Source organism: Andrographis paniculata, unplaced genomic scaffold (assembly GCF_009805555.1).
Source record: "Andrographis paniculata isolate CXL003 unplaced genomic scaffold, ASM980555v1 Contig51END, whole genome shotgun sequence".
NCBI classification, from domain to species: Eukaryota; Viridiplantae; Streptophyta; class Magnoliopsida; order Lamiales; family Acanthaceae; genus Andrographis; species Andrographis paniculata.
The window spans coordinates 1520411-1592499 of NW_026137586.1; the positions used below are offsets into that span (position 1 = coordinate 1520411).

At 26.6% G+C, this 72089-nt stretch overlaps 5 protein-coding genes across 10 annotated transcripts; 2 read left to right on the forward strand and 3 right to left on the reverse strand.

Moving 5' to 3' along the window:
* Positions 1-1901: 1901 nt before the first annotated feature.
* Positions 1902-20423, reverse strand: LOC127253797 (nudix hydrolase 9). Of its 6 annotated transcripts, none has more exons than XR_007839340.1 (10): positions 20282-20423; positions 20110-20184; positions 19869-19925; positions 19572-19654; positions 18387-18445; positions 17127-17275; positions 16762-16902; positions 4546-4704; positions 4220-4371; positions 1902-2052 (listed from the first exon to the last, which is right to left on the reverse strand). XR_007839340.1 is itself a non-coding variant. In XM_051278563.1 (9 exons), the coding sequence occupies exons 1-9, from the start codon at positions 20366-20368 to the stop codon at positions 4276-4278; spliced, it is 906 nt and encodes a 301-aa protein (XP_051134520.1). In that variant the 5' UTR covers positions 20369-20423; the 3' UTR covers positions 4086-4275. The 6 variants fall into 6 exon arrangements, 4 of the variants coding, with proteins under 4 accessions (XP_051134520.1, XP_051134521.1, XP_051134522.1 ...); XR_007839339.1 differs by lacking the exon at positions 1902-2052 and adding an exon at positions 3213-3602; XM_051278563.1 differs by lacking the exon at positions 1902-2052 and having other exon boundaries at positions 4086-4371.
* Positions 20424-21697: 1274 nt separating this feature from the next.
* Positions 21698-24143, forward strand: LOC127253512 (proliferating cell nuclear antigen). Its single transcript, XM_051278143.1, has 4 exons — positions 21698-22096; positions 22750-22902; positions 23547-23644; positions 23731-24143. Exons 1-4 carry the CDS (start codon positions 21778-21780, stop codon positions 23953-23955), a joined length of 795 nt encoding a protein of 264 aa, XP_051134100.1. The 5' UTR covers positions 21698-21777; the 3' UTR covers positions 23956-24143.
* Positions 24144-28295: 4152 nt separating this feature from the next.
* On the reverse strand, positions 28296-30030 carry LOC127253891 (60S ribosomal protein L35-like). The gene is made up of 3 exons (XM_051278696.1): positions 29951-30030; positions 29561-29853; positions 28296-28491 (listed from the first exon to the last, which is right to left on the reverse strand). Exons 1-3 carry the CDS (start codon positions 29952-29954, stop codon positions 28417-28419), a joined length of 372 nt encoding a protein of 123 aa, XP_051134653.1. The 5' UTR covers positions 29955-30030; the 3' UTR covers positions 28296-28416.
* Positions 30031-33726: 3696 nt separating this feature from the next.
* LOC127253839 (cytochrome P450 93B2-like) lies at positions 33727-40239 on the reverse strand. The gene is made up of 2 exons (XM_051278620.1): positions 39229-40239; positions 33727-34447 (listed from the first exon to the last, which is right to left on the reverse strand). Exons 1-2 carry the CDS (start codon positions 40132-40134, stop codon positions 33797-33799), a joined length of 1557 nt encoding a protein of 518 aa, XP_051134577.1. The 5' UTR covers positions 40135-40239; the 3' UTR covers positions 33727-33796.
* Positions 40240-63530: 23291 nt separating this feature from the next.
* LOC127253820 (cytochrome P450 93B2-like) lies at positions 63531-66556 on the forward strand. Its single transcript, XM_051278594.1, has 2 exons — positions 63531-64458; positions 65816-66556. The coding sequence occupies exons 1-2, from the start codon at positions 63550-63552 to the stop codon at positions 66452-66454; spliced, it is 1548 nt and encodes a 515-aa protein (XP_051134551.1). The 5' UTR covers positions 63531-63549; the 3' UTR covers positions 66455-66556.
* The last annotated feature ends 5533 nt before the right edge of the window (positions 66557-72089 follow it).

Consider the following 72089-nt stretch of genomic DNA (forward strand, 5'->3'; position numbering starts at 1 on the left):
TGTTATTACATTTTTTTTTATTTTTTTTAATTTTATATTATTATTTTTTTAAAAAAATAATTACATATTTTAATTATATTTTATATTTTATAATTTATATATTTTTTTTAAATTTAAATTAAATATAGTTTCAGTTAGTTTTGATTTTCAACAAGTCCCCGCAAAATAAAAATATGGGTTTTTATTGCAACTGGCGGGAGTTAATTAGGTATCTTATCTTTACCATCAAATTCTTTTCAAATTCCTAAAAAGAAATATACATATTGATTAAAGAGTGAAAAAAAATAAAATAAAAAATAATTATTTTTCACAATATATATATATTTTTTTGTACAAATGTTATTTTTGTCATTTTTTTTTAATTTATACTACGTTTTTATATAATAATTAGTATTTAAATATCAAATGCAAAAAGTAAATGAACCCTTGAGACGGACGGGGGTTAGTATATAAATATTTAATTTGAATAAATTGGGTCGAATCAGACACAGTTTGACCTTCATGGGTCCAGGCACAACGCGGTTCATTGGCGTGTCTCGTCAGACACAACCTGAAAAGTTTCGGAAGTTCAAATACGGTATTTTAGTTTCAAGTTCAAAGCAGATTTTCGTATCATGCCTATTTTTGTCAATTCTGAATATGATAGTTTGTATCAATATGAATAGAACTGTTTCACAAACCATTGCTGGATGAATGTTAACTATGTTTGTATTATACATTAATATCAAAATACCCTTAAATTTTACTAAAATTACAAAAATAATTAATAAAATACTATTATTTTTTAATCTATTAAAAAAAATAAAAATTCAAATTATCCTTTCATTAGGAATGGATGAAGTATATAATTAAAATAAATTTAAAATATATGTTTAAATATTTTAAATATGATATCTTCCTAAAAATATATGTAGTCTATGTACTCAATAATTAATTTTTTAAAGAATTGATACAAGCAGAAAAGAATAGTGATAAATGAATTATTATTTTCTAAATCATATCTAATAAAATTATTATTATTATTATTATTATATATATTGTTCATAAAATTAACAAATAATAATAATAATAATAATAAACCATAATATCATTTCCACGGCTCCTGCATCTAATGTACGGATCCTCAGCCGTGGAGCCTTCTACCTTAAACTTTTTTTGGAAGAGTTTCTTATCCAGAGCTTTAAGGTTGTGCTTTGGGTTTTATCACAAATTATTATTATTATTATTATTATTTTCAAAAATATTGCATTAAATAATTACTTTTTTTTATATTATACTGTAAATTTATTTTACACGTCAATATTTATATTTATATCAGGTCAAACAACTATTCTAATTCAACCTTTTACTATTTAAAAATTCAAACCCAACATCTCAACTTCTAGATTGTTCTTAAGCTCAATGATCAGTATGTCCTAACCTTGTCCAATTCCGACGTCACGTGTGTTTGTTTGGAGGTTTGGATTTTGGATTGAAATTTGAATAGTAAAAATTTTGAATATGAATAATTATATGATATGATATAAATAGGTGTTAGTGTGATGTTTTGAATGTAAAATTAATTTTTAATATAATATAAAAAATAAAAAATATGTATTTAATTTGATATTTTTTAAAAAAAATTATATAAATAGTGAAGTTTGGAGAAAATCTCCCAAACAAACACACTCTTAAATAAACTCCAACTCCCATAACAGGGAGATGCATTGCTGAAAAAAGAATTTGAAATAGTAAAAACCAAAATAAGAATTGTAAACACACTATTTTTTATGTGAATGAATTTTGTATTATGCCGTTGTCATTCTTGGTTCTTTTAAATATAAAAATAACAAAAAAAAAAAATATCATTGTTATATGCAATAAAGAGAATTGTGAGTGGGTGTATATATACAGCTTATTACGCTGAAGACTACACTTGTAAATATACCATAAGACATATGTGCGTTAAAGATAATCTTCAAGATCAAAGTCATCAACGCGTCAATTCTTCATAGGTAGCTGGGATTGGAATTGTGAATGACAAGTCAAGGATAACTTCGTCATATAGCCTAACTGCCAAAATAAATGACATATACAAGCCAAATACAAGTTAAAATTAGACATGATGAACAAAAAAAGATTGCAATTCAAAATATATATGGAATTAAAAGACATAGCTTTGATAAATTGCAATGATATTATAAGGGTAAATTATATAACACCACCTTGTATTTCAATAAAATTATACAAAACACCTTATATTTTATTTACTACGTAAAACTCCCTTGTGTTAATGCAAAGTTTGCTCGAGATACCCTCTTGCTCCAAAACTGATATTTGGTTATAAATAAAGACCTAAGTTACGCAAATTTTATACAAATAAAAAAATAACTTTGATTTTTACAAAAACTATAAAAACAAACGATTAACCAATTATTTATTTATTTTATTCAAAAAAATTATTTAAGATATTTTACGTTTTTTATTTGTATAAAACTTGTTTAATTTAAGTCTTTATTTAGAAAAAAATATCAATTTTGGACAAAAGAGGGTTCATGCAAACTTTATATTAATACAAGTGAAACGCAATAAATAAAACACATGTTTCGTGCATTTTTATTAAAATACAAGAAGGTATTATATAACTCGATGCACTGCGGAAGCATTATAGACTATGAAGCAGGCTAAGACTAATAAATTCCACTTCTTCATTTGCATCTGAGTGTGCCTACTTGAATTTGTTTGTAGATGCAGAGATCTATTATTATTATTATTATTATTATTATTATTATTATTATTTTGATGGACTCCACTTTAAAGACAATATAAAGGTTGTGGTTTGAATGTTGTGACACTTGATCTTAATGAAAAATTATTCATAATTGTCTTTGTTGGTACTAAGCATAGTCATTTTTATATCTCATTAACATATGGATTTACCATCGTTGTATCTATGATGCCGTTGTCGATGCTAAAAATAATGATAATTGAGAATGATATTAATAGAAGTTGCGAGATGTTGAATCTAATAATCCAAGGGCGTAAAATGAATTTTCATTCTTCTCTAACTGACATCACATGCTACTTAAGGCTATTTTTGTCGTATTTCCTTATAGTCATCATGCTTCCTACCTTGGATACTTAGTGGATAACTTTAAAAAACAAATATGTTTACTTTTTAACATATTTTTATGCACCAAATCATGCGGAAATATCCATAACATAATAAAAAGACATAGGAATCTGTCGTTAAAAAGATTGCGTATGCTTCTACAAAGTTAGATTACGAGGATAATATATCGAACATTGTCGAGTCAATGCCCCTAGCAAGAGAAGTTATTATACAATTGCAACTATACTTATTGGTAAATCAAATGCTTTGTTCAAGGTCAATTGTTGGGGCTATAATAAACAAATACAATATGTTTCGCCTCATTAAAAAGATAATAAGAAATGAATAAATTTAAAGTATTACACGTGGCACTAATAGCATGGCCACATGTGCAACACATCATCTCCGGTAGGCCACGATGGCACCAAGCAAGCAGCTTTGGTATCGGAGGACTAATTCCACATGATCCACAATTTGTAATCATGAGGTCACAGGATCAAATTTTCGATGCCTTCAGGCAAAAAAAAAAAAAAAATCACATGAGGAACTAAAAACACAAGTTATCCATTATTATACTCTGTTATCTCTCCTAAGTAGTCATACTTCTTGATAACCCATATGGGACTAAACCTAAACATTTGGCACTTCAATTTCACCGTAATTATTTCTTAAATTTTCTACTATTCATTTTTCACACCTCCGGTAGGAACATACATTATTTTCTCTGAAAAAACATCATGTTCAAACCACTATTCAAACTAAAATTCAATTAAAAAAAAATTACCAACCAAACAAGCCCTTGGATTCGAAACATTTCTAAATGCCTGTATATCTCAAAGGTAGTCAACAACAAACCAAGCTTGTACATAAAATTTATTGTATAATTCACCCCTGTTCATCCACAAATTTGTGCACAAAATTGAGATTCTATGCACATTTTTTATTTATATTAGGATGAATTATGCAATAAGTTCTATACAAAATATTTAATGCATTTCAATTAAAACAGATGTACCTTAGATTATTTTACTCAACATCCAGACACAAGACTGTATGTGGTCATTCATTATATATAGAGCATAAACTTCTTCCTTGATATAAAAAGGTTTGTGTTCTAAAGAACATTACCTGGAAAAAAAACAGAAAGGAACGATCGATCTTGATTCAGCAGTGGATATAATCTTTCACTTTTCTCCGACAGCATCAAGCATCAACTTATACAATGCAAAGCCACCTTCATGACATCCAGGCATTTTACGCGCAGCTGCAGCCACCTCGATCTGAAAAGAATACGATAATTAATAAATAAGTGAATCGTGAGAGGGTTTTGAAAAGTTGAGTGAAATGTTAACCCCATTTCTGCGCAACATGCAGCAATTCTCATTCGAAATTCGAGAAACTTGAAATCAAAGACACAACTCGCAGTAGCCAAGTGAAAGTTGCGCGACACTGACCATTGGCATAGTATAGATCTGAGTGGATTCGAAGCCATCTTGAGCACCACGATAGTGTTGTTGAATCTTCTTTGATTGAAGACTGCATTTAATGTAAAAGAAAGCTGTCGGTCTAACGTTCAGCACCCGCTGGGATATCCCAATAAACACTGGTGTATCCTGTGTAATAAGGAAATTCAATGTCGTCAAGTCACTCCAATTGTTTGTGCAGTATACAATGATGATAGCATTAGATGTGGCAATACATATGATCGAAATCAAGCTTAGAATAGAAAGTCGAATCTGGGAAGATTCATAGGCAGTCACTGGTCACAATCGAATACTACACTATGTATGAGGTTTTTATTTAAATTTTGTTGAAATAAACAACTCATGTTGAGTAGAGAACAAACTTCAGGATAATTAGATACACAGAAATGCCGTGATCGTGACTGGTTCTCATACATAATTGGGTTTTTTGAAAAACATAATCTGTCGTCTTTAATGACTAGTTCTAGTCCAAGATTTTTTTCAAACATGTGATTATGCTAATCACAGGGTGCTTAACACAAGAACCAAGGCTGCTGCCTTGCTATAGATTGGAATGGGATGAAGAACAATCATTAATTGGTCAGGTATAATAGTGAGATCGAGTCAATACACTCAACTTTCCCTCCAACAACAAGAAGCAATCCCACGTTGAATCTTTTTGAGAAAACATCACCAATTCAGCAGTAGCCATTCCTTCTAGGGCCAAATTTATGTTACTACAGCAGCTTATATTATAAATAAATCTCATTCTAGGGCCTTAGGAGGCAAATCCCCCGAAACAATATGGTTAGGAAAACCTGTGGAATTTTCAAATTTCAAGGTTTTTGATTGTGTTGCTTTCACTTTTATTAATCTGATAAACTTGAACCAAGGGCTGAAAAATATGTTTTTTTTTTTTTATATCCCGAAGGTGTTAAAGGTTATAGATTATGGTGTAAAAACTACCCAGGTTTTAAAACTGTAATTAGCCGTGATGTGACTTTTAATGAACATAATATGCCATGTCTAAACAAAACCACTGCTGATTGTGATAATAGTCCAAATACGGTGGAGTCTAATAGAAATCCTGTTAATTCTTTTGAATTAAAGAGTGCTAAAACTGATTTTATGTCTGAAAATGATGAATTTAATTATGTTCCAGCTGCAATTTCAGTTTTAGAGAGGTCTGAAAGTGATATTTCTGTACCAAGTGGTTCAAACTTGTGTGAATCTAATGTTGGTCCGTGTGTGTTAATGAAAGACCAAGATGAAATATTAGGCCTCACACTAGATTAGATGATTATAATTTAACTTCATATGCTTTTAGTGTGTTTGATTCTTTTGATGGCAATGAACATAAGGCTTTTAGTGAAGCTGTAAGATCGAAACATAAAAATGAATGGTTTTAAGCAATGCAAGATGAAATGAATTATTTGAAAGTGAATTAAACTTGGGAATTAGTCCCAAAGCCGGAAAATTGTTTTGTCATTGATTGCAAGTGGTTGTTTAAGGTTAAAAATGAGGGTGAACAAAATATTAGGTTTAAAGCAAGATTAGTAGCAAAAGGTTTTACACAGAAAGAGTGCATCGATTATAATGAAATATTTTCTCCCGTTGTAAAATTTTCTATTGTTCGTGTTATGCTTGCTTTAATAACTCATTTTGATTGAGAACTTAAACAACTTGATATGAAAATAACATTTATATATGGTGATTTGGATGAACATATTTACATGAAATAGCCCGAGGGCTTTGTAGATAAAAACATGTCTAATTTTGTGTGTATGCTTAAAAAATCTTTTTATGGTTTGAAACAACCACCAAGACAATAGAATTTAAAGTTTGATGAGTGCATAAAATCTTTAAATTATAAAAGAAGTGAATATGATCATTGCTTGCATTTTAAGACTGTTGACAACATACCTGTATTTCTTTTGATCTATGTTGATGATATGTGTTAATTAATCCAAATCTGAAAATTATAGATCAAATCAACAAGTGTTTAAATGATCATTTTGATATGAAATTTCTTGGTGATGCAAAAGTCATCTTATGTATGCATATTAAAAGAGATGGCAAAACAAAAATCTGGTTTTGGGGCAGCCTACCTATATTGATAAAATTCTGAAAAAATTTAATATATTAAACTCCAAAGTTGTTAATGGGCTACTTGCTTCTCATTTTTGTTTGAGTAAAAATAAGTAACCTAGAAGTGATTCAGATCTTGCATATATGAAAATTGTGCCATATTCGAAAGTCATAGGTTCAATTATGTATCTCATGGTTAGTATTAGACCCGATAATGCATATGATGTTAGTTGCTTGAGTAGATATATGTCTAATATGGGGTTGGAACATTGGATTGCTTTGAAATAGTTGTTGCATTATTTATGTGGGTAAAATAACTTGGGATTAATGTATAAACAATGAGATGAGGGGGTTGTTTTAAAAGGCTATGTGGATTCTAATTATGCTAATAATAGAGATAATAGAAAGTCTACTACTTCTTATGTGTTTGCATTGTGTGGTTCTTGTGTGAGTTGGAAGTCACAGCTGCAACACATAGTTGCGCTGTCGACTACCGAGTTTGAATATATTGTTGTTACAGAAGCAATTAAAGAAGTTTTATGGCTTAAAGGCTTGTTGACTTAAATTGGTTTTGTATTAACTTTGAACAATGTGAGATATGTGTCTGATTTGTGTAATAATTTGCTATTTTGTGTTGGGCTAGAGGATATAGGACTTGTGGGAAAATGGGGTAATGGTGTAACGGAAGTTTTTAAAGGTTCTATGGTTGTGTTTAAGGATGAAAGGAGAAATAACATATATGTTACTAAGGTAGAGTCAGTAATGTGTGCTGAAAATATTTCTAATTCCGCGTGTGTTGAAAATGCTTTTAATTCCGCGTGTGATGACAAAACAGTCTTATAGCATAAAAGACTAGGTCATATTAATAACAAACGTTTAGAAATCTTAAGCAAAAGTGGTTGTTTCGGTAAAGATAAAGTGTCCTCTATGCCTTTTTGTGATGATTGTGTGTTTGGTAAACAACATAGAGTCCAATTTCAAAACACATCATCCCCTAATGTGCGATGTGTGGGGTCCTTCTAGTGAACCTACACATAGTGGAAATAGATATTTTTTTTCTCTATAATTGATAATGTTTCAAGAAAAGTATCGGTTTTTCTAATGAAAAACAAATCTGATGTTGTTGATGTTTTTAAAAATCGGAAAGTTTTAATAGAAAACCAAACAGAACATAAAATCAAATATCTAAAGATTGATAATGGACTAGAATTTTGTAACCAATGGATGGATTCTTTGTGCGTTGAATGTGGCATAAATAGGCATAAAACAGTCCCTTACTCACCCCAACAAAATCGGGTGGCTGAAAGGATGAATAGAACTCTCCTTGTGAGAGTAAGGAGCATTTTAACCTCGTCGGGTTTATCCAAAAAGTTTTGGAGAGAGCTGTTACTACAGCAACTTATATTATAAAGAGATCTCCTTCTAGGGCCTTAGAAAGCAAATCACCTGAAACAATATGGTTAGGAAAACCTGTGTATTTTTCAAATTTGAAAGTTTTTGGTTTTGCATAAACTTGAACCAAGGGCTGAAAAATGTGTTTTTTTTTAATATCCCGAAGGTGTTAAAGGTTATAGATTATGGTGTAGAAACTATCCAGGTTTTAAAGCTGTAATTAGCCGTGATGTAACTTTTAATGAACATGATATGCCATGTCTAAACAAAACCACTGCTGATTGTGATAATAGTCCAAATACGGTGGAGTCTAATAGAAATCCTGTTAATTCTTTTGAATTAAAGAGTGCTGAAATTGATTTTATGTCTGAAAATGATGAATTTAATTCTATTCCAACTGCTATTTCAGTTTTAGAGAGGTCTGAAAGTGATATTTTTGTACCAAGTGGTTCAAACTTGTGTGAATCTAATGCTGGTCCGTGTGTTAATGAAAGAACATGGAGAAATATTAGGCCTCCAACTAGATTAGATGATTATGATTTAACTTCATATGCTTTTAGTGTGTTTGATTCTCTTGATGGCAATGAACCTAAGGCTTTTAGTGAAGCTGTAAGATCGAAACATAAAAATAAATAATTTCAAGCAATCCAAGATGAAATGAATTTTTTGAAAGTGAATAAAACTTTGGGAATTAGTCCCAAAGCCTGAAAATTGTTTTGTCATTGATTATAATAAAATATTTTCTCCCATTGTAAAATTTTCTACTGTTCGTGTTATTCTTGCTTTAGTAACTCATTTTGATTGGGAACTTAAACAACTTGATATGAAGACAACATTTTTACATGGTGATTTGGATGAATATATTTACATGGAACAGCCCGAGGGCTTTGTAGATAAAACAGGTTTAATTTTGTGTGTTTGCTTAAAAAATCTCTTTATGGTTTGAAACAATCACCAAAACAATGGAATTTAAAATCTGATGAGAGCATTAAATCTTTAAATTTTAAAACAAGTAAATATCATAATTGCTTGTATTTTTTAAGAATGCTGGCAGCATACCTGTATTTCTTTTGATCTATATTGATGTTATGATGTTAATTAGTCCAAATCTGAAAATTATAGATCAAATCAACAAGTGTTTAAGTGATTATTTTGATATCAAATTTCTTGGTGATGCAAAAGTCATCTTAGGTATGCATATTAACAAGATAGCCAAAACAAAAATCTGTTTTTTGGGGCAGCCTACCTACATTGATAAAATTGTGAAAAAATTTAATATGTTCAACTCCAAAGCTGTTAATGTGCCACTTGCTTCTCATTTTTGTTTGAGTAAAAATCAATTTCCTAGAAGTGATTCAGATCTTGCATATATGAAAATTGTGCAATATTCGAAGGTCATAAGTTCAGTTATGTATCTCATGGTTAATACTAGACCCAATATTGCATATGATGTTAGTTGCTTGAGTAGATATGTGTCTAATATGTAGTTGGAACATTGGATTGCTTTGAAATGGTTGTTGCATTATTTGTGTGGGTCAAATAAGTTGGGATTGATGCATAAACAATGTGATGAGGGGGTTGTTTTAAAAGGCTATGTGGATTCTAATTATGCTAATAATAGAGATAGTAGAAAGTCTACTACTTCTTATGTGTTTACATTGTGTGGTTCTTGTGTTAGTTCGAAGTCACAGTTGCAACACATAGTTGCGCCGTCGACTACCGAGTCTGAATATATTGTTGTTACAGAAGCAATTAAAGAAGCTTTATGGCTTAAAGGCTTGTTGACTTAAATTGGTTTTGTATTAACTTTGAACAATGTGAGATACATACCAGATTTGTGTAATAATTTGCTATCTTGTGTTAGGCTAGATGATATAGGACTTGAGGGAAAATGGGGTAATGGTGTAACGTAAGTTTTTAAAGGTTCTATGGTTTTATTTAAGGATAAAAAGAGAAATAACCTATATGTTACTAAGGTGGAGTCAGTAATGAGTGTGAAAATGCTTCTAATTGTGATGACAAAACAGTATTGTGGCATAAAAGACTAGGTTATATTAATAACAAACGTTTATAAATCTTAAGCAAAATTGGTTGTTTTGGTAAAGATAAAATGTCCTCTATGCCTTTTTGTGATGATTGTGTGTTTGGTAAACAATATAGAGTCCAATTTCAAAACACTTCATCCCCTAATGTGCGATGTCACCCACACATAGTGGAAATAGATATTTTTTTTGTCAATAATTGATAATTCTTCAAGAAACGTATGGGTTTTTCTAATGAAAAATAAATCTAATGTTATTGATGTTTTTAAAAACCGGAAAGTTTTAATAGAAAACCAAGCAGGACATAAAATAAAATATCTAGAATTTTGTAACCAATGGATGGATTCTTTGTGTGTTGAATTTGGCATAACTAAGCATAAAACAGTCCCTTACTCTCACCCCAACAAAATCGGGTGTCTGAAAGGATGAATAGAACTCTCCTTGCGAGGGTAAGGAGCATGTCAGCCTCCTCGGGTTTATCCAAAATGTTTTGGGGAGAAGCTGTAGCTTATATTATAAATAGATTTCCTTCCAGGGCCTTAGAAGGCAAATCCCCTGAAACAGTATGGTTAGGAAAACCTGTGGATTTTTCAAATTTCAAGGTTTTCGGTTGTGCTGCTTTCAATTTTATAAAATCTGATAAACTTGAACCAAGCGCTGAAAAATATGTTTTCTTGGGATATTCCGAAAATGTTAAAGGTTATAGATTATGGTGTAGAAACTATCCAAGTTTTAAAGCTGTAATTAGCCGTGACGTGACTTGTAATGAACATGATATGCCATGTCTAAACAAAACCACTGTTGATTGTGATAATAGTCCAAATACGGTGGAGTCTAATAGATATCTTGTTAATTCTTTTGAATGAAAGAGTGCTGAAACTGATTCAATGTCTGTAGATGATGAATTTAATTATGTTTCAGCTGTTGTTTCAGTTTTAGAGAGGTCTAAAAGTGATATTTTTGTACCAAGTGGTTCAAACTTGTGTGAATTTAGTGCTGGTCCGTGTGTTAATGAACACCAAGGAGAAATTTAGGCCTCCAGCTAGATTAGATGATTATGATTTAACTTCATATGCTTTTAGTGTGTTCGATTCTCTTGATGGCAATGAACCTAAGACTTTTAGTAAAGCTGTAAGATGAGAACATAAAAATGAATAGTTTCAAGCAATGCAAGATGAAATGAATTCTTCGAAAGTGAATAAAATTTGGGAATTACTCCCAAAGCCTGAAAAATGTTTTTTTTCATTGATTGCAAGTGGTTGTTTAAGGTTAAAAATGAGGGTGAACAAAATATTAGGATTAAAGCAAGATTAGTAGCAAAAGGTTTTACACAAAAAGAGGACATTGATTATAATAAAATATTTTCTCCCATAGTAAAAAATTTTCTATTGTTCATGTATGCTTGCTTTAGTAACTCATTTTGATTGGTAACTTAAACAACTTGATCTGAAAACAACATTTTTACATGGTGATTTGGATGAACATATTTACATGAAACATCCCCAGGGCTTTGTAGATAAAAATAGGTCTAATTTTGTGTGTTTGCTTAAAAAATCTCTTTATAGTTTGAGACAATCAACAAGACAATGGAATTTAAAGTTTGATGAGTGCATAAAATCTTTAAATTTTAAAGGAGGTGAATATGATCATGGCTTGCATTTTAAGACTGTTGACAACACACCTGTATTTCTTTTGATCTATGTTGATGATATGTTGTTAATTAGTCCAAATCTGAAAATTATAAATTAAATTAACAAGTGTTTAAATGAAATTTCTTGGTGATGCAAAAGTCATCTTATGTATGCATATTAAAAGAGATGGGCAAAACAAAAATCTGTTTTTGGGGCAGCCTACCTATATTGATAAAATTCTGAAAACATTTAATATGTTCAACCCCAAAGTTGTTAATGTGCCACTTGCTTCTCATTTTTGTTTAAGTAAAAATCAGTGTCCTAGAAGTGATTCAGATCTTACATATATGAAAAATGTGTCATATTCGAATGTCATAGGTTCAGCTATGTATCTCATGGTTAGTATTAGACCCGATAATGCATATGATGTTAGTTGCTTGAGAGATATATGTCTAATTTGGGGTTGGAACATTGGGTTGCTTTGAAATGGTTGTTGCATTGTTTGTGTGGTCAAATAACTTAGGATTGATGCATAAACAATGTGAAGAGGGGGTTGTTTTAAAAGGCTATGTGGATTCTAATTATGCTAATAATAGAGATAGTAGAAAGTCTACTACTTCTTATGTGTTTACATTGTCTGGATCTTGTGTTAGTTCGAAGTCACAGTTGCAACACATAGTTGCGTTGTCGACTACCGAGTCTGAATATATTGTTGTTACAAAAGCAATTAAAGAAGCTTTATGGCTTAAAGGCTTGTTGACTTAAATTGGTTTTGTATTAACTTTGAACAATGTGAGACATGAGCCTGATTTGTGTAATAATTTGCTATCTTGTGTTGGGCTAGAGGATATAGGACTTTAGGGAAAATGGGGTAATGGTGTAACGGAAGTTTTTAAAGGTTCTATGGTTGTGTTTAAGGATAAAAGGAAAAATAACCTATATGTTACTAAGGTGGAGTCAGTAATGTGTGTTGAAAATGCTTCTAATTTCATGTGTGATGACAAAATAGTCTTGTTGCATAAAAGACTAGGTCATATTAATAACAAACGTTTAGAAATCTTCAGCAAAAGTGGTTGTTTTGGTAAAGGTAAAGTGTCCTCTATGCCTTTTTGTGATGATTCTGTGTTTGGTAAACAACATAGAGTCCGATTCCAAAACACCTCATCCCCTAATGTGTTGTGTGGGGTCCTTCTAGTGAACCCACACATAGTGGAAATAGATATATTTTTTTATCTATAATTGATAATTTTTCAAGAAAAGTAACGGTTTTTCTAATGAAAAACAACTCTGATGTTGTTGATGTTTTTAAAAAACCGGAAAGTTTTAATAGAAAACCAAAAAGGACATAAAATCGAATATTCAAGGACTGATAATGGACTAGAATTTTGTAACCAATGGATGGATTCTTTGTGTGTTGAATTTGGCATAACTAGGCATAAAACAGTCCCTTACTCACCCCAACAAAATCGGGTGGCTGAGAGGATGAATAGAACTCTCCTTGTGAGAATAATGAGCATGTTAGCCTCCTCGGGTTTATCCAAAAAGTTTTGGGAGAAGCTGTTAGCTAGATCTCTTTCCAGGGCCTTAGAAGGCAAATCCCCTGAAACAGTATGGTTAGGAAAACCTGTGGATTTTTCAAATTTCAAGGTTTTTGGTTGTGCTGCTTTTACTTTTATAAAATCTGATAAACTTGAACCAAGCGCTGAAAAATGTGTTTTCTTGGGATATTCCGAAAATGTTAAAGGTTATAGATTATGGTGTAAAAACTATCCAAGTTTTAAAGCTGTAATTAGCCGTGACGTGACTTGTAATGAACATGATATGCCATGTCTAAACAAAACCACTGCTGATTGTGATAATAGTCCAAATACGGTGGCGTCTAATAGATATCCTGTTAATTCTTTTGAATGAAAGAGTGCTGAAACTGATTTTATGTCTGAATATGATGAATTTAATTATGTTTCAGCTGCTGTTTCAGTTTTAGAGAGGTCTAAAAGTGATATTTATGTACCAAGTGGTTCAAACTTATGTGTATCTAGTGCTGGTCCGTGTGTTAATGAACACCAAGGAGAAATTTAGGCCTCCAGCTAGATTAGATGATTATGATTTAACTTCATATTCTTTTAGTATGTTTGATTCTCTTGATGGCAATGAACCTAAAACTTTTAGTGAAGCTGTAAGATCAGAACATAAAAATGAATAGTTTCAAGCAATGCAAGATGAGTAGAAAGTCTACTACTTCTTATGTGTTTACATTCTGTGGTTCTTGTCTGAGTTGGAAGTCATAGTTGCAACACATAGTTGCGCTGTCGATTATCGAGTCTGAATATATTGTTGTTACAGAAGCAATTAAAGAAGTTTTATGGCTTAAAGACTTGTTGACTGAAATTGGGTTTTTGAAAGGTAAGGTAGAAGTTTTCTCGGATAGTCAGTCAGGGATTCAATTGTGCAAAAATCCAGTTTTTCATGATAGAACTAAACATATTGATGTTAGATTCCATTTCATACGTGATATAGTTGCTAAAGAAAACTCAAATAAATTCCTTCCCAATTCAATCCCGGCTGATACAGGCACTAAGCGATTACCTATTTCAAAATTCGAGTTGTGTTTAAATATTTTGAATTTTGATACTTTTGATTAACTTGTCATATTTATTTTTTTTGGCATTTACTTACAAGTGTAGTTGAGTATAAGTGTGTGGCTGTGATGATATTCGTGTCCGTCCGTGTGAATTTTGACCAAAAAAGTGGAGAAATGTTGAGTTTTTTACCCAAGATCCGCTTCCAGCCTACCCGTGTCTGACCCGGTTTATGACTCGGTCTCCTCCTAGTCTAATCTCATCCGCCGGTTTTAGGCAAAGATTAGAGCCGTCCACTGTGATATATATATTGTTGCCCTTCTCCCTTAATTCTATATGCATCACTGTTGTGTTCATCTCTCACTAATATTCTCTTTATCACTCGCGATATTTTCTTCCTTCAGTCACTGTGAATTCGACACTGAGTTTTTCCTGCCGATTTACCGTAAAATCGAGAGACGAGTCTTCTATGTGCCTTGAAGAGTGATTGGTGAGGTTTTCTACGGTTCGATTATCCCTAAATCGAACTGATTCCGATAAAGTGTGGACTTTTCGATTTGGAGTTGTAGATTAAATCACCAGTGGGTGTTCGTTGGCCATCGACCATCGTGCTGTTGTTTTCAGGGTTGTTCTTCGTCTATTGGAGTATACCTTTGAATATTTTGAGCCACAATAGGCGTGTGTTTGTTAGTTCTTGTTTACGATTTGTGTTTTATTTTTCAAGTTCTAAGAAAAGTATATATTTAGTTTATGTGTTTCATTTCGATTTCGATCCTCTAAAATACTACAACATCCATGAATTTTCTACCCATTTAGTAATGCATATATCACTTACACACATCTCAATACATCCTTACATCATATTATATCACTCATCGCTCACTCATCTTCACTAGGGGTGGAAATAGGCCAGGCGGCCTGTCAGGGGCCTATGACCTGGCCTACATCAAGCCTGGCCTGGCCTGTTCTATTTATTAGAAAGGCCAGGTTCAGATTTTTGTTAAAGCCTGTTTATATATACAGAATAGGCTTAGGCTTATGAAAAAGCCTATTTACTAAACAGGCCGGCCTGTTTAATAATAATATTATTATTATATAAAATTATTTTTTATTATTATAAAATAAGAATAGTTTTATATATAATAATGACAATAGATTGATGTAAACTGTTTTTTTTTTTTAATGTCATTATGCAGTAATTTCTATCAGCTTTTGTCTGGAGTTTGCATGACTTATTCCCAATAATTATATATATATTTGAATGAATTGTAATATACGTTTTTTTGCAAATTATTAGTATAATATATTGTATTTTTATATGGCAATAAAAATGATTATTTTTGTCATTAAAAAATAGAATTTTTTATTTTTTTATATATAATATAAATAATTGTATCTGTTTTATTTTTTATTTATAGTACGAAATTTACAAAAAAAAAAAAATAATAATAATAATAATAAATTATTATGTAGCCTTTTAAACAGGCTCGTAGGCCAGGCCAGGCTTTTAAAAAGGCCAGGCTCAGGCTTTAAAAATATTTTTTTTCAGGCTGGTAGGCCAGGCTCAGGCCATATCTTTTTAAGACAGGCCAAGCCTATTTAACCAAAGCCTGGCCTGGCCTGGCCTATTTCCACCCCTAATCTTCACTACTATAAGTACACCGCTCATTGTCATCCTTCCCGCTCCTCTCGCCTCCATCTTCACTTCACTCACTACTCATCAGCCATCTCTCCGCTTGCTTCCACCGCTCCGCTCACATTTACTGATTTTTTTTATTTTCTGTCTATTTTGCCTACTTGCCAGCGAGCCATTTATCGTTTTTTCGCCTGTCAGACTATATATAAGTATTTTTTTCTAATTTAATTTCATATCTCAAAATTCCTAAGTTCGACCTGAAAACTCATCGGTATAAAAGAGTATAAATGTAATTTTGATAGATTATATTAGGGTCTTCAACAACATCGTTTTATTAATTCAAGATCCAACCATTTGCAATATGTCAAGATCTAATGCTCTTTTATTCCATCGTAAAACCCTAATCTTACCTCTTATCAATATATTGTCCCAGGAAGCATGATAAGTAGTTGCTTTTAAACTACTAATCATATATCCAATCCAAAGAGTCAAGAACTTTTGGAATACTAATATAATATCCAACAAATGGTAACTAAAAGTGGATAAGGAGCACACATTGGAACTTGTCGAGAATTAGTTGGTAGTAGTTATTGTGCATGTAGATATTTTTTTCCTATGATAAACCATAACATATTCAAAAAGTGCCACAAAAAGTGAACATAGTTTATACTGGCAAAATTAACAATGAAACGAAGACAATGTAAAAAACATTGATATCATAGAGCCAGAGTGAAGAATAAAACACCAAAAAAACCATAAAAACATGTTCAAACAGTCATGCAAGAGAAAATTCATCTCACATATGATTTCATTGAAATATATTCAAGGATTATACTCACCAGGGTATTGGCAGGAACTCCAACTTCTTCAACTACTTCACGAATAATACTATCGAACATTTCTTGAGAAACCTTTCTGTTGACTAACTGATGGGTTAATTCTTTAGCATTGTCATGACTTGTTATGCCAACTTCTTCTGGCTGTCCGAAACCAACACAGCAACTCAAAGATAGTCAAATACAAAACCACTATGTTATAATGATAGAGATAATCAACATTTAATGCTGCTAGAAAAAATTCAACAGCTAGCCTTTAGGAGGTCAAATTAGAGCTGCATAATTGCATCTCAACTAACAAATGATGAAATGAAAGTACACAGAGTTAAACACGGCACAAAAGGAAGTCATATTCATTTAAGTAGTACCTCAGGATGGCCACCTGGGAAAACAAAGTGTCCAGGAAATTCACCAACATTGGTACTTCTTTGTAGCACAACAATCTCTTTGTCGGATGTTTCCACAATAGCACCATTACCAAGAGGATTAGATGTATGTTGGCATTTTGTTGCATCATCTACAAAGTTATTTTAGTATTGCATATCAAATTTCACAATTTAAACCTTCAAAACACTTTTCATAAAGTAATCAGGTTATGCAGTTGATTATAGTGTCGATCAAGTGAAACAAATAATATACATTAAGGCTTCCCCAGAATCACCCAAGCATGCATGATCATATCACTGAAATAGACAATGCTCTTATGATATGACATCAGATCCGATGCCTTGGTAGGCCTAGAATGGAGTTGGTAGGATGATACATGACAGCAACTACTTCACACATGGCTGCAATGGACTTTTCAAGTTAACTTTTCAAACCCTAGACCCAGAGGCACACACACAATGGCAACCACAAGAATTACTTTACATTCACTGTGGTGCTAGGATTTTTAATCCAATTCATTCCAGGAATCCATCACAGAATAAATAGATATGGGATCAGGTTACATGGAATGATTCTGGAAAGGGTCTAACCTTCTAAAACCAAGAGCAGCAACACTTCTGGAATAACTAGCAGAGCTACACAATTGCTCAGATTCTTGTGGTTCGACTTAATAAAAAACAACAAAGTGCATAATTTGGGGATGGACTGTCTTCTTTCCAAGCATTATATAGAACCGTTTCATGAGCTTATCTTTCACAGAGGTAATATCCATAACCCAAATAACATTAATGCCAGGAGACTCAGTTGAATCATCCAAGGTATAATTTGACTTAATCTAGGACCCCTGTTTGGTCGACTATATTCCATGTAGGGAATATAGCATGTGAACATTTAAAATCTTGCTAGCACAGCCTCGGTATCTGTAGTGGATTTCCCACATGAAAATTGCATTACAGATAAATGTTTCTCTCTTTACTCTCCAATGGTTTCAATTTCTCCAATCTATTTAATGTTCCTCTTGTCTTTAACTTTTAATTTCAGAATGCACTTTTTTTTTTTTTAATGATAAAGTAGACAGAGTATGCCAAATCTGCTAATGCTTAACCATAGCAAGCAAGTTGTTGATAATAGCACTAAGGGGAATACTTACACAGTTGACAAGTAGAATCATAAGTCACTCAAATATGACACCATAAGAATCCCGTTAGCCTTTACAGGATGTTGAAATTAAGTAGATTTACCTTCAGTCGGAGCAAGGAATCTTTCCCAAAGAGGATTCAAATTTGTCCCCACAAATGTCCTGATCAAAATAACTAAAGTTAGATAAAAACATATGTAGCATTTATACCGAGAGATCAAAGAACCCTAGAGGAATAATACAAAGGCAAAGTTCAAGTGCAAGTTATGTACATAAAAGTTTCAACTATTATATTGATCTTTACTATTACATGGAGATTGGAGAAACTTCATTTCCAAAAATAGTTGCGAGGCACATGCCTTATGTCAAGACTCTTCAACATGTAACCATAAATCAAAGACTCCATTTTTTTCTTTTTCTTTTTTTTTTTTTCTTTTTGTTTTTTTTTTGAAGTTTATGTATAAAACCTAAAAGCATTCATAACAAGTTCCATTCCATCTCATCACAATTCACACGCTCATGGATTTTTTATTTCCTTTAACAAATTTCCCTTCAATTTTAAGTTTTAGCACCTATGGCACCTTAATTATGTTTGTTTCCATTTCACAAATTTCCCTAGATAAAGATTTTGTTTAGGATCACTGGAGATAATGAAACAATGAAGGAACGAAAACTAGGACTAATATAAATTAAACAAGCCATCAATTTTTCATTCAACTATATCATCAAATCATTCCCAAATACCCGAAATATGTTTAACAATGCATTACTATTGATTACTAATCAAATCAACCAAAAACACCCACTGATATACACACTCAACACTCCAAAAAATCCACTACACACACAGTCTATTTTGAAATTTTCTTCAGGTATAATATGAAAGGTTACACCGAATAACATTAATCAGCAATATTTTGTTGAATAAAGCATCATTCTTTAGAACAATTTGATACTACCTTGCACAGAAAAAAAAAAGTGGCCATAAGAATCACAGTGAAAGGAGAATCAGAAAGCATGGCATATCCAATATCAACAGTCACACAACTAACTATATACTGAACACACAAGTGGAAACATAAAAATGGTTCCATCTGATTTTAGGCTGCTACAACAGTTATGTAGGTTAATGGTAATCCATCATCATTCAACCAAAAAACAAAAACTCATCCAAAAAGCAACTTAAATAGCATATATTTCAGCAAGGAGTCATTGTGCACAAATACACTCAGAACACACACACACACATAGAGAGAGACAAGCAGAAAGAGAGGGAGAGAGAGAGAACCTATAATCTGTCAAGCCAAGGTGAAGACAAGTATCATTCTTCTGACCAGGATTGGCCCCGTCACCGAAAGTGTGTCCACCATACTGTCAAGTTATCAACTAATAAATAACAAACGCATCATTCGTCAACTACGTGACAAAATTCCCGTCTATGCATATCTATTTATTCATGCTACATCCAAAAATTAGAGCAACTATTCTATTGAGTTCTGCTTACCTAGAACAGCTGTAAGTAATAAATAATCGAGAAAAGACAAGAAAAACAGTACATTGTGAACAGTATCAAGCATAAACATACCCTGAACTTCAATCCATTGTACAAAGACGGATTTTGAAGAACTCTCCTATCCCATATCTAGCAATTAAAAGAAGCACAATTACGTATAACCTTGTAGCGTTTGATGGTGAATAACTGGTGCTGCAAAATCACTGTAATCATTCTAGAAAACGATTATACTCACACCTTCCAACCAGAAATTGAAATTTAATTTTAAAAAGTTTGATCATCCAAAATGAATCCAGAAGCTGGAAACAACTACCTCAGAAATGGAGCTCTCCAAGCTATAATCCGGATGGGGAATCCTATCATAGATCGGATCAAATCGCACCGACAACTGGCATTCACAAACAGCATTACAAACCAACAACAGTTCCGTTTTAGTATTGGGAAAGCTTGCAAACAAACAAGGATGCTCGAGGTGGTGTTGTTACCTGGGACGGGGAAAGACCAGATGGACATGAAAGAAGTAGCCTGTATGCCTGAGAATCTGTGCCATCGCCGCCGGATCTGTGCTCCATGATCTCCACAACGCTCGCTCCGGCAGGATTTTTTTTTTTTTTTTTTTTAAGTCATTCGCTGTATTTCTGCATAGAAAAATACTTCCAGTTCTTAAAATAAATAAATAAATAAAAATAGTGAGAATATCCTATGCAACTTTCAATCCGGATCAGATGCTTTTGCTTTTGTATTTTTATTTATATTTTAATAATAGATTATGGTATTTCAATGACAAATTTATTTTTATCAAGTCTATTTATAATAAAATAATACCCAAAGTATTTATTTTTTTCTATTTTTTAATATAATTTATTTATCTTTAAATGTAATTATACATTTTAATCAAATTTTAAATATTATAATTTATTTTTAATATTTTATCAGTTCCGGTGAAAGAGTGGCATTTGTTTTTTTGCAAACAAAAACACCTTATTAGTAAAGTAAGGGCAAGTTGGAAGGGTATGATTGCAGCATGTGTAATGGTACGCTTGTAATTTATGTAAAAGTTAAATATATTTTAGTATTGGTGTACAATTAATTTTACTAAAATAGAAAAAGAAATATTTTATAATATGACGAACGAAAATAGTAAAAGAAATAGTTTTAGTTATAATGGAATGAGTAGTATCTTATTAGTCAGTGAAAGTATGTAAAAAAATTTGATATTTTTGCCCTTGACTTTATGTGTATATATATAAGGTAATTGAATATGTAATAGTATGTTTGTAATTTAAGTAAAAGTTAAAAAAATATTTTAATATTAGTATATAATTATTTTTTCTAAAATAAGAAAATAATACTTTAAAACTAGACTGACGAAAATAGTAAAAATAATATTTTGAATTAGAACAAAAATAATATATACTCTCTTGGTCCCACCTACATATCCATATTATCGTTTATAGCTGTCCCACGTCCCATGTCAATTATATACTTTAATCTCATTTTTTAATTTTTTAATTTAATTTTTTTTAAATTTTAATTAAACTAATTAGTTATATTAACCTTAATATATAATTATTTTTACTAATATATCTTTAATTATCCACTAATTATATTTATCATAAATTTTCGTATCTACCGTGATCCAAACATGCAATGTGAGAAGGAGGAGTACTACGCTAAACTCTTCCCTTTTCCATTATATCTCTTTACTGTAGATGGGCTTTAAAAAAATAAATGGGCTAGATAAGCCCATGAAAGAATCCAATCTCCCAATAACATCCACAAATTTGGCGGGAACGAAAAGGTGTGTAATTCCAAAATTGACCTCCAAATCCCGCCAATCAAAGCCTCCAATTTTTTCCCACCGCATTTCAGCTTCTCCGCCTTATATATATAAGAACCCTAACCCTTCATTTCACCCCCAAAAATTTCAAAACCCTAGCCTGAATCTTCCCTCCGAAGCGATCGACTAAGCTTTGCAAAGATGTTGGAACTGAGGCTGGTGCAGGGAAGTCTGCTGAAGAAGGTGATGGAGGCGATTAAGGATCTGGTGAACGACGCGAATTTCGATTGCTCGGCCACAGGATTCTCGCTGCAGGCCATGGATTCGAGCCATGTCGCTCTGGTTGCGCTGCTGCTCAGATCGGAGGGGTTTGAGCACTACCGGTGCGACCGCAACATTTCCATGGGCATGAACCTCAATAACATGTCCAAAATGCTCAAGTGCGCCGGCAACGACGACATGATCACGCTCAAGGCGGACGACGGCAGCGATACTGTCACTTTTATGTTTGAAACCCCCAGTAAGAGTTTGATTTCTTATTTCCGTCTCTTTAATTTAATTGTTGATCATCTTTTTCGCTTTCACACTTTTTTTTTTTTTTCAATCGTGTTGTTTTTCGATGATTATTTGCACTTTAGTCGAAAGGATGACTGAATGCATCTATTAAATCGTTATTGAAGCGAGATTTTGGTGAAATGATTCGTCTTCCTTTCTGATTCAGCTGCTTGTTGAGAATTAACTGTTTTTATATTCGTATTGGCTTTATCAGCTAAATCTTGTAGTTAAGAGTTCTTGTCCTAATTTATTAGATGAACTTGTGCACTGGTTTGAAGATCACTCTGTTTTCTTTTAGGAAACTAGTGTTTTTATTATCTTAATGAAGATGCTAAAAGAGAATGAGTTCAAACATAAAGCTTGGCTCTGTTAGGTAAAATATTTGCAATTCACGAGTCATTTGTGTAGAAGTTTGAGGTGTTCAATGGCTCTTTAAGTTTGATGCGCACCAAATAAGCTTTATATTTGTTTTGCAGTTGTTTTGGATTTTAGAGGTGAATGAAAGAATCTGCTAACTGTTGAGAAGTCTGGCATAACTTTCTTTTTTAAGTGCATTATTGATATTCGGAAGTTAAATATTTTGTTTTGAGCACCCATCTTTTGTGTTATGCATCACAGATCAAGATAAGATTGCAGATTTTGAGATGAAGCTTATGGACATAGACAGTGAGCATCTTGGAATTCCTGAAGCGGAGTACCATGCTATAGTCAGAATGCCATCAGCTGAGTTTGCAAGAATTTGCAAGGATCTTAGCAGCATTGGTGACACTGGTAATCACGGCATCATTATCCTAGAATTTATTTAATTCATGAAAATTTGAATCCCTAGGCGAAGCGAACTAAAAGCCTCTTAAGGGTGTGTTTGTATGTGGGTTTGGATTTTTTAATAGTAAAAAATTGAATGGTTGTTTAATATAATATAAATAAATATTGATGTGATTTTTTAAATATAAAATAGATTTGTAGTATAATACTATTAAAAAAAAGAAAATTAATTGTTTGATTTGATATCTTTTTAGGAAATATTAAAAGTTTATAGTAAAATTCACAAAAGAATACAATATTATGGTGTTTTGAGGGTTTAATTTGAATTGGAATTATTATGATGTGGTATAAATAAGTGTTGATGTGATGTTTTGAATATAAAATTAATTTTTAGCATAATATAAAAAATAGAAAATAGATATTTTATTTGATATTTTTATAGTGAAAAAATGAGTAGTAGAAATCCGGGGAAATCTTTCAAACCCACCCACCCTTAATTTACAACCAAGCATGGATTAGTATCTTTTACTAAAATTTCTAATGGAACTCCTCAGATTTTTTCAGATGAATTATCATATGGATTACAGCCCTTTAATTTACGTTACATAAACTCTACATAATGGAACTGTTGATACAATTGGTCCGTGCAGTCGTGATCTCTGTAACAAAGGAAGGCGTAAAATTCTCCACAAGAGGCGACATCGGAACTGCAAATGTTGTCTGCAGGCAAAATTCAACTGTCGACAAGGTTCGATCGCTACCCAACCCTTTTTGAAAGCACACGATCTCAGGGCCTCAAAATAAATCTTATTACCTTTGTTTACTACAATGCAGCCCGAAGAAGCAGTGGTAATAGAAATGCATGAGCCCGTTTCCTTAACATTTGCGCTGCGATATCTCAACTCCTTCACTAAGGCAACTCCATTGTCGAACTCGGTCACCATAAGCCTGTCTTCAGAGCTTCCGGTTGTGGTCGAATACAAGATTGCAGAAATGGGATATATCAGATTCTACTTGGCGCCGAAGATAGAGGAGGACGAAGAAGAGACTAAGCCTTGAGGTAATTGCTCGCGATATACCGGTAAGCTCTTTTGTGCGCCATTTCTTGTATATCTTTGTTGCTGCGTTTCTTTTCAAGTTTCATCGTTGGTTTAGGAGACATTATGCTGAATTTGAAACATGGTTCTTGAGCTTTTGAGATTTTCTTTGAAGTTAATTATGTAGGATGATCATTTCTGTGGTGTTCATTTAGCTTCTTGTTATAGCATAATTGAGATTTCAGGGGGCTTCTCTTAATTCTTATGTTGCTTGGATACTGAATTTCAAGAAAAATCTTGTTAATATTTAGGTTATTTTATTATTTTTAGGGAAATTGATTGTTAGGTGTGATATTTTAAGTGAATTTTGAATGTTTAATTTTCCCTGTCAAATCTACAATTTTTTTTTTTCTCTGTGAAAAATTTATAATAATTTTAATTTAGATTAATTAGTTATTTTATAATTTTTTTATAAAGTATTATATTTGATTTATTATATACATTAAAATACACGATTAAATTATAAGTAAACATATCCTTCAAAATTTGAGCAATATTGTTCATTGCTTTAATTTTTTAGACAATTTTTGTAGTGCTTTTATAAATATATATACACGCAAATAAAACGAATAGAATACATTTAATACTTTATAATTAATGTTGGTCCACTTTTTTGGCATCACTTTTAATTATTTAAAAAATAATAATAATAATACAAAATATTTTCCACAAAATGTAAAAAAATTTAAATACTTATTATAAAAATTTAAAAAATTAAATATTCAAATTAAAAGTATATTTTATATTTTTTGACATAATTATTTATATTACATTAAAAATTATTTTATTAAAAAATATTTGGTGAACAGGAATTTTATATTGAATTGAATATGACAGTTTTACAAAGATGTGTTTTCTTACTTTGAAAAATTAAATTTGAACATATGAATAGGATTTGTTTAAATAAGGGGTTTTTGGAAATTTTTAAAAATTTTGAAGTTTGGAAAAAAAGTAAATAATTAGTATTTGATATACTTTTTTATGATTAAAAAAGTGTATTTGATGTAATTTTTTTGAAAAACGAATAATATCAAATAAGTGAAAGTGTGTTACTTAAATTGAGTGATATGTGTAGTAAAAATTCATGTAAATTATCAAAATTTGTTGTGGTCAGAATTGTGGTATGTTTGTTGTTTGCACATGAAAATCTGTGTATAATGAAATGCATATCAAAGTTTGTTGATCTAATTCGGCACTCAATCGGTCTATGTCTGGGTATCAACTTAAGCAATTCCACTATGATTAAGGCGCACGAATAAAATACAAAAACTTTTTACACAAATTTTACAAATTTCTAGCCATAAATATTAAACTAAAATGTATTTGTTTTTCTATCATATGTGTGCAAGACCATAACTTCCATTGGCTTGTGTTCTGAGATGGGACGAGGGTGTAGGGAGCTTGAGCTTTTTCTTTTTAAATTCTCTTTCAAATCTCCTTTTAACCAAACAAACATTCGGCAGTTTGTCATAATATATTGCTGAAGTATTTTCAAAATATCATCTTCGACTTTACAAATCAACAACTTTGAGCTGGTTTTTCACTTAAGAACATGCATAAAATCTCGACTTCACGAATCAACAACTTCGAGCTGGTTTTTCACTTAAGAACATGTATAAAATCTTCTCCGATTTTTTCATTTCAACACGTGGACAAACTCTTTTACAAATTCTCTTAACAAATGAGTAAATTTTCCTTCAACAAAAAATAAATAACATACTATTATAACATGAAATTTGAGTTTTTTTTTTTTTTTGAAATATTATGCGAGAAGAGCAAAATATAGTTTTCGACTCGCTCTCTTAATTTTTTTTAAAGCAGATAATGAAAAACTTAACCTAAACAATCTTGGAAGTATATATATATAATATACAAGGCTGCCTTTTTGGCCAATTAAATATTGACACTGTACAAAAGGTCAAGTAATTTTGGACACATATATAATCTATGCATATAGGATGAATTTTGACATATCTACTTCGTCATAAATGTCATAGGAAGAGATAATAGTCAATCGATACTTATTTTGGAATGAGAGTGAGATTTTTTTCCTTCCATATTTGACTTTTTATTTGCATGCAATCAATGTTCAAAGAAAATGTTATTTTATTTTTTGTTGGAGTAAGACAATGAGATACACATTTTCTTTCATCTTGAACCTTTTTCATATTTTAACATATCAAACTTCGAGTTGGAGAGTTGTAGGCTTGCAGGCAGCTGGTTGGTTGTCCGATCTGTCTACTGATCTTTGATACATAGAATCGTACATTCGTACCAATATAAAATATGTCATTTTTGTAAAAATTATTATTTTTTGTAAAAATATTTATATTTTATTTTTAAGAGTAAAAATATTAAAAATATTTTATACAATATATTTTTATTAATTAATAAAATATTAGTATTCTTAATTTACTACAATAAATAAATAATTATTTTTTGTTTGAATTAAATAGTAGCATAAGATATATTTATATTGTTGTATTCATATTATATTAATATAAAAATATATTATTTGGAATGTTATGTTTTTTTTGAGAGGTTTTGAAAAAAATTTGATTTGAATATGATATTAAAATAATACTCTCTCCGTCGAAGTTAAAAGTATACAATTACTTTTGGCGCGGAGATTAAGCAATAATAGTATTTTAATTATAGTGGGTAGGTAAAAGTAGTAAAATGATATTTTTGCCCTTACTTTTTTCGGTATAAAAATAATGATGTGATGTAAAGTAAGGGTATTTGTGAAAAAATTGGGTATTTAATGAAATGATTACTTTGTAATTGGACGTCCCAAAATAGAAATATGTATACTTTTTAACTTGACGGAGGGAGTATATTAGATGATATTTTGTAAAATATATATATGTAATATTTTTAAAAAACAGTTCAAATAATAAAAATATAAAATTTAGAGACAAAAGACCACAAATCTACTGTTGTGATCTTTGATATAAAAAAAAAATCAAAATCAAAATCAAAAATCAATTTTATTTATTTTGTATTTTTTTTAATAAAGATACATATTTTTTTGTCTAACAAATTTATGTAAATTTATTGGATATATAAATTAAAAATTAATATTATTTTAATTATAGAGTAAACAGATGAAAATAAATTAAAATTATTATAAAAACTTTTTAAAGACTGAAAAAAATAATTGAGTAAGTACAAGAATTATAGTAAATTAATTATTATTATTATTAAAATAACAATAATAAAAATAAAAGGGGATAAAATAATGAAATAAATACATTTAATTGATAATACAAAAAATAATAGAATAATATTTTATTTATATAACAATTTTTTATGTTTTAGTAAAAATACATTGCACGAAATTTTTATGTTAAATTAAAATTATTACAAAATTTTCTCTTTGTCCAAAGTTAATATTTAAATATAAATACAAATCTAATTATATAAATTTTTATACAAATAAATTAAATAAATATATTATGTAGTAATTTTTTATTTATTTGAGAATAGCTTTTTAGAGTGTTTGTTTTGTTAAAAAAAAAATATTATTTATTTTTAGTTACTATATAATTTTCCATACTATAATAAAAACATCAATTGAAACTATTTTAAACACACAAAAACCCATATAAAAACACCCATTCAAATTGTTGGGCGTGTTTAGTTTTATATTAATTCTGATTTTAATTTAAATAATTACAGAATATAAATTTTTGTGATAAAATCACTAATGTTCTGTCTTAGAAATAACAAGTGACAAAACTAAGAAATAATAAGTGGCAAAAGTAATTACTCCGGTATTTTAAGAGGAATGTAATTAGTAAATAATTATTTTATAATATAAATAATTATAAATTAAGATTAAAATAACTAATTAATTTAATTAAAATTTAAAAAAAAAAATTAAAAAATTTTAAATAAGATTAAAATGTATAATTATTTTTTTTAAAAAAAAAGTGACATAATATGTGGAACAGGATGGACAGAAACGGCAACGTAGACATGATAGAAGAGAGTATTTTTTTAGAATAAGAGTAATAAAATTTACTAATGAATAGTTTTATAAATTTGGTCGTGTATTTCATTTTCATAATTCAAATGTTAACATGGAAATAGATACTAGTATCTCCACCATAATCTACTTAAAAATAAATAAATAAATAATCTTCCCTTTGTTACTCAAAACAAACACAAACACCTAAACCATGTTTTGAATTAACCATAGTTCAAGTGAATTGGTTCCAAGAGAAAAAATTAAGTAACAAAAAAAGAACAAACAATACTAAATTATCAAATCATAACAATGCTAAATAAAAAGTAGTATAAATCCAAACATCATAATCACTTTTAAATAGAAATCTCTTAACTCTTCCGCAAAAAAAGAGTAAACAAATATCCGAGCAACGGAAACAAAAGAAAAACAGCTTCAAGAACACAAAATTAATCAAACCTTAATGGCATACTTCCTCATGGGGAAATACATCTCTTTCTTCTTTTGCTTTTCCGTCTTTAGCGACGCCTGCATAAATCCAAAACCCGAAATCAGGCAACAGTTTCGACAACAAAAGCAAATGGTTAGTAAATCCAAGGGTTGTTGATTTATTTTACAGCCCCTACGACCTTATCATTTGTGATGCAAATAAGTGGTGACAATACATTGCCACTTAATGAAATAGGTAGCATCGTTTAAAGTCATACTATTGACATCGCACACCAAATGAATGCACACAATGAATCTAGTCGAGATTTCTATATAGTGCAAGTATAAGATTGCAAAAAGGGCGTTGTATTGCACAAATAGTCTAGAAAAGTAACATCCGGGCGGGCATAGCAACGATTGGTAACCGACACACATTGAATATCATTGTGAATAAACGGGGATGTACATTGGGCCAGAGAATTAGTTATCAAGATTATATTTAGGACATACAAAACAAACAATCCCCGAATTATTTAAGATTGTGCTCTGTTACACAAAGAGTTTCGAAACTTTTGGCACTATTCATCAAAATAGTTTTTTCAAAAGTATCATACCAAATATACCTTTTTCTCTCACAAAAAATCTCATCAAATATACTTTTTTCTTTTCACATAACATCAAACCAAATACTCTCTGCTGTCCGCGAATTTTTTCAAAATTTCAAACATCCAAAACTAGATGTCTAATGAGAAATTGTAACTACAATTCCAATCCATTCAGAAACCACAATAAATAATTTGCAGCTTAACATGTAAATGGAATCAACATTCAGAACCAAAGTTCAACATCAAAAAATAAAAAGCCTAATATTGTGTCTAAAGATTGTTTTGGTTGTTTTGAAACTTTTTCATGGATAATATATTTCAAATGCGATATTTTATAGAATCGAAAATACATTGGATTGATGCGAGACAATATACATATAACCATGTTCAATTTCATCAATCACCATTCGCACATAGCAATCACCTAAAAGCCTAAATCATAATTCCAATCACAATAAAAGCTAACCGAGGAATGTAAAGCTTTCTCCACACACAAATCATCGGAAAAACTGCATCAAAACAAGCGCGCTAGATTCAAAAGTTGGAAAACGATGTAGGTATACCTGGTGCTTGGTCAGGCGGCGTCGGATGGCGCGAGTCTTCTTAGGGCGGAGATCGAGAGGCAAATACTTCTTGTTCTTATAAACTTCTCTCAGCGCCGCCTTCTGCTTCTGAGAAATAACAGTAAGAACCTGGGCAATGGAGAGCCTCACGACCTTGATCTTGGAGAGCTTGTTTGGGGCGCCGCCGGTGACTTTCGCAACCCTAAGCAAAGCCAGCTCCGCCTTCAGATCCTTGAGCTGTGCCTGAAGATCAGCCTTGCTCTTCTGCCTCAACTCGTGCACCTTAATTCTCGCTACATTAATCACAACAAACAAAATAGATAATCAAAAAACCAAATTACAATGGAAAGGAGACAGAAAACACGATGAATTTGAAAGCTTCTCGATTACCCATGGCGTCCCCTTCGTTCCCTCTCTGCTTCTCTCCGAATTAGGGTTTGAGGTTGGCGGTGAAGCGAACTGCTCTCAATGAATGTTTACAAGAACCCTAATCCATATATATTGCCTAGGGTTTGCCATTTTGGGCCTTTAATGGGCCTTTTTAATTGGGCCTAACTTTTATTATTTTCTAATTATTAAAGTCCAAAGATGAAATTTATAATTGAATTTTGGACCTGTTTTATATTTCTAATGATTAAAGTCCAAAGATGAAATTTATAATTAAATTTTGGGCCTCTTTTATATTTCTAATGATTAAAGTCCAAAGATGAAATTTATAATTGAATTTTGGAGCTGTTTTATATTTCTAATGATTAAAGTCCAAAGATGAAATTTATAATTTAGCTTTGGGCCTCTTTTTAATTTCTAATTATTAAAGTCCAAATGATGAAATTTACAATTGGGTTTTGGACCTCTTTTTTATTTTCTGATTATTAAAGTCCAAAGATGAAATTTATAATTGAGTTTTGGGCCTCTTTTATTTTCTTATTATTAAAGTCCAAAGATGAAATTTATAAAATTTAGTTTTGGGCCTTTTTAATTTTCTAATTATTAAAGTCCAAAGATGAAATTTACAATTGAATTTTGGGCCTCTTTTTTATTTTCTAATTTTTTAAGTCCAGATATGAGATTTATAATTGGTTTTTGGGCCTCTTTTTTATTTTCTAATTATTAAAGTCCAAGAGTGAAATTTATAATTGACTTTTAGGCCTAATTTTGGGTATGTTCTGCTTTGGGTCTAATTTATCTTGTAAACAGAAGTATTTTATACTCTACTAATTCACAATTAGGGTTTGTATTTTGAATTTAATTTTTATTAATAAAAATATAAAAATTTGTATTAATTTGATTTGATATAAAGTGTTGATATAATATTTTGAATTTAAAATTAATATTTAATATAATATAAAAATATATATATTAAATGTGATACTTTTTTAAAAAAAAATTAATGAAATAGTAAAAATTAAATATTTGATTAAACAAAATAATAGAATTTTATATAAAATAACAAGATTTAAGACTTAGTAAAAAAATGAAAATCAACCCCCAAATAAATACATATAGTAAAAAAAATTAAAATCAACTCTCACAATCACTGATTCATCCCTATACCACTAAACCAAATTGACCGGATTGATTTCAATTTAAAATTAATTTAAAATGCGATAACAATTTAAATTTTTATTGAAATAGTATTTTGATATTATGATAATAAAAAAATATGATAATAATAAATTTGTATCGACAAATATATCAAATAAATAATATTGATTTTAATTTATCTGCTAAGAGAACAAATCTACTAGTTATATTAATATTTAAAATATAACAAATTTATCATTAAAAAAAAAAATTCTATGTACTTATGTTTATCGGTTTTGTTTAGTTAGAATACAATTTTATTTTCTTTTTAACGTAGTAATTATAATAGGTATTTAACATAATAAATATTTTTTTATATTTTTTACAAAATTTTGAAAAATTTCACTATTCACAATATTCATTATGACATCCTCACTACTACTTATTTACAATATTTTATATTTTGATTTGTGCAACATATATAATAAAATATTTTCAAATTAAAAAATAATTAATTTATTTTATTTTATTACACCTCTCAAATAAAATATATATTTAAACATTTTTTATTTTATAGGTTATTTTACCTACCTAAATTCTAATACTAAAAAAAAAAAAAAAAAAAAAAAAAGTTAAAATATTGTTTTTTATATGAGCCGAAATGGCTACTACTTTTTATGTTACATTATATATTTGTTTTAAATTCAAAACTATGATATTAATGCATATTTAATTATTTATACAATATTAAATAATTATTTAAATTTAAAATTTAATTATTCAAAACTCAAAACCCTTATTATTATACTTTATATATCCGGCCAGAAAGTATACATATTTTTATTTTAAATTTAGTTATCTAATTATAAAATAATAATTTTATTAAATACTTTTTTTGTTGACCAATATCCCATCAAAATTGTATTTATACTATTTTTAACTATTGTATAATTAAAATATTATTATTTTTAAACTTTATGCTCAAATTAGACGTACCATTTATCGCCCTGACATAAATATAATATATATATATACGCAAATTTAGGTAAAATATAATTAATATGTAATTAAAAAATCTATTAATAAAAATAATTATAAATTAAAATTAATATAAGTAAATAATTTAATTAATATAAAAAAATTATAAAATATAAAAATAAAAAATAGGAACAAATTATGTGAAGAGAGAGTATATTTTATTTTACCTAATATTTTTTTTTGGATCCATTCACGATATGCGTATGGTATTAATTAATTTATTATTAATGAGGTACCCGAACAACAGCTAAATTACGTGTCTATCTGTGAGTCAGTCATTTTTTTTATTTATTTTTTTTTCAATTTTATTTTTTTATTGATACAAAATTTGACTATCTCATCTTTATTTAAACTTTTTTACAGTTTACTAATATCAATGTAATCAAATATCAACATAGGTCCAAAATATATATTATTAAAATAATCATTTATTAAATCAATTAAATATAAAAAATTAAAATACCGTTCTCGACTATCGAATCAATAATTGACCACTTTAAAAAAATTTAAATAAAAATTCATTCCACATATATATATATATATATTCAAATTTTAAGGTTTCATTTTAAACGGAGGCTTTTGAAAATGCAATGTTTTGAGAATTTTATAAAATAATTCGCCTTTAAAGTTTACATTTATCTTTTATATTATTATAATAATTTTATAAAATATTTTTTTTTTAATTTATACTTATATTTTAATATAATAATTAATATTGAAATATTAACGTACAAATGAAACCCTTAAAACGGTAGTATTTTATAAAATTATATATTTGATATGATAATTTTTAAAATTATAAAAAATTTCAAATTTCAAATTTAAGTGTATAAATACATCATATGATTTAAAATCTAAGAATCTACTTCTTATTTCCTTTATTCCAGCTAATTTATCCTTTTTAGTTTAGGCACTGAAGTTTAAATATTATTTAATTAGTAAGTAATTAAAAGTGTATTATTGAATAATTATGATTTAGTAAAAAATAATTATAAATTAATATTAATATAACTAAATAATTTAATTAAAATATAAAAAAATTATAAATTATATGAAATTTAAAATGTGATTAAAGTATATAATTATATTTTTTTTTTGAAAAAAATGACAAATAATGTGGGATAGATAGAAATAAAAAGAATTGACAAATCAAGTAAAGCAGAGGAAATATTTTTTTAAAGATATTGAACATACAATTAAAGTTATCAAATCGAATGTATATTTACATACAAAATTAAAATTTTATTTTAAATATATCAAACAAAATTTTATACCATATTAAACAATATTTAAATCTAATTTTTTTTCTCTTTTTTTTTTAATCTAAAGAACCAAATCTAAAAAAAAAAAAAAAACAAAACAAAACAAAAAACAAAAAACAAAAACAATTGTTTGGTTAAATTTAAATTGAAAGTTTAAATAAAATAAAAATGTATTTGATTTGTATTTTAAACATAAATTAATATTTATTTTTAAAAAAATCATACAAATTGAATAAACATACCTCAATTTCAAATTAAAACCAAATAAATTTCCAACCATTGGGATAAATATCATAATTTATATGCATCGCAACAAAAATACCTTAAAATACTAAAAAAAAAGAACACAATTGAAATTTTATTGCACAAACATAGCTCAGACAACACACAGCAAACCTTCCAAAGCATTTCTCTACGACCCTTTCACTGGCGATCGAAAAACGATCGCCGGATCGATCCTCGGAACGACACGACACAAAAGCTCATTAGCCCTCGGCGCTGTCAATCCCGGCCTCTCGGACATGTCGAGGGGTCCGACGACGCCATCAGGCAATTTCCAATCGAAACATTGGATCATATTCCCGATTATACTGATCAACTCCTGAATAGCCATAACCATACCAGGACAACCTCTCCGGCCAGTTCCAAACGGCAATAACTCAAAATGTTGTCCTTTTATGTCGATGGACTCGTTCCCCTTTTCAAAGAATCGATCGGGCCTAAAAGCCAAAGGGTTTTCCCAATATTTCGGATTACGGCCGATAGACCAAATGTTGACGAATAGTAAACTGTTGGCGGGAATTTTGTATCCGCGAATTTCGCAATCTTCCACGGATTTTCGAGAGAGAAGCGGGATCGGAGGGTGGAGTCGAAGCGTTTCTTTTATTATCGCTTGGAGGTAGGGAAGATTTGGCGCGTCTAACTCATTTACCAACCGGCCTTGGCCAATAACTCGGTCGATTTCTTCTTGGGCTTTTTTGAGTACGTTAGGGTTGTTTATGAGCTCAGCGATTGCCCATTCGCTCGTTAGCGCCGTCGTGTCCGTCGCCGCCGTGAAGAAATCCTACATTTTTTATGTTCAAACATTCAAAAAAAATTCTAATACATTTCTAAAAAATAATTAATATACTACGTACATTCATTATTTTACATTATTTACACAATTCTTTATACTTGACATTAAAAAAAAAATTAAATCAAAATACAAAAGAAACACGCTCATAAGCTTTGTTTTTTCTATCGTTTTTTTTCACGATTTTCCAAAAAACTTAATACACTACACACATTTATTACTTTTATATTTCATACACAATTTTCTATACCTCACAAAAATTAAAATTATTTTTCAACAGTCTCACGAAATTAGACAAAAATTCTTTTTCAAAATATCCTGTGTAAAAAAAAAACAAAAAAAAAAAAAAGAGAATTTAATTTTGGAATTTTGAAAATTTTTAATAATGATAAGAAGTTGAATATATATTTTGATATCTATTTCTTTTAAAATATATATATATATATTAATTAATAGATTATATATAATCAAAGCCTTGTATTACATGCTCAACTCATTAATTATAAAAGAGTAAATTATATAATACACGTATATCTTTTTATCATAATGTATATATTTTATTTATTGCATTTTTTTTTTTTGTTGTTATATATAATTATGCACAAAATACTTATTTTCATAAAGTTGTCATTGCTTGTAAATATAAGCATGTTATACAAATAAAATAGGTAAAATATTTATCTTTAACTAAAATAAATAAATAAATAAATAAAAATCAACCTTTTATTTCACAATTTGTAAAATAAAGACGGATCATGATATCATTTTTACATATTGTGAAATGAATAATTGATTAATTTTTTAAATTTATTTTATTCAAAAAATAATATTTAAGATTTTTTATTTTATTTGTATAACACTTATAATTATGTACGTATTTGCGATCAACCATAGCTTTAAAGGAATTAGACATTTTATGCATACTATAATATATCACAAAATAATAATATACAATAAATGAAATACAAATACGTATAAGAATTATATATAATAAATAAAATACAAATACGTATCATGTTATTAAATAAATGTAGAAATAAACTTGTGCAATAGTTGTTGAGCATTAAATTTTGAGGGACTAACACAGTGACTTTGGACGTGAGATGTAAATGTAACATTTCATTAATATATACATATATATATATATATTAAATAAAAATAAAATTTTAATTTTAATATTTTTAAGAAAATTATAATGTTAAGGAATAACGCAAAAAATAATATGAAAAATATATGTAAATATAACATAAAATATTTGATTTAATACTGAAAAAAAATAATACTTCCTCCGTCCACGGATAAAGTAGTGAAATGACATTTTTGCCCTTGTTTTTTGGTATAAAAGTAATGATGTGATGTAAAGTAAGGGTATTTGTGGAAAACAATGAGGTATTAATGAAATAGTTACTTTGTAATTGGATATATATTTTGTAGCTGGACGGAAAGACTAATAAAATAAAATAAATTTCCACCAAATTTTTTAATAGAAAAAATTAAATATAACATTTAAAAAAATTATGATGACTATTATGATAAACGAAGGGGTCCTATTTATTTTATAAAATGTATTATTTTCTTTGATTTAACATCATGTTTAAATTACTATTAAAAAGAACAAACAAACATAATTCAAGTCAACAAAAGAGTTTGTTTGGCTTTGTTTTGATATTAAGGTACTCCCTCCGTCCCAAATAAGGTGTAACATTTACTTTTGACATAAGTTTTTAGGTGGGTATTATTAAGTAGAATAATTTAAAAATTAAGTAATGTGATAGAGTGAAAAATATATTTTTTATTTTTTTATTTGGACGATGTAAAGAGATAAAATGTGGGGTAGAGATTAAATATAATTAATTATTTCCTATTTTGGAAATATTGAAGGGTGTTTGGGACTAGGGATGTCAATTCGTGTTTTTGGGTCGTGTTCGTGTCGGGTTGAGCCACGAGGATAACAAAAAAACTGTCGACCCGAACGCGAAATCTGACCTGAAATCCTAGACGCGAACACGATACGAATTATTTCGGGTCGGGTTCAGGTTGACCTGAATTAGTTTCAGGTCACCCGAAATTCGAACAAACCCGATATGAACCTGACACGAAACAAACCCGAAAATTTTTAAAAAATTAAAATTGACCTAAAAAATATCATTTTTATTTTAATTTTTATATTATTTTATATTTAAAATAATATAAATACTATAAATTAAAATAATAATAATAAAAATTTCAGGTCAACCCGAAACACGAAACCCAAAACCTAACTTGATTTTGATATTTCAGGTTATCGGATCAACCCGAAACACGACTCGAACACGACACGAATTTTTTTTTTGTTTCAGGTTTAAGTCAACCCGATTTTTTCAAACCCTAAATACCCAAACCCGAATCTGAAAAATTTCAGATCGAACAAATTCGATTTTTCGGATCGGGTTTACTTTTGACACCCCTATTTGGGACATATAAAAAATAAAGTGTTGTAGGATATTTGGGATGGAATGAGTAATAATTTAAATTTTTATTTAAATATTATTTTAATGTAATATTTTATTAAAAAAAAATGTTTTGATTAAAATGGTACGTTATAAATAGTAATAAAATTTGTTTGAAATAAAAAACAAACACACCCTAAGATTCTAGTAGTAGTAAATGAGGCCAACAAGTTGGTTGGATAAAATTATTATCTATCAAATAAATCATCACAAATTATCAAATTAAATATACATATATATATTTTATATTTTTATATTAACCATTAAAATTTTATGGTAGATTCAAAATATTAATATAATATTTTGGTTTAAAATTTAATTATTAAAAAACTCCTATTATTATATTTTCTAAAATAATTATTTTTTCTTCCCCAGATATGTTTTGGATCCATTCTAAGATATGCATAAAGTATTAATTAATTAATTAATTCAATTACGTGTCTATCTTTTGAGTGTCTATCATTTAATTTATTTAAATCCTTAGTCTAAGTCTTGTACTCTCTCTTTTATTCAATTGTGTGCTTATTTGATCGGTCATAAATTTAAAGAAAAAATATGTAAAAACAAAAAATTTTACCTTTTTTTTAAAAAAAAAATAGTATTTTTTTATTAAAAGACGATGATAATTTGAATGATAACAAAAAAGGAAAGTAAAAATATATTTAGATAAGATAAAAGTATAATTAATTATTAATATTTATATAGTCAAACACAGGCCAAAAATATATATTAAACTAATCACTTATTAACTCAGTTAACTATAATAAATTAAATACTGTTTCCGACTATTATTCTTATAAAAATAATAGTAGAATATATATTTTAAAATTCAAGGATTTGTGTATTTCTATTTTTTTATGTTTTATTGAATCATGTTTTTTTCTGTTTGATAGTATATTTTTATTTAAATGAATAAAAAGAGTATTTAAATAAATAATCAACAAAACATATGCTCACTTTTATGTTAAAATTATAGTTTTAATTGGTTGCATAGGAAATTTAAAAAATATTGATATTATATTAGTAGTTGGTAAAAAATATGAATAAAAATTTTTTTTGTCCTTATGAGTGTATTAGTGTAAAAAATAGTGGCAATTATGTAATAAACATAAAAAAAAGTAAGGATAGTTTAACGGTGATATAGTTATTTATGGAAATAAGACTATTGTTTTTTAACGAAAAAAATAGTAAACAAGACTATTATATTGGGACGGAGGGAGTTTAAGACATTCTGGGTCTTTAGAATGGATAAGTACAAATAAAAAAAAATTAAATAATTTTAATAATTCTTCATTATTTATTTATTTATTTATTTGACAGTATTATCTCTTTATTTAAATGAATAAAATAAGTATCTAACTAAAAAATTAACAAAACTTCTGTATAAGACATTCCGAATCTGTAGAATGGATAAATACAAATGAAAAGTATTTAGGACTAGTATATATAAAAGAATGTGTAATTATATAATATTTTGCATTAAAATTAATTTTAACATAAAAATAATTGTTAGATTGATATTTTTTAGAAAAATAAATAAATAAATAAGAAATTTTGAAAAAAATAGGAAAATAGTAAAAATTAATATTAATTGTAGGAGGTGTTTGTTTTTTAAAGATAATTTGAATGAATATTAAAATATAAAGAATTATGTAAAAAATATAAAAATAATAAATATGTATAATATATTAATATTTTTTAAAAAATATATAAAAATGTTTTTTTGAAAAAACTCACCTATAATATTTATAATATGTATTTAATTAATTATATTTTTTATATAAACATAGGATGATTTTGACTTAATAAGACCCAAAATTATTTTAGAATTGTGATTTTCAAAATATAATAATAATAAACATAATATTTTATACAAAGTCAAAATACTCCTTATGATAAAATTAAAAAAGAAAATATTATAAAAGTGAAAAAATTAAATATTCATTAAAAAATAATATTATATTTTATATGTTTGACACAAATTTTAATACCATATGTCAAAAATTATTTTATCCAAAAATGTTATTTGAATAGAAGCAACTAAAGCTATATACTCATAAACATACGCTATATTACAAATATAGCACTGCAATAATCTTTTATTTTAAGGATTTTTTATTTTTTATTTTTATTTTTAATACACTGCGTATAATATTTTATTCGTTCAACTAAAAAATATATATTTATTTTTATAAAAAAATAAGATATTTAATAAAATAATTCTTTTTTTACCATTATTAATAAATAATACTAACAAAATTGCCTGACAATCGAATGTCTTACCAAAACCAAAGCTTTGAGATGATCCCTAGTAAACTCCACGTCAGATTTCCCATCTCTTACATCCAACAACATGTCCAGAAAGTCCCTCGGCTCCGTGCCGGCGGTGCCGCCGCCGGCGCGCCGCTCCTCCTCCCTGCTGGAAATAATCCTCTCCAGCAGGGAGTCGTACCGCCGCCGTATGTCCTCGGCGCGCCGCCGTATCCCCTGAAAATCAAATCCCTTAAAAATCCACAACATATCCGAAACATTAAACTCCCCAAAGATCTGGGTGACCTCCCGGACCACGGTCCTGGCGGCGTCGGCGTCGCCGTCGTCCTCCGCCGCCCGGAGGCTGAGCATCATACTGGAGATGACGTTGCTGGTGACCTTCATGAGCTCATCGGTGACGTTGACGACGGCGTCGCCGCCGCCCTTTTTGGCCAGGTTCTCGACGAAGGCCCGGACCTCGAGGTCCCGGACCGGCTGGAAATGGGCGATGTTGCGGGTCCCGAGGAGCTCGTACATACAGAGCTTGTTGATGTACTTCCAGTACGGCGCGTAGGGCGAGAAGGCGAAGGAGGAATTGTAGGTGACGATCTCGATGGCGGTGGACCGTTTCCGGTTCGAGAAATTGAGTTCGTGGGTCTTGAGGAAGTCCCGAACCAGGTCGGGAGTGGACACGACTGGGCAGGGCATCGACCCGAGGTACAGCTGCATGAAGGGGCCGTATTTGAGGGAGAGGTCGTGGAAGGTTTGGTGGAGGCGGGGGCCGAGGAGGTGGAGGTGACCGATTACCGGGAGGCCCAGTGGGCCCGGAGGAGTCGCCGGACGGCAGCGGCGCGTGGCGAGGAGGAGGAGGAGGGCGGCGGCGGAGAAAAGGAAGAGGGCGGCGTAGGGGAGGGCTCGGATTTGGTGGAGTTGGTCCATTGCACCGTGTGGTGGATTTGTCGTGAAGCGTGGAGCTGTGTGGGCGGTTTATATGTATATATATATATAATGATGGGGAGCTAATTAAAGCAACGGTTACATATCAATAAAGCAAATTTTAAATTTAATACTATTTTCGTCACATATATCTTTTGAATCGTTATATTTATATAATTTTTTTAAATATATCATTTTATTTGTATTATAAGATATAATAAAAATATTTTTGTAATTTTTTTTTTAATTTGTACTGTATTTTAAATTATATTTCCTTGAATTTTAACACAAACAACAAAAAACTGTTTTTCTTTAAGCAGCATCTATAACATTAGCACCATAGTGGCTTCCATAATGATAACTAGCATGTAGAGCCTTTGCATAAGTGTCCATATAATTAATGTATTTATTTATTTTTTTAAAAAAAATATCCAATAACCAATAAAGGGTTTGTTCAGACATAAGTTTTTTTAGATTTTTAAAGTTTATAAAAAATAAAAAATTAGTACTTTATTTGATATTTTGTGAAAAAAAAAAATATATTTGATATGATATATTTTTTTAAATAAATAGTGCCAGATGAATAAAAATAAATTATGTAAACAAAGCAATCTAAAAATATATTGAAGAATTATTTATAAAATTCACCAATAACATAATTATGTACTGATCAAATTACTGTCGAAATATCTTCAAATTATATCAAACATAAAATCATATCCAAATTATTTAAATAATTAAAAAGTAAAAAAAAAAATCATTTTTATTTTAAATAGTACTTCCAATATCTACTATGTATAAGAACTATAAAAAATAAGATTTGAATACTAATTAATTATAATTAATATTATATATAAAAATAAATCACCATTTACTTTTACCAATAAAAAAATTATTAGCAGAACGGGATGCATTTGACAATTAGTTGTTACCTTTTAGCTGGCTGATTTGATTAACTTAATATATTAGTTGTTTGTGCTAAAATGTGGTAAAATAATAGTTTTGTGTTAGTTACTTATACGTAAATAACATTTTATATTTTATTTTTTGTGATATTTAGTTGAGTTTTTTTTGTGAGTGGACAATTTTAGAATTTTATTATTAGCTACTAAAAATTATAAAAAATTTATTAAAATATTTTTTTGTTATTTTTTAAATATTTTAAAAGAAAAAAATATATATTTTATAGAAATGTAATTTTTTGTTTTCATTTAAAACAGTATAAATATATATAAAAAAATATATATTAGAAGATGTATTTTTACTAGATTATTTTAATATTTTTATAATTTTAATAATTAATAACAAAAAATTCTCAAAAATTTTAAATCAAAATAAATAAAATTAAATATTTTAAAAATAATATATAAATATCTTTAATTGTAATAAAATAATATATAAATGTATTGAAGAACCCTCTCACTCAGATTTAGGGCAGACTCTGATTTTGTTTCCATATGTTGTAGCAAAGTATGTTTAGTCGTGCTATGCACCGTAGAAGTAATAAATTAATTGTTTTTTTTTAATTCGTTGTGCAATACATTATTTTTAAAATAGAGCAATTTTGCTAAAAATTTGTATCATATTTATATGTAACATAAGAATTCATTAAAAATTAAAAGAAAATATTAAAGGATAAAAAAATAAAAGGTCGTTACAAATTAAAAAATATACTATTCTCTCTGTCCCATAAATATAGTTTTAATTAGGTTGGGTACGAGATTTAAAGAATATTAGTATTATATTAGTAGTGGGTAAAAAGTACAAATGAATAAAAGATTTTTTATCCTTGTGAGTGTAATTAGAGTAAAAAGTAGTGGTAATAAAAATAAAATAGTAGGGGTAGTTTTATGATGATATGGTTATTTATGGAAATAAAACTATTGTTTTGGGACAGACAAAAATGGTAAACAAGATTATTGTATTGGGACGGAAGGGTATAATTTATTTAATTTGATAGAGTTAGATTGAATTTTTTTTATAAAAATATAAAAAATAATTATTAAATTGTTAAGCATATGAAACGTATACAATGTCATATTCATTTGTTCAAATACAACGTATATATAGTCCGTAAGGGATGGTTTGGTAGCGTAAGAGTTGCACTAATGACCATAAGGTTATGAATTAATATAAATACTCCCTTCATTTTTTGTTTTTTGTTACAATAAAAAGTAACTAAAGTACTTCCTCCGGGTAGATCCAAACAGGTCATTTGAAGTTTTGAATATAAAATTAATTTTTAATATATTGTACAAAATGAAAAAGAAATATTTAATTTGGAGTTTGTTTAGTGTTTTGATTTAAAAAATTCTTTTGATATGAGATATAAGGTGTAATTGTGTCGGTAATATAAAAAATAATATTTTATATTAAATGTTGACTTTTGTGATAATATAAAGTTTATATATTGAAAATCATGTCAAAAAAATTCTTAGGCAAACAAACCTTTGATATTTTTTAAGAAATAAATAATAAATATTAAAATTCAGTGTGGAATTCCGGAACTAAACACTCCTTTAATTTTTTTGTACTTTTTACAGTAAAAGGTAACCAAAATATTTCTTTTGTCTTTGTCCAAATTGGTCATTTGAAGTTTTATAATATATTAAAAATAATAATATTTTATTAGTCGATGAAAATTATAAAATAATTTTAACATTTTTTCATTTGTATTTTATTTGGTCTAAGCACCACTGCATTGATTTGACTAAATAAACAAATTATTATAAAATAATGAGCAAATATCACACTACAAATTAAGTTAGCATATTATAATAATATATTTATAATTTATGTAAAAATTAAAGAATATTTTTATATTAGTATAATTACTTTTACAATAATAGTAAATTAATGATGTCCGGGTCACTGTAGACACGATAATTTATGATTAATATAATTAGTAGATAATTAAGAATTTATTAGTGAAAATAATTATCCTATAATATAAATAATTATAGTCAAGATTAAAATAATTAATTAGTTTAATTTAAATTTAAAAAGAAATTATTAAAAAAATTAAAATAAAATTAAAGTATATAATCATTTTTCAAAAAAGGAAAGTGACATGAAATGTAAGACGAACATAAACGACAATGTGAACATGATAAATGGGACGGAGAGAATAATATTTTCAGTTAAAACGAATAAAATATTATTTACATAAAAAATTCTTACTGAAAATTTAATACTATTAATTAATAATAATTTTATCAATAAATTAAAATCGAATTAGAATTAGACAATAATTTATTTTCTTTTTAAAATAAATTTTAGAATTAAATGATGTCACTAATTAATAGTTCGAAGCTCAAATTAAAATATTACTCCCTCCGTCTCACGTATCATGTCCACGTTGTCATTTTTATCCGTCCCACGTACCATATATAATTATTTTCACTAATACATTCTTAATTATCTACTAATTACACCCCTCCTAAAATACTGTGTCTACAGTGTAGCAGACATAATATGTGGGACGGAGGTAGTACTTCTTTCATTTTAAACATGGTGTAATTTTTTATTTCGACATGATAATTTAGGTAAGTAATATTAAATATGATAATTTGATAATTAAATAATATAATGAGAAAAATATATATATATATTTTTTTCGGTGATAGAATGAAATAAAATAATATCTCTATCATGCTCTAAAAATTTTATTTATTTTTTTCGTATTAATTTTTTAAATATATAATTATATATAATTAATTATTTTTTATTTCAAAATTAATTTATTTTAAAATATGTGTAAGTAACTAAAAATAATTGCAGGTATTTGAAATAGAATAAGTATATGTATATATATATACAATTTTCTGAAATAACAATACTCTTCCCATCCCATTGTAAGGTATTATTTGCTTTTTGCAGGTAAATCTTTTAATATTAGTATTATATTAAATTATAGTGAAAAAATAAAAATACTCCAATGAGTATAGTGTAATATAAAAATAATAATATTTGTATAATATATTGTAAGTTGAAAAGGTATTTATTATGTTAAATAGTTATTAAATTAGGAAATTGTAATTTTATTTTAGAATAAACAAAATAAAAAATAATAATATTTCAATGGCACTGTGAAAATACAATAAAGTGAAAAGTACATGAAGAGTTTGACCATTTAATTGTATCCACTCATATAGCTAATTCGGAGTCCATGTTAATAAGGGACCCACATGGAAATTAAAAAAAAAAAGGAAAAAAGTCTGCAACTGCCACGTGGTGAATTAAAATCCGTAAATATATATATGTATATTAGATATTAGATTAGATATTAGATAAAATATTTAGGGTGTGTATGATCAGGGTTTGGATTTTGAGTTGAGATTTGAATAGTAGAAATTTTAAATTTAAATAATTGTATAATGTGATATAAATAAGTGTTAATGTGATGTTTTGAATATAAAATTAATTTTTAATACAATATAAAAAATAAAAAATAGATGTTTGATTTGATATTTTTTTGGGGGGAAAAATGGGATGAGTAGTGGAAATTAAATCCAATCCTCCAAACAAGCACACCGTTAATAGATTTTTTTATATATATCGCGTGTTTGTTTGGAGGATTGAATTTTTAATCTATTATTCATCTCATTTTTTCCACTAAAAAATATCAAATTAAATATCTATTTTTTATTTTTATATTATATTAAAAATTAATTTACATTCAAAATATTACGTCAAACACCTATTTATATCGCATCATACAACTATTCAAATTCAAAATTTTTACTATTCAAATCCCAACTAAAAATTCAAATCCCCAAACAAACACACCCTTAAATATAAAATGAACTTTGAAAATAATTATTTTTTATATTATATACTCCCTTCGTCACATAATTAAGTATTTTTTTTTTACATAGTTTTAAAAATATTAATATTATATTGTAATATAGTAGGAATAAAATAAAAATAACTAAAATAATTTTATTAATATTGTGTAATAAAAAAATAATAACATTTATTTAATATATTATAAATTGTAAAGGTATTTGTAATATTAGACAGACATATTAAAAAATATATATTTTTTTTATGAGACAGATTAAAATAAAAAAATAAAAAATTTATTACGGCATCGACAAAGTATTATATATATTCTCGGTGAAAAGGATATTAGAGATCATTGTACTGTCAAGTAGGTGACGTGTTACTATTTATTGTGATAAGTACAACCATACACCCACCGTGGTTGTTAGGATCAACGGTTGAGATTCAATTTGGGGATCAACGGTTGAGAGTGAGTTCTTGGGATTGATTATCTATGTGCTTGAGAGTTAGAGCTTGAATTATAAATTTTTAAATTGAATAAATTATATAATATCTATCTCTAAATTATGTTTTGTTTGGTTTTATATTTTATTTTGTATGAAATTATGATATGTATTTAGGTATGTCAACGGGTCGGGTCGGGTCGGGTCGGGTTGGAATCCCGACGTTTTAGATCCGGATCCGATTTTTAATTACGGTTTTCGGATCGAAACCGAATTCATCATAATTAAAAAAAAATTCAACAAATATTAAGGGTCTATATTCAACAAATTATGTTTGGATTTCCGTTCAGATCAATATATAAAATTTATCAACATTGATAAAAAGATCGACAATTAAATTTAAGTAGTATTCCATCCATCTCAAAACAATAGGAATATTTGAGATCGATACGATAATTAAATAATATTAGTATTATATTAATAGTTGGTGTAAAAATATTTCTAAGAAACTAAAATTTCTTTATTTTATATCATTATTGTAAAAAAAAATGGTGATAGTTATCTAAAAAGATAGAGAGCTTGTTACCAAAAATAGAAATAAAACTTTTATTTTGGGACGCACAAAATACAACTGTTGTTTTGAAATGAAGATAGTATACTCTTTCAATGTAAATATAAAAAAATTATGTAACTAATAATAACTCTGTAGTGCCAAAGAAAATTTAAATAATATACAGTTATATAATATATTACTCATTCCGTCTCAATACATCAGTCATGTTTACCATTTTTGGTCGTCCCAAAACAATAGTCTCATTTTCATAAATAATCATATCACTATAAAACTACATTTACTTTTCATTATAATTACACAATTGTCACTACTTTTTACACTAATACACTCACAAGGGCAAAAAAGTCTTATATATATATTTTTTACCCACTATCAATATAGTATCAATATTCCTTAAATCCCGTGTCAAACACAACTCAGACTATAGCTCTAGGGACGAAGGGAATAATAAATAATAGAATACATATATAAACATTTAGAACCATATAAAACGAATTCGGGTCCAAATACAGACCCAGTACCCATATGAGGTTCCGGATCCAAAAAAAATATATCGAATTCGGGTTAAATCCGATAAAAAATGACAATATGTATTGTTAGTTCATATGTTGGATGTATATTAATTATATGTCAATATAATACACTCAGAGTATATTAATTTAAACATAAATAGAAAAATAAAAATAAGACAGTGTCATTAATTAGCACAACAAAAATACGTAAATTAAGGTAAGAGTATTGTCGGTAAAATAAATTATTGTGGGTGAGTGAGTAACGTAAATAAATTATGTGAACGGTAGGTGACTGATTTTTGTTTTATATATATATATATATATATATGGTTTTTTATTTCTTTTTAATAAAAAAAATTAGTACAATTTCTGATAAATATTATAAATAAAAAAATTTAATATATTAACGCATAACACAGTAGCTAATATACAGTAACAAAAAATTAATTCAATACAAAATATGACTATATTTTTTATGTTATAAATATAATTCAACATACATAATATAGTAAACACATCATCCAAAAATACAGAATGAACATTTTTTTTATCCAATAAATTTTTTCAATATAATTTTTAATAAATATTATATATTAAAAAAAAACATATTCACATATATTCTATTTTAAAAAAATCAATAATTACAAAAAACTCCATATGTCCCAATTAACGGAGCATTTTGTGATCGGTAGAAAATTAAGAAACAACAATGTTTTATTGATTAGTAAAAGTACGTAAGAGTTTTGATATTTTTGTCTTTTACAAAGTAATTGTATGTGTAATAATATATCTATAATTTAAATAAAAATTAAAGGTATTTTGGCATTAATGTATCATTAATTTTTTTATAAAAAAAATGATACTTTTAAATTAGATAAATAAAAATGATAAAAAATAATATTTTGAATTGAAACGGATAGTATTACTTTTCCCATCTCATAAAAAATATGTTCTACACTTTGCACATGAAGATTTAGGGCGTGTTTGTTTTGAGGTTTGAATTTTGAGTGGAGATTTGAATAGTAAAAATTTTAAATTTAAATAGTTGTATGATGTGATATATTAAATGTAAAATTGATTTTTAGTATAATATAAAAAATAAAAAATAGGTGTTTGATTTGATATTTTTGAAAAAAAAATTGGAATGAATAGTATATTTAAAATTAAATCCACAAACAAACACGTCCTAAAAGATCAAACAATTGTGACCGTCATTGTAACACGTATTACCATATTACACATCATTTTCTTTAATTACTAAGGGTGTGTTTGTCTGTGAATTTAATTTTTTAGTTTGTATTTTCTTATAATAAAAAAATAAATTTAAATATTTATTTAATGTGATTTATTAAATTTAAAATAAAATTGTAGTATTCCCTTTGTCCCGGTCAGCATGTTCACTTCAGTGTAGATACGAAAATAAAAATTTATAAAAAATATAATTAGTAAATAATTAATAATGTATTAGTGAAAATAATTATCGTATAATAAATATAATTATACTAAGTTAACTAATTAATTTAATTAAAATTTTAAAAGTATAAATTAAAAAAATAAAAAAAATGATTAAAGAGTATAATTTGTTTCATAAAAAGAAATGGCAAAATAAGCGGGACGAAGGAAAATAGAAAAGAGGACATGATAAGTGAGATAAATGGAGTATAATAATAATAATAAAAAATAATAATTTTTTGATTTGATATTTTGAAAGAAAAAAAAAATATTAAAACTTTGCTGTAAAACTTACAAAAGAACGCAACTTAAGATCGTATTTGTTGTGGCTTTTTTTACAAGGTTTTTATTATTCATATTTCTTTAGAAAATATACTACCCCTGTCCCGCAAAAAAAAGTAACATTTTCATTTTGCACGTAAATTTTAGAATATTAGTATTATATTGGTTTATAGTGAAAAAAAATAAAAATGCCCATGTTAAATTGTGTGATAAAAAAATAATGGCATTTGTGTAATATATTAGAAGTTATAAGAGTATTAATTATGTTAGTAGGTAGTACAATTACTAAATTAAAAAATAATATATTTTTTTTGTACTGACAAAAATAAAAAATGATATTATTCCTATGAGATAGATGAAGTATTGAAATATTATATTAAAAATTAATTTTATCTTTAAAATATCAAATTAATATTTATTGATATCAAAATATTCACATCAAACAATTATTACAATTAATTTAAAATTTTATTACTGAAATCTACAAAAATAGGGATGACCCGAACCTACATCGGAACCCGACATACATCAAATTTTATATATTTAATTCAAAATTATTATAATAAAATAAATATCAAACTCGATAAAAATATTTTTAATATAGTTATATTATCGAAATTTACTATTTTTTAAATATTATTTAGATATTATTAAAATATTAACTGAGTTGAATTCTAGAATGGTCCCAATGGTTCCATCTTCAGACGTTATATTCAATGTGAATCCTAACGATGTGATTTGAATTTAAATAGTTGTATGACCTGATATAAATAGGTGTTTGATATGATAGTTTGAATACAAAATTAATTTTAATATAATATAAAAAATAAAAATAAATAATTTCTTTGATTTTTTTTTAGAAATTTTTTTTTATAAATAGTAAAATACACCCATAGAGTATATATATTTATATTCGATCCAATAGTTAAATAATTAAACTCAATTCCAAATAAAGGTAGGATCCAAGTCGAATCTCGAGTATGTCCTAACCTATTTTATATAAAAACCTTTATATGGAATAATTCTATTTTATTTATATTAAAACTTAAATAATTGAAGAAACGAGAATAATGAAAGAGGTGTGACAGCTACATTAAATGTGTAACATAATAATTTATCCGAAAGTAACAGACATACAACGATACAGGCTTTGCTCGTCTTTTGTATCTTTACATAAATATAATAATTTTTTATATTAGATATAAAAATTTATACCGTAAACTATTTTTTTTTAGTTTCGTAATTGGACCACTTATATTTTAGTTTCGCAAGTGGAGTTTGTCGCAAACTAGTCTCATAAGTGAAAAATTTTCGTTGTTTTAGTCCTCTGGCGCTAAAGACGCCCGCGTGGCTCGCCGGAAATCAGGTGTCCGCCAGGTCAGCGACACCTGACGGACACGTAGATTTTATTTTATCTTTTTTTTTTCAATTGGACCATATAAAAAAAAATGAAAAGGCAAAGAAGATTAAAAAATTTAAAAAAATGAAAAAAATATAATAATAAAATCCACCGCGAGTTACGCGGGCGTCTCCGGCGCCAGAAGACTTAAACAACTAAATTTTTTCACTTGTAAAACTAGTTTGCGACAGACTCTACTTACAGGACTAAAATAATAAGGGATCCAATTACGAAACATATAAATAAAGATTTTACCCAAATTTAAATTAATAATATAAAATATTTTATATTAAATTATTAATTTTTTATTAATAAATAAAAATACATATTCTATTGGGTTAAAGTTTGCTAATATTCTCTCCGTCCTGATTAATGAGATATTTTTTTTTTTGTACGTAAATTTTTGAATATTACTATTATATTATATTATAGTAAAAAAGACAAAAATATTTCTATTAGTATGATGTTATATAAAAATAATAACATTTGTGTAATATATTGTAAGTTGAAAGAATATTTATTATGTTAGGTAGATAATACAATTACTAAATTAAAAAATAATAGCCTTGTTTTCAAATAGACAAAAATAAAAAATAATAACATTTCAATGGAACGGCAAAAGTATTATCATTTTAAAATAATATTTATAAAAATTTTTTTAGCCAAATATAGAAACAACAATTTTTTTTAGCTATGCCTATAAAGTTGTCTTAATTGGAAGTACAACTTGTTTTCTTTTGCCCATAATGTTGTCTTTATTTTTTATCCAAGTACAATATTGCTTTTCTAGAATTTATTTTTTTATAATTAAACAAAAATAAGTAGTAAAATATATAATTCTGTTTTTTTTAAAATTATATAATATTTTCTTGTATTTTAGTAGAAATGTACAAAATATTTTTTGTTTTATTTATTGCATTATTGCGTGAAATCCTCTTGTATTAGTAGAAAGTTTGCATGAAACACTATATTTGTCTAAAACTTATGTTTGATTCGAAATAAACACCTAAATTACGTAAGTTTTATACAAATAAAAAACGTTAAGTATCTTAAATAATTTTTTTGAACATAATAAATAAATAAATAATTGATCAATCATTCATTTTTATAGTTTTTATAAAAATCATATAACAATTTGTCTCCAAAAACTATAAAATAAAAGATTAATCAATTATTTATTTATTTATTTTATGCAAAAAAAATTATTTAAGATATTTTACATTTTTTATTTGTATAAAATTTGCGTAATTTAGATATTTATTTAAAACAAAATATCAATTTTAGACAAATATTTCATACAAATTTTACATTAATACAAAATAATTTCATGCAATAAATAAAATATAGAGTGTTTTGTAAATTTTCACTCAAATACAATGGAGCATTAAAACTAAATAGTAAAAACTATACAGGATCCAAACGGAACAATGCTTGTTTGTATTTTTAAATACGTGTTTTTGCTATTTATATATTATAATAATACTCTAGTCATCATCAAATCTATGTTTACTTTATTTTTTGGATTATTATCAAAAAATATTTTTATTTCTTTTTTAAGTGAAATATTATTTCACTTTTGTACACTGTTTTTTATTATATATATATAAAAAATTAACAATTACTCCCTCCGTCCAGAAGAAGCGTCTTGTTGGGAGTTGGCACGGGAATTAAGGAATAATAGTATTTAATTGAAAGTGAGTGTAAAATAGAATATAAAAGACTAAAATATCGTTACTTTTTGAAGGATTTTAAAAAGTAGGTTAGAGTAATAATTATGGATAGTTTGGAAAAGTACGAATAATTTTGTTATAAAGTGGGGACGACGATTACTAAATAAAGAAACAAGACAATTGTTTTGGAACTGACGGAAATGGAAAAACAAGACAACTCTTTTGGGACGGAGGGAGTATTACTTACTTTTATTAAAATTTGTGCCCGGTCAAATAAGCATATATTTTGTGATAAAATAATATATTGTTTATAAAAAAAAAAAAAAAGAAAAAAAGAAAATTGAATTAGATGGAGGAAGAGGCACATGCATTCCATCACTCACACCTAACTCCAAGTTTGTTGGCACTTGGCACATACCTAAGTACTATCTAACTCCAACATTATTGGTTTTATTTGATTTTTAATGTCAAATAAAATTGTATTTTTGAATGAAATATATTTTTATATTTAATTCAAGATATTATATTAATAATATAAAAATAATATTTATATTACATTATTAATTTCTTATAATTAAATAATATATACTCCATCCGATTACTTACAATGTTTACATTTACTTTTGGCGCAGTGTATAAGAAATAATAGTATTTTAATTATAGTGAGTAATTAAAAGTAGTATAATGACATTTTTGCCCTTATTTTTTGTGTAAAAATAATAATGTTATGTAAAATAGGGGTATTTGTGGAAAAAAAATAGGGTATTTAATGAAATGTTAACTTTGTAATTGGACGTCCCAAAATAGAAATATGTAAACATTGTAAGTGGACGGGGGAGTATTATATTGCGCTAATTCAAATACTCCATCCGTCCCAAAAGTATAGTCTTGCTGTGTTGGACATGAGATTTAAGGAATATTGATATTATATTAGTAGTTGGTAAAAAGTAAGAATAAATGACTTTTTTGCTCTTGTAAGTATATTAGCGTCAAAAGTAGTGGCAATTGTGTAATAATAAAGAAAAAGTAAGGATAGTTTTATGGTGATATAGTTATTTATGAAAATGAGACTATTATTTTCATAAATAACCATATCACCATAAAATAAAGACTATTTTATTGAATCGGAGTAATATTTATAAAAAATCATTCTAAAGATACAAAAATCATCTTCAATCCACGGTATAAATGCAATTAATTTATATTTTTAAAAAATAGAATAATGTATATATCAACTTCATTTTTCGAGTTGAGTATTTTTTATAATTTTGCTATTTTTTGTGTATTTTGTAATTTTTTAAAAATGATATATATAATTTTTTTGTTGGAAATGTAATGTTTAGATTTTTTTTTTTAAAAATGATTGTTTTGTATTTTTTTTAATACAAATTTATATTACATCCGTCCCGTTCTAAATGTCTCATTTATTTTTTGTATGTTAATATTTGAATATTAATTTATTATATTAAAACGTAGTATAAATTAAGAAAATTACAAAAATACCTTCATTAGTGTCTTATAATACTAATAGAATAATATTTGTACAAAAAAATATACAAATATAAAAATATTTTTAATATTAAATATAATGACGCAAAATGTAGATGTGACCCTCAATATATATTTGTATAAAAAGTTAAAGTTTGGTATAATTTATAAATATGAAAAATTATATAAAATAATACTATAATAGCGTGTTTATTTTATAGGATTGTATTATAATTCATAATATTATTTTAATAGATTATCTAATCAGAACATTAAACAATACTATGAAGATAATTGACACATTTCATAATATGGTATTTAATGAAATAATATTTAATTAGTTAATAATAGTAAGTTATAATACTATTTTATTATTTTTTTGTAATTAATAATATTAATAATTTATAATAAATTTAATATATATGATTAAAAAAATTAGATACATGAGTTTAGGTAAAATATAATTAATAAATAATTAAAAATTTATTAGTAAAAATAATTATTATATAATATAAATAATTATAAATTAAGATTAACATAAATAATAAATTTAATTAAAATTTTAAAAATTATTAGTTATGAAATTTTAAATATAATTAAAGTGTATTATAATACTATTATAATAATATTTGTATTAAAAATTATACAATTATAAAAATATTTTTAATATTAAGTACAACGATGCAAAATATAAATGTACAACGATGCAAAATATAAATGAGACCGTTAGATTCGGACGAATATAGTGTATAATATACTTTGAGGGTGTAACTATGTGGGGGCAAGGGGAGGCTACGGCTACCCCCTCCCCTACCCCAGCCCTTGATTTTTTATTCTCACTTTTTCTTTTTTATTATAAATTATATAAATTTCAAATAATATATAGTAAAAATATTTATAAAAAAATTTATACTAAAATTTTTAATATATCAATTTTTTTATATGAATATCATGTTGAATATTTTAGTACGGTAATAATATATAATTTGATATTTTTAATATATACTAAAATAATTTCGTATTTTTGTATTTAATATATCGATATATACAAATAATTCAATATACTGATTCCAAAATTATTGTTTTAAATTTTATTATTTAGGTATAAAATGATATATTTCGAGACACTATCAGAATTTTGATATGGTATCAATAAATATATTCATCATACTAATTTTTCGGTATATTAAATTTTTTAAAAAAAATTAACGCCCATTTTATTCGAATTTTGGTTCCGCAACTATATACTTTTATAAATCACCTAATACATTTCTATAAACCACAAATTTAAATATAAATAAATAATAACATAGCCTTATTTTATTAAGCATGTGCTATCTACAATTGTTATCTACAATATTTAGAATAATATAATGGTAACTGAAAATATTTTTGGCACTTGAAAAAAATGTACCTAAATATATAGTGAAAAAATAAAAAAATAAAAAAATAAAAAAATTGCTATTATTTTCTCTTTTAAGATAATTTAAAATTATTTCATATAAAACATAACAATAAAATAATAAATATTCTACTCCCTCGGTCCCAGATACCGTGTCTGCTACACCATAAACACGATATTTTAGGAGGGATGTAATTAGTAGATAATTAAGAATGTATTAGTGAAAATAATTATCCTATAATATAAATGATTATAAATTAAGATTAAGATAACTAATTAGTTTAATTAAAATAAAAAAAATTAAAAATTTAAAATGAGATTAAAGTGTGTAATCATTTTCCAAAAAAAGAAAGTGACATGATACGTGGGACGGATAAAAATGGCAACGTGAATATGGTATCTCAGACGGAAAGAATATTTATCTATAAAACCGCATAAAAAGAATTAAACAATTCAAAAAATTTGAATGAATGAAGTACCATACTACTTCTGTTATTCATTACTCCCTTCTCTCTCCTGCTTAAGTTTGATCATTATTTTTATTTTCGTTCGTTCTACATAATTTATTATTATTTTTAAATATAATTTTATATTTTAATCATATTTTAAAATTTATAATTTATAAAAAAAATTATTTTAATTAAATTATTTGATCATCTTAATATAAAATTATTTTTATTATAATACGCTTTTAATTACTCACTAATTGCACAATACCTAAAACTTTGTGCATAATCTAAATGAGATAAATTAACCGGGACCGAGGAAATATCTTATTTTACTATTTTCTGCCGTTTCAAATCAGTTGTCCTGTTATAATAACAATAATTAAATACTCATCCGTTTCGGACGAAAGTATTTTTTTGGAATTTTGTAGTATTTTATTGGTTAGTGGGAGTGTATAAATTATTTTTTACAATTTTGTCTTTGACTTTATGTATAAAGTAATTTTATATGTAATAATTTTTTGTAATGTAAGTAAAAATCGAAGATATTTTGATATTAATATATAATTATTTTTACTGAAATATAAAATTGATCTTTTGAGTGAGACAAACAATAATAGTAAAAAATATGCTTTGAGTTGAGTCGAAAATAATATAATTCATACATTACTATAAAATTATTCTTTTGTCTTTTTAATATTACTTACACAATATCACTATTTGTACACTTAAATTAATATACATTTACTAAAAAACAAAGGTATATGTTTTAATATTATATGATACTAACTACTATTAAAATATTAAAAAATAATTGTAATTTAAAATTAATTTAAAATAAGAGTATTGATTTAAATTTTTATTTAAATATGATAATTTATGAAAAAAAATCGTTTGTTTGAAACAAAAAAAAAAGAAAACATTCTAATATATGAATTTTTTTTATTGTTATTTGAAATTGATTTGAAATAAAGTATATATTTAAATTTTATTTAAATAGTATATTGACGTGATTTTATTAAAAATAATATATTTTAATTTCTCATATGTTATTATTCTTCTTTAATTTTTTACTATTAAACGTTTTAGCACCGCATATGGTACGAATAAAAAATTTAATCACTCTAAATTTTTCAGAAAAAGACTATTGTTTATCTTGGTTAAAAATTTTCAACCCTCAGTAACAAAACTGTAACGAATAAATAATATTAATTTTAATTTAAAATACTAAAAAAATAAATTCTATAATCCTTTCGTCCCAATTCAAAGTATATTTTTTATTTTATTTTCGTCCGTTCCACTTCAACGTATCACTTTCTTATTTTAGTAAAAATAAATCATATATCCATACTAAAATACCTTTAATTTTTACTTAAATTACAAATATATGACTTTACGGTCACAAATTTACTTTCGTACAACCAAACTATTCCTTACGAGACTAATTCGATTTCAATTTCATAGATCAAACAAGTGGATATACATATATATATATATATATATTAGAGATTGTAGAATTTAAACACCCTACAGAGAGAGTATTATTTATAATGAATTTATAATACTCACTTCGTCCGCGTCTAACGGTCACATTTATTTTTTGTGTAATTGTACTTAACATTCAAAATATATTTATATTTGTATATATTTTTGAACAAATATCGTTCTATTAGTATTATAAGACACTAATTGAAGTACTTTTGCAATTTTTTTTAAAAATTTATATTACATTTTGATATAATAATTAATATTAAAAAATCTACACGCAAAAAGTAAAGGACATCACGGACGGAGATAGTATTATTTTACTAAATTTTATGTAAGTAGTATTGTTGATAGTTTTGAAATAAAAATAATACTTCATCCGTCCCAATATAATAGTCTTGTTTACCATTTTTGTCATTCCCAAAATAATAGTCTTGTTTCCATAAATAACCATATCACAATAAAACTACCCCTACTTTTTCATTTTTATTATACAATTGCCACTACTTTTTATGCTAATACACTCACAGGAGCAAAAAAGTCTTTTATCCATATTTTTTACCAACTACTAATATAATATCAATATTTCGTGTCTAACCCAATTATGACTATATTTATGGGATGTGGGGAGTATTATAAATTATTATATGATTAAAAACATTAAAATATGTGTTTAAATACTTTAAAAACTATCACTTTGTTATTCAATCATCATTTTTCAATTGTGATTCCCTAAAAATTAAAAAACATAAAATATTTTATGCAAAAATTAAAAAGTCAAAATATTGACTATAAAAAGTCAAAAAATCATTAAAAAAAATATTTAATATAAAATAATATAGATATTTTTTACACAATTTTTCATACTATAGGACAAAAATTATCTCACCCAAAAATAGTGCGTAAAGGAAACCTATTTTTCAAGAAGACATAATTTAAATATTATTTTAATTAAAATTTTATACTCCCTCCGTTCCGGTGCAAGGTTGCTGTTTATTTTCTGCAAGTATATTTTAGTGTATTAGTATTATAATGAGTTGTAGTGAAAAAGAAAAAAATACCCTATTAGAATTGTATAATATAAAAGTAATGACATTTGTGTAATATAGTGTAAGTTTGAAGGATATTTATTATGTTAGGTAAGTAGTACAATTACTAAATTAGGAAATTATAACTTTATTTTGGTACGAACAAAAATGAAAAATGACAATATTTCAATAAGACGGATGAAATATAATACAAATTATTTGCTTATAATTAATATAAACGATTTTGTAAAAAAATATTTTTTTTAAAAAATAGTTACTCCCTTCGTCCCAAATACCATGTCCATGTTGCCGTTTCTGTCTGTACATACCATATCACTTTCATTTTTAGGAAAATGATTACACACTTTAATCTCATTTTAAATTTTTTAATTTTTTTAAATTTTAATTAAACTAATTAGTTATCTTAATTTTAATTTATAATTATTTATATTATAGGATAATTATTTTCACTAATATATTTTTAATTATCTACTAATTACACTTCTCCTAAAATACGTTGACAGACACGATATCTGGAAGGAATGAAGTATTTTATTGAAAAAATAAATAAAGAATCGGAAGGACTAGCTGGGAACCACAGGAGACGGCAGGGGCGGCTAGATCAAGAGGCTAGGTGGGCTGCAGCCCCCCACCTTGCCCCACCCCCTTTAATTTATTTACTTATTTTTATATATTTTTAAATATATATATATATATATAAAAGCATACAAAAAATAATTGGAATAAATAATAATACTAATAATAGTTTTAATTAGAATTTTTTTTAATAAATATGTATTATTATTTTTTATTTTATAAAAATTTAAAAATGAATTTTTACAATATATAGTAAATAATATTATTGTAATTATTATTTTGTAATATTTTTAAAATATAACAATTAGAAAGATAAAATTAGTTGACAATAAATAGATATATAAAATATATTTTTTCTATTTTAAAATAGTAATTTATTTTTTTATTTTTTTCTGTCTTAAATAATAATTTTATTTTTATAAATAATTATAATATCATAAAATTATTTATTATTTATTTATTATTTTTATATAAATATTATTATTTTATACATAAATATATTATTAATGATATTTTAATTTTTTACTATTAATTTTATTTTTATTTTAAATATAATATGATTTGGATTTTGATTTGTTATTTGAATGGTAAAATTTTTTATTATGAATAGTTGTATGATGTGATATAAATAGATGTTTGAATATAAAATTAATTTTTAGTATAATATAAAAATAAAAAATAAGTGTTTAATTTGATATTTTTTTGAAAAAAAAAATAAAATAAATAGTAAAATTTGAGAAAAATCTCCCAAACAAACACACCCTTAATGCCTTTTAGGGCTTTTTTACGGTAGATAGATCGAAAAATATACTCTTTTGTTTAACCACTTTTTATATTTTTATTTATTTCACATAATTTATTTATTTATTTTTTGAAAATATAATTATATACGTAGGTCATATTTTAAATTTTATACTTTATAATTTTTTTACATTAATTAAATTATTTAGTCATATTAATCTTAATCTATAATTATTTTTATTAAATTATAATTATTTTTACTAATATATTTTTTAATTACTTACTAATTACACAGTACCTAAAACTCTGGTAAAATGGACAAATTAGCTGAGACAGAAGTAATAATATTTTATTAGTGAATCAAAATATATAAGATAATTTAAGATTTTTATTATTTATATTTCATGTATAAATTAATTGTATGCGTAATTACATATTTATAATTTGTGTAAAAATTGAATTAGATTTGGAAATATGAAACTCTTGGTAGAGCCTGAAAATACAAAACTGAAAACACAGAACTCTCACCGGTAGTGACAAAATTAGCATTTAAATTACCGGGGGTAAAATGTTATAATTTATTTAATATTTAAGTAATAAATTTAAATATAAAATAATATATAAAAGTTAATATTTTTAACACTAAAAAAATTATAAAAACTTGGGTTTGAGAGTCTAGTCTAGTTCCGTCCCTCTTCACCGGACTGGAAAAATAGAAACTGAAAAACATGGAACTCTCACCGAAATAAAAGAAAATGACAGGACTTTCACTGAAGTCGTAAACACGGAACTCTCACCGGAGTTTGGAAAATAAACGGATTCTCAACGCAATCGGAAGTAGCACTTTGTATTGAACTATGGTAAACGATCAAAGGCCAAATTCGGATGAAAAATCAAAATCGGAAGACCGGCAACGACAACCAGATAAAATAACTCGGATGAAAAAATCAACCACACCAGGACATTGGGATCTAAAGCAGGAGAGGTTGCAGCCGGAAAACGACACCCGGAGATGGCTGGATGTGCCGTCACGTACAGGGAGAAGACAACGGCGGAAAAATGATTACTGCCGTGATTTGTGTTAGCGGCGGATGGTGGCGAAATTTTTGGGGGCGGCCGACAACGGCAGTCCAATGGTGGCGGCGTTATTGATTGGATCGCAGCGGATGACGCAAAACAACAACGGCAATGGCTAGAGTTTTAATGAGTCCTCCGTCCCATTGAAAGGTTATCACTTTTTATTTTTCTTTGTCCCAAAACAAAGTTACTATTTTTTAATTTAGTAATTGTATTACATACACAAATACCATTACTTTTATATTACACTATACTAATATGGGTATTTTTGTCTTTTTTTAATTACAATTCAATTTCATACTACTATTCAAAAATATATGTGCAAAAAAAATGACACCCTTCTATTGGGACGAAGGGAGTATTAATCTACGGAAATTAAAAAATTAAAAATTATAGCCAAAATCTTGAAATTGGGAGATTAGATGCATTTGGAAAAACATAGGTTAGTAGGCTGTGTTTACTTGGCGAACAAAATAGACTTTAATAGTATATTAGAATTTGAAAAAATTGTGAAGTTATATTATTGCCAAAAATAGGAGTATATAAAAGAGAGCGGTGGCTACAGTTATGGATTTTAAATTCAGCACTTTGTTGAACAACACATCGTCTGCTATTAGACATTACATAATATTATTATAAACAACATACTGTATATGTTAATATTATACAAATACAATACATAAATAAAACACACATGTTATAGTCTCAAGAAGACACAATATTGCTACAAACAGCACACAGTGTTACTACATACAACACATTATATATTAATATAATACAAATACAATACATGAATTAACGTCACATGTTATAGTCTCGTACATCACACACAACAGTTGATGTTAACATTTGACATATTTGTATACAACACACTTATTATTACTAAAAAACAACACATACCTTTATTATACACAACGTGTCTTGTATGTAATACTAATGTATGTTATTTGTATACATAACATGTACTGATGTGAAAAATCAGCACTGTAATTCTTCTCATAAAAAAAAATATCTATAGTTAACAATTTTAATTAAGATGAGAAAATATTTAATTTTTTTCTTTTAATCTTACATGTATATTCGTTCAGTCTCAAACAAAGTATTTATAATAAATTTAAAAATAATATCCATTTGAGTTATTTATTAAATAAAAAATTCAAATACTTGTGTTAGTTTTTAATCTCAAAAATAAAATAATAATATATTTAAGTTAAAATTTAAATAAAAATCAAACTTTTCAAATAAAAACCAGACAAATCTTTAAATTTAAAGTAACAAAACCATTTGTGTAACGTGTGCAAATGAATGTGTGGTATAAATTGGAGAACCCTAAGGCGAAAGTATATAAATAAAAATATTATTATATAATACAATTAATTATATATTAAAATAAAAATAATTAATTAATTTATTTGAAATTTAAAAATTTATTGACTGTGAAATTTAAAATATATAATTATTTATTTTTAAAAAGACAAATAAAGTGGAAAAGATAAAAATAAAAATAGTATACAAATAACATGAGATATAGGGAGTTGTATATATATATATATATATTTTCCATTTCAACATATTTATTTAGTTTTATTATAGTAGATAGAAAAATAATACTTCTTCTGTCTAAATTCAAAGTACTATTTTTTATATGTTCTACTCAAAGTATTTTTTTTTCTATTTTAGTAAAAGTAATTATACCTCAATATCAAAATACTTACTTTTATTCAAATTACAAATATACTATTACACATAAAATTACTTTTTATATAAAATTAAATGACAAAAATTGTCAAAAACTTCTTACAAACTTCAACTAATTAATAACATACTATTATTTCTTAATCTAATACAAAATCCCAATGAACCCCTTTAGACCGCGACGGAGGGAGTAGTACTTCCTCCGTCCCATAACAAACTATCTATTTTAGTCCGTTTTATAACAAAGTATTCATTTCGTTTTTTAGTAATTGTACTGTCTACCTAACATTACAAATACCTTTGCAATTTACAATATATTAGACAAATGCAAATACTTTTATATCACACAATACTAATAAGGTTATTTTAGTCATTTTTATTTTATTTCTAATATATCTTAATATAATACTAATATTTTTAAAATTACGTGTAAAAGTAAATGGATACTTAGTTATGTGACGAAAGAAATAGTATTTTTATTATTAATCTTTTTTTGTTTTATTTATTAGTTACTTTTTATTATAGAAATGAATATTTTGAGTTCGACTAACAAAATAGTGAAAATACATTGAGTTTGAAGAGAGTATTTGCTTGATATAATATAAAATGATATTAATATAAAATTAATTTTTAATGCCGTATCAAAAATATGTTATAAAATAAATTTTTAATATAAATTTTAAAATATATATATTATGAATAGAAAAACACAAAACTAAGAGGACCAATTTGTTTTTGTCATTTTCTTCAATTATTTAATATATATATAATAATCATATAAATAAATTAAACTATTCTAAAAAAAAGTTTTAAGGTTCATATAAAATAAATATACTTTCTTTGTCGGGTAAAACCACGGGTGTGTGTTTTTCATTAATTTTTTTTTTTTAAGAAAAAAATAAATATAAAATATTCATTTTCAAATTAGAAGAACACAAACGAAATTTTCTTTCTTAACTATTGGTGTGTTTGGTATATTTATTTTGTGAAATAGTTTGATTTTTTATTTTTTTATTTTTTTTATATTAGGTACAGTATAAAAAATTGTATAAATAATATAAAAATAATAAAAATATATAATATAAAAATTTTAAAAGTATATATATATATTTTTATAAAAAAAGCCACACCTTAATGGATAAGATGTATATATTGTCCTAATATGTGTATATTATATTTTTAAATAATACTTATGAAAAATCACTCCATTAAAAATATTAAATGAATAAATCCTTAATGTTATATAAATAGATATTTATTTAATATTTTAAAAGCAAAATTAATTTTGATAAATTATAAAAAAATAATAAAATATATGTTTAATTTGATTTAATAAAATTCAATAGCTCAATGTTGAAATTTTAATCTTTGTTAAAATCAGTAAAGAGATGTATCTCATTAAAAAATAAATAAATTAAAAATAAATTTAACGGATAAAAAAAAAATCAAGTATTTGTTCACAACATCTTTGGAAAAAAGGATTATTTAAAAAATATTTGTAAATATTTACCTTTACCTTCAAGGTTATATTTATTTTTTGTATTATTGTATTTAATATTAAAAATATATTTATCTTTGTATAAATTTTCGTACAAATGTCATTATTTACTATTATAAGACACTAATGGAAATATTTTCATAATTTTTTTTTTAATTTGTATTACGTTTTAATATAATAATTAATATTAAAAAATCAACACGCACAAAGGAAATAAGAGTTTTAAAGCCGGACCGAGGTAGTAATTAATACTCCATCCGTCCCCTAACAATTTATCCATTTTTTTCTATTTTGATTTATCTTTTAACAAAGTATTCATTTCTTTTTTTTAACTGTATTATCTATCTAACATTAAAAATACATACAATATTAATATTTTATGCATTTAGGTATGACCTTTATATCATACAATATTATTAAGATTATTTTAATCCTTTTATTTTTATTTATATTATATCCCAATAATAATATTATTAAAATTCTGTGCAAAAAGTAGATAGATATATAAATATGAGACAGAATGCATATTAGATAATACTAATAAAATTATTAATTTTTTTATTTTATTTATACTATAACTCAATATAATACTAATTAGACAAAAGAATAAATAGATAGATATATTAGAGGAGGAGATTAATAATTAATATTAAATTATCAATACTAAATATAACCTTACAATAACACATTCCTCCTGATAGAAAGAGTAAAAGTCAAATCACAAAATCCAACGGATCCAAATCCCAACCAAACACGCCCACACTTTCTATTATATAAACCGCCCCTACACCCCTTCGTACTTCCACACAAACCCCAATCCCCCAAAACACCCCCCCCCCGCGCAATGGACCTCCTCCGCCAGATCCCATCCCTCCCCTACACCGCTCTCCTCCTCCTCTCCGCCGCCGTCTTCCTCCTCCTCTCCCGCCGCCGCCGCCACGGTCCGCCACCTCCTCCGGGCCCACTGGCCCTCCCGGTAATCGGTCACCTCCACCTCCTCAGCCCCCGCCTCCACCAAACCTTCCACGACCTCTCCCTCAAATACGGCCCCCTTATGCAGCTGTACCTCGGGTCCGAGTCCTGCCCCGTCGTTTCTACTCCCGACCTGGCCCGGGACTTCCTCAAAACCCACGAACTCAATTTCTCGAACCGGAAACGGTCCACCGCCATCAAGGTCATAACCTACGACAAATCCTTCGCCTTCTCGCCGTACGAGACTTACTGGAAGTACATCAACAAGCTCTGTATGTACGAGCTCCTCGGGACCCGCAACATCGCCCATTTTCAGCCGGTCCGGGACCTCGAAGTCCGGGCCTTCGTCCAGCAGCTGACGAAAAAGGGCAGGGCCGGCGCCGCCGTCGTCAACGTCACCGACGAGCTTATGAAGGTCACCAGCAACGTTATTTCCAGCATGATGCTCAGCCTCCGGGCGGCGGAGGACGACGGCGACGCCGAGGAGCTCCGGACCTTGGTCCGGGAAGTCAGCCAGATTTTTGGGGAGTTTAATGTTTCGGATATGTTCTGGTTCTTGAAGGGTTTCGATTTGCAGGGGATCCGGCGGCGCTCCGAGGATATATGGCGGCGGTACGATATTCTTCTCGAGAGGATTATTTCCAGCCGGGAGGACGAGCGCCGGGCCGGCGGCGGCGCCCCCGGCGGGGAGCCGAGGGACTTTTTGGACATGTTGTTGGATGTAAGAGATGGGAAATGTGAAGTGGAATTCACTAGAGATCATCTCAAAGCTTTGGTTATGGTAAGAAATTCGATTTCAAATTAAGAATTTTGTTACATTATACATTTTCACTCGTAGACATTGCTCAAATTCAATTTTTTAATTTTTTACTAATAAAAATTTGAATTTGAACCGTTATTTAATGTGATATAAATAAAAATTAATATAATATTTTGAATGAAAAATAAATTTATAATATAAAAAAATTAATTATTTGATATGATATTTTTTAATAAAAAAATTTTAATATTAAAAATCTAAATAATAAAAACTTCTCCAGAAATATCTGTCTAAACAAAGCTATTTATACAAATTTGTGAATCTCTATACGATTTTGTTTATTTATGCATTTATTTATTTTAATATTCCTCAATAATGTTTGTTTGAAGGATTTTGGTGGATTTCCACTGTTCATCCAATTTTTTTCCCCCAAAAACATCAAATCAAACACCTATTTTTCATTTTTTATATTATACTAAAAATCAATTTTACATTCAAAACATCACATCAAACTCTATTTATATCACATCATACAACTATTCAAATTCAAAATTTTTACTATTCAAATCCTAACTCAAAATCCAATACCCCAAACAAACACACCCTTATTTATTTTAATATTCCTCAATAATTGTTTATGGGACCGGTTAGAGTGTCACGTTATTTAACACGGTTGATTAGTGTCGGTTAATACGATGCAATAAAATATATATATATATATATTTGTTAAAATAATTGCCTGTTGTATATATATTAGTCCCTCTAACGTGTAAAAAGATGTTTATTTAATTTGGGCAAGATTTTTAAAAAGGTGTGTATTTTTTTCTTTTTTTATTAAAAAAAAAAAGGTTAAAAAGGATAATTGAGTTGAAAAGGATGAAAATATATATACTCCCTCTGTTCCTCTATAGAGTCAAATGATTCTTTTGGGTAGGAACTAAGCGTATAAATTAATAAATTATTAATAATAATTTATTTTTTAATAAATATTTTAACAGAAATTTTATTTTTTTAAAAAAATAAAATATTAATTATATTTAACATCTGCTTATATCACATTTCTTAAGTCATCGTCACTAAGTGACTCAAAATTTTGAATGCTCAACAACTATTCCACAAATTGAATGTATTTCTTATTTTAGAAATAAAAAATTATGTCGATAATATAACAAATAATATTTTGTATTAAATTATTGAATTTTTTCATTGAATAAAATATATATTAAATTTTTATAATGTTTATAAACAATCGTATCACATACAGAAAAAAATAATAATAAAAAATTTGGTGAACAAACCCCAATCTTCATATTTATTTCATAAACTATGATGCTAACATTTTCTATAAATTTGAATGTTCTAAAAAAAACAATTGTAGGATTTCTTAACGGCGGCGACAGATACGACAGCGCTCACAAGCGAATGGGCAATCGCAGAGCTCATAAACGACTCCAAAATACTCAAGAAAGCCCAAGAAGAAATCGGCCGTGTTATCGGCCGAGGCCGGTTGGTAAATGAGTTAGACGCGCCGAATCTTCCCTACCTCCAAGCGATCATTAAAGAAACGCTTCGACTCCACCCTCCAATCCCGCTTCTCCCTAGAAAATCCGTCGACGATATCGTAATCCACGGATACAAAATCGCCGCCAATAGTGTACTATTCGTCAACATTTGGTCGATCGGCCGTAACCCCAAGTATTGGGAAAACCCGTTGACGTTTAGGCCCGAACGTTTCTTGGAAAACGGGAATGACTCGATCGACATCAAAGGACAACATTTTGAGTTGTTGCCGTTTGGCACGGGCCGGAGAGGTTGTCCCGGCATGGTTATGGCTATTCCAGAGTTGATCAGTATAATCGGGAATATGATCCAATGTTTCGATTGGAAATTGCCGAACGGCGAGTCGGGACCCGTCGACATGTCGGAGCGGCCGGGATTGACGTTGCCGAGGGCTAAAGATCTTTTGTGTTGCGTCGTTCCGAGGGTTGATCCGGCGATTGTTTTTCAATCGCCGTAGAGAAATGCTTTGGTAGCTTTGGTTATTGCTGTTTGTAAGCTTAAGTCTGTTCTATTATGTTGTACGATATGCAAATAAAAGTCCGACTGGTTTTTGGTCGAATTTATTAGTTGTTCTTTCGAAATTTTATTTTATTTTTTGTTGGGAGATAATTTATATATGTATAATTTAGTTATAATAGAAAATTAGTTTACTTATCTTCAATTTTTTGGTTTTTGATGTAACAAATAATAATCGAGTTGATAACAATTATTGAAATTATATATGATTTCTTATTTATTTTTTCAAAAATTGTTATGTTGCCCACAACTTAAAAAGTATCTAATAAAATAAAAACCCACTTACAATAGGGTCCATACCAAGAGAGTTTTCTCTTCTTTTTTGAATTTTTTAAAAAAAGAAATATAGGAGCCCTACCACTATGTATATATTACTACATTAATGGTTAAATATTGATTATACTAAAGTTTTTAATTCAAATAATTATTTAATATAATATTTTAACTAAAAAAAAATAATGTGTTGAAAAATAAATATATAATTTGATATTTTTGATAAAAAAAAAAAAAAAAGATTATAGTGTAGGTAAGCACCGTGCTTTCAATTTGATTTATAATAAATTCAATTATATGGTGAAAATTATATGCAATAAAATTTAAATAAAATTATAATTATAATACTAGCAATTATCTTAAAAACACAAATATTTTTTTAATAAAATGTTAAAGAAAATCAATGTATAAATGCATCCAATTTCATATTAATTTTAAATAACAAATAAAATTAAATTTAATTTATTTGTCTATAAGATGATATCAAATAATTTTTAAGGTTTTATTTGTCTGATAAAATTATGCTATTTTTTTAGCACAAATAAATTATTATTTTTAATGTACAAGTGATGTAAATTAAAAATAAAATAAGAGTACAGATAAAAGTTTATTAAACAATTAATAAAAAAAAGTAATAAAGTAAATAAAAAATATAGTGACAAAACTATTGTTATACGTTAAAATAAGAATAATATAATTATAAATAAAAACTTTCTCCGTCTCATTTTAAAAATATAAAGTTATTTTAGTGGTCACAGGAGTAAGATGATTTAATATTTTTATTTTTTGATTTTATATATAAAGTAATTGTATATTTATAATTTAAATAAAATTATTATTTTTATTAATATAAAATTAATATTCTTAAGTAAGATAAACAAAAATAATAAAAAAATACTTTGAATTTAAGTAAATTTTTTTTTTTTTTTATTATATATGAACTATCCATTAAACCAGTCATTTTAAGCTATAAAAAGATCATATACTCTCTCCGTCCATTTGTCGTTACTTTATATTTTCGTCTATCCTACATAACTTGTCATTTCCTTTTTTGGAAATATAATTATACACTTTAATTACATTTTAAACTTTATATTTTATGATTTTTTAATCTAAATTAAAGTATTTAATTATCTTAATCTTAATCTATAATTATTTTTACTAATACACTTCCTAATTACTTACTAATTATATTTTACCTAAATTCTCGTATATACGGTAACACGCCCAAATTACCTAGGACGAAGGGAGTATTATGTAACCCTGCATATAGCACGGATTCGTTTAATAGTTTTATATATGTATATATAAAAAAGAATATGTTAAAAAAAATACTACTCCCTCCGTCCCATGTAATATGGGCGTATTACTGTAGACACGAGAATTTAGGTAAAGTATAATTAGTAAGTAATTAAGAAGTGTATTAGTATAAATAATTATTATTTAGTAAAAATAATTATAGATTAAGATTAAGGTAAGTAAATAGTTTAATTAAAATTAAGAAAATTATAAAATTTAAAATTTAAAATGCGATTAAAGTGCATAATTATATTTTCAAAAATAGAAAGGACAAGTTACGTGGGGCGAACGAAAATAAAAAATAGAGACAAATTATGTGGGACAGAGGGAGTACTATATTAATTAAATTAATATATATATATTAATACTCCATTGGGGACAATTATATAATTTTTTTTCTTTTACTATGTTAAATATATATTATTTATTTTTAGTAAATAATTTTATTATATCAAATTTAAGTTCAATAAGAGATTTATTTGGTACACACTAAAAAAACAGGTGCGAAATCTCATGTCATAAGAAAATTATTATCTATAAGGAATAATAATTGATTTGTTACTAAATTTTTGACTTATTTAACTATTTTTAATAATTTTTTTATAATATTTACATTTTTTTTTACATTGATATTAAAACATTGTAAAAAATGACATGAATACTCCTAACAAAGTGAGTCTTAAAATATCATTGAACATTTAAAATAAATATTATATTAGTTATATGAAAAATTAAATAAATTACGATATAAAGAGTAAAATAATATGATTTTACATAAATCTATAGTGAATACGGATATATAACTAAGTATATATAGAAAGAAATTATGCACAACCAAGATGTGTAATATCATATGATTTATTTGTTTTCTTATCGCCATTCATTACTCAGAATACACTTGACGAGCAGCAATTGCATATTCTCATATTTAAAAATAAAAAATAAAAATGTGGAACTCGTGTTACATTTAAAAAAATTAGTAATTTCCATATAATCAAAATATTCGCTCTGTTCACCTAGCACTATTTTTCGATTGTGATTTTAAAAAGATAATAATATATTCGTTCATTAAAATTAGCCTATTTGGGTTTGGCACGGAGATTAAAAAATAAATATTTTATTAAAAAATGATTAGTTTGGATATTTTTTAAAATTTAGTTAAAATTTAAAGTAAATGAAGAATATTGTAAGTTAGAAGAGTACTTAGTATGTTAGGTAGGTAGTACAATTACTCTCTTCGTCATAGCTAATTTGTCATATTTAGTTTAGGCATAAAGTTTTAGGTATTATATAATTACTAAGTAATTTAAAAGTATATTAGTAAAAATAATTCTAATTTAATAAAAATAATTATAAATTAATATTTAAGATGACTATATACTTATTAAAACAAAAAAATTATAAATTATAAATTTTAAAATGTGATTAAAAGTGTATAATTATATGTCAAAAAAGATACAAATTATGCAAGACGGACGAAAATAGAATTAAAGAGTGAACAAATTAAGTGAGACGAAAAGAGTACTAAATTAAGCAATAATAACTTTTTTTTACTAACAAAAGTATAATATTAGCGCTATCTATTCATATTTTTATATAAAAAAATATTTAGTTGTAATTTAGTAAGAAATTGTATGTATGAACAAAGTCAAAATCAAATTTTATATATGTAATTGTCATTTTAATTTATTCTTTTAAATTGTACTCCCTCGGTCTTACTCGAATGTATTTTTTGGGAATTCTGTAGTAAATTAAAAAATAATAATATTATATTGGTCAGTCAAAGTATATAAAAGGTTTTTGACGTTTTTGTTCCGTTGACTTTTTATATAAAGTAATTGTACGCGTAATAATATATTTTTAATTTAATTAAAAGTTAAAAGTATTTTCGTATTAATGTATGAAATTTTTATTAAAATAGAAAATGAATACTTTAAAATGAGACAAACAAAAAACGGTAAAAATTGTACTTTGAATTCGAGCAAAATGAATAATTTAACTACATATATATTGATCTATAGTATTAGTAATGTCTACTCATATTTTTATAAATAATTTAAAAATTATAATTTAGTTGAAAATTGTGTCGATAACAAATTTAAGATGTTCGGACGAAGTCAATATCAAATTTCATTAACTTGTTGTTACTATTATACTTTATTTGTTGTTTTTTAAAATTCTAATATAATTACATAATTTTCGGATTTTTATATAATATTAGTGATGTCTACTCGAATTTTTATAAATATTTTTTTTATATTTATTTATGTTTTTAGGAAAAGATTCAAATTTTATTCTTATTGTTCTTATAATTTCATTCTCAATAAATTTTAGTATTTATTTGGTTTTTATTTGAATTAGAGTTTTAATTTAACTTTTAGTTTAATTAATACTTTTATATAATATTTTGTCATAAACAAATTGAACAATGTTAATTTCATTTTAAAATCCAAATTATAAATGGTGTATTTACTTGTGTTATCTTAGTTTAATTTGGAAAATTTTTAGGTGTTAGTTTTTATAATATATTTGCATGTAACTTTTGATAAAATGAGAGAGATTTGATGTGATGTATGATAATAGATAATTATATTTAAAATAAAAATTATAAAAAATATTATTAATAGTATTATAGTAGCCGAATATTACCTATTTTATTCATCAATATATTTATTTGTTTTTTATTTAATTTTACTTAAAATTAAAAATATTTTACATTTGCATAATATTGTATACAAATATCATTATATTTATATTATATAACACTAATAACAATATTTTTATTTTATTTTTTTATTTTAATTGCATATGAATATTATATTACTAATATTCAAAGTTCTACATAAAAAAATCAAATAAATATCTAATAAATACACAAATGTAGAAATAAAAAAAAAAATCATGAAAAAAAAAGAAATGGGTGAGAAATATAAATAAATAAAATTAAAAGTGGATCCCATATCCACTTTTTTTTTTTTTTTTTTTTTTTAAAGCGAAAACAAATATTTTGATAAAAATTTCATAATCTTTAATAAGTAATAATAAATTTTTAAAAATTATATACACCAAAGAATCCAACTATTTTACAAATAAAATAAAATATTGAGATATTATATATATATATATTTATGACGTAAAAATCCGAAGTCGCTACCCGAAAGTTTGCATTGGGTAAATCCCCGGCCGAACCTAATACCCTCCAAACCAGATTCGACGGGCAAGTCAGAGATATTTTATATATTTAGTTTTACATTTTGTAGGTTTAGATTTAAATTTGATAGATTTGAGTCTATTATATATATATTATGTCTATTTAGAGTTCTCTGTTTTGGTTATGAATAACAATACAATTTTCAATTTTGCTAATTTCTTTCTCACATAAAAAATGTTCAAAAATTATTTTATCAAATATTCTAGCACAACTAACTAATATATTAAGCTAGCTAAACCATGTAATAGAACAAATTATTAACTAACAGCTAATTATAAACTACAAAAATATATATATTTTTTATCTTTCTAATTAAAATCACATATAATTATTAATCCTCATAATATATCACAATTAAATACAAAATCACAACTCTACAAATAAATTATAGAGACATCATTTATATAATAATAAATTATATTTATAAAATTAAATATAAATATACAATTTAAAAATATTCATCCGCAATTCTTATCTCCACTTTCCATTCTTGTTTTTTCTTTATTTTTATTACTATTTTAAAATAGTGGGGCCCACGACAAAAAATTAAAGATAAAAAAAAAAAAATTAGAAAAGCGACGTGGCGAAGCACTTTCGTCGCCAAATATATACTATATAAGATTATACATTAAATAACAATTAATTATTATTATTTTTTTTTAATTTTTGACAATATGTTTGATGATGCTATTATTATATTAGTGGATGTTATTATTATATTAGTGGATGTTATAATGTTGGTTAGGACTCATCAGCACTGTATTGATTAGTTCTAATCGGTAGACCGTCATAT

Coding starts and splice junctions, on each gene's coding strand:
- LOC127253797 (XM_051278563.1), bottom strand. CDS start 20,368: ATGGAGCACAGATCCGGCGGCGATGGCACAGATTCTCAGGCATACAGG. Junction 19,655..19,868: donor ACAATGGATTGAAGTTCAGG/GTATGTTTATGC, acceptor ATAACTTGACAG/TATGGTGGACACACTTTCGG. Junction 18,446..19,571: donor CTTGGCTTGACAGATTATAG/GTTCTCTCTCTC, acceptor TATTTTGATCAG/GACATTTGTGGGGACAAATT.
- LOC127253512 (XM_051278143.1), top strand. CDS start 21,778: ATGTTGGAACTGAGGCTGGTGCAGGGAAGTCTGCTGAAGAAGGTGATG. Junction 22,903..23,546: donor TAGCAGCATTGGTGACACTG/GTAATCACGGCA, acceptor TGGTCCGTGCAG/TCGTGATCTCTGTAACAAAG. Junction 23,645..23,730: donor AAAATTCAACTGTCGACAAG/GTTCGATCGCTA, acceptor ACTACAATGCAG/CCCGAAGAAGCAGTGGTAAT.
- LOC127253891 (XM_051278696.1), bottom strand. Junction 28,492..29,560: donor GCCGCCTGACCAAGCACCAG/GTATACCTACAT, acceptor GGATTTATGCAG/GCGTCGCTAAAGACGGAAAA.
- LOC127253839 (XM_051278620.1), bottom strand. CDS start 40,134: ATGGACCAACTCCACCAAATCCGAGCCCTCCCCTACGCCGCCCTCTTC. Junction 34,448..39,228: donor ATCTCAAAGCTTTGGTTTTG/GTAAGACATTCG, acceptor TAAAAAATGTAG/GATTTCTTCACGGCGGCGAC.
- LOC127253820 (XM_051278594.1), top strand. CDS start 63,550: ATGGACCTCCTCCGCCAGATCCCATCCCTCCCCTACACCGCTCTCCTC. Junction 64,459..65,815: donor ATCTCAAAGCTTTGGTTATG/GTAAGAAATTCG, acceptor AAACAATTGTAG/GATTTCTTAACGGCGGCGAC.